General features: G+C 44.7%; 1 protein-coding gene across 2 annotated transcripts; it reads left to right on the top strand.

Moving 5' to 3' along the window:
* The first annotated feature begins 16,411 nt into the window (after positions 1–16,411).
* Positions 16,412–64,734, top strand: Smarcal1 (SWI/SNF related, matrix associated, actin dependent regulator of chromatin, subfamily a like 1). Of its 2 annotated transcripts, none has more exons than XM_055616857.1 (17): positions 16,412–16,572; positions 17,572–18,370; positions 19,251–19,301; positions 23,271–23,483; positions 24,024–24,074; positions 28,544–28,730; positions 30,348–30,498; positions 31,803–31,961; positions 34,382–34,447; positions 45,188–45,328; positions 47,732–47,947; positions 53,028–53,098; positions 53,539–53,641; positions 58,907–59,089; positions 59,958–60,058; positions 61,609–61,705; positions 64,428–64,734. In XM_055616857.1, the coding sequence occupies exons 2-17, from the start codon at positions 17,629–17,631 to the stop codon at positions 64,647–64,649; spliced, it is 2,754 nt and encodes a 917-aa protein (XP_055472832.1). In that variant the 5' UTR covers positions 16,412–16,572; positions 17,572–17,628; the 3' UTR covers positions 64,650–64,734. The 2 variants fall into 2 exon arrangements, with proteins under 2 accessions (XP_055472832.1, XP_055472834.1); XM_055616859.1 differs by lacking the exon at positions 16,412–16,572 and adding an exon at positions 16,788–16,830.
* The last annotated feature ends 6,702 nt before the right edge of the window (positions 64,735–71,436 follow it).

Below are 71,436 nucleotides of genomic sequence, written 5' to 3'. Positions count from 1 at the left end.
ACGCTGGAGGCATGGTCCCTGTGATAACGGTATTGAGACACGGGTAAGACTTTGAAGGGCTACCTTCTAATCTACTGAGAAGTGATTAGATCATTGGAGGCACCACCTTTGGAAAGGATCAAGGCTTCTCTCTGTGGAGGGAATTAGTATTCAAAGAACTGGACTGGTTGCGGGAGCAGCGGGGGTGGGAGGCGGGGGTGGCGGCAAGTTCCATTTTCTTCGCTTGCTTTCTTGCTCTCCTGTTACACTGCCCTCTTCCTCTTCCTGTCTGTCTGTCTGTCTCTCTCCCTGTGATGGTTAATCTTGGTTGGCAGCTTGATAGGATTTGGACTCCTCATCATGGAAACAAATTTGTGGACATGTCTATGATTTTATGGTCTGGAGTCCTGGACTTAGTAAAATGGAGAGATAGGACTGAGCTTTAGCATTCGTGACTCTGTTTCTGACTGCGAAGGCAATTGTGACTCACCTGCCTCCTGTTCCTGCAGCCACGCCTTTGCTTCCAAGACAGACGGTGTGCCCTGGAACTGTGAGCCAAAGTCAACCCTTCCCTAAGTTACTTTCGATGGGTGTGTTGCTGTAGCAGCAAAACAAGTAACTGATACACCCTCAGCTGAGGGGATTGAAGACCATATATAGACCACAGGTTTTTTAATGGACAGCCACTGCATCCTCACAATACACAAGACATTCTCTCAACACTCAGCCCCGGCATGTGAGGCCATGCACCATGAGACCCTCGTCAGAAACCAATGCTGGCTTATTTGTTCCACTATTCATTCTACTTTATAATGGTGGCACATGCCTTTGATCCCAGGACTCAGGAGGCAGAAGCAAACTCAGATCTCTGAGTTCGAGGCCAGCCTGGTCTACAGGTGAGTTCCAGGACAGCTAGGGCTATACAGTGAAACCCTGTCTCAAAAAACAAAAACAAGCAAACAAACAAAAAACCCTTAGTCTTGGGTGCTTCGGGAAAGCAACACAGAACAGACTAAAATACCACCCATCATGCCTTTCAAAATGCCAAAGTTTTGTGTAAGAGTATGTAATAGAGGCACCACTTGACCTAGATCAATGACCTCTGGGAGGAGAGGCGGTGACATACATTCTCCTTTAAGGGTCATATTAAGGAAGTTCTCAGACAGAAGTAAATGGGGTGCTGAGTGGCCAGCCAAAGATTGTCTTCTATAAAGTTCAAAGGCAGAGTGTGCCTAAATGGTCACTGTTAAACGTTGTTGCGAAGTAGATTTGCTCTTTTTATTAACATGTACATGTGTGTATTTATCATTGTATAAGACTATTACCATGCTTAACAAAAATGAACAAAAAGTCGCATCATCCATTCAAGTTTAAGATTTTCTGATTATGTCATGCCACGTTTTAAAATTTAATTGAGTTTAATCCACATGTTCATTTTAGCCCAACACAGGATCACTCCCTAGGAGGTATTTTGTCCCAAATGATGTGCAAGGGACTTATTCTTGCCAAGAAGATGGAACCCCCGACACCTGGATCTTTAGCCATCTATGAGATAGTCTGACAAGTCACTTATTCCACACGACTTTAAATGCACCATCAGATATTTGCGAAGGTGAAAAGCTTAACCATTGTCAGAGCTTTAGAATGTATCCTCATTTCTGGGATGGCAAAATGGCTCAGTGGGTTGGTCACTGGTCACACAGCCTGACAGCCTGAGCTTAAACTCTGGAATCCACATAAAGGTGGAAGGAGAGCATTGACCCCCAAGGTTGTTCTCTGACAGCCACAGCAGCCATGTGCCCACATTCATACATCATACATAAACCTAACGATAATTAATACAATTTTTTGAAATAACAAAATGTAAACAGGACTTTTTCCATAAGTATGTTTCTGAAACATGCAAGCATAAGTATATGTATATTCAAATGCATGTGGGCATGTTTGTGTGTGTGTGGACATGCATGTATGTGTTCGCATGTGTATGTTGAGGCTACAGGTTGATACTGTACATCTTCCTTTATCAAACTCCACTTCATTTAATCTTCTCTAGTTACCAGAGAAAATTCTCTAGCTGAGCTTGCTGATTTGGCTAGTCTAGCTAAACCAGTTTGCCCTGTGGACACCCTATTCCTGACTTCTTGCCTTCCAGACAAGCTACCACTCCTGCCTGGCTCTTATATAGGTTCCGGAGACCCGCAGGCATGTTTACGTGGAAAGTACTTTAGCTGCTGAACCATCACCACAGCCCCATAAGCAGAGCTTTTTAAGTGTTATTTTATTATATGATAAGTCTATAAGACTGAAAGTTCTTAGTAAGTTGTTTCATTTGGTTCTTTATCGGAGCTGTTCACCATTCTGGAAAGTCACATATGTGACAGTTATGCCGCTCACCGCAACTGAGTCTCCGATAAGCTTGGATGAGATTTCTATTTGTAGCTGTCTCATTCACAGTGTGATTTTACTTCTAGGACAGCCTGTCTGATTGTCTGTTATGTCATGCAATAAGACCCTTCCCCGGCTTGCTACATATTTAAATGCATCCCCAATGTTTGGTCCCCTAGCCTCTTCCTATTCTGTGTCTCTCTTAGCTCTTTGTTTAATCACTCCCATATATACCCAAGACTCTGGCTGAACTTCCCTTAACATCCTGGCTTTCAGGGTTATGTGGAATGGGCCAAGTGGTGACCATAGGTTCCCAAGCAGCCCTAACAGTTAGAGAGAGAGAGAGAGCGAGGAATGTCCCTGTGGGTCACAGGAAAATGGGGGTCCAGGTGGGGCTTACAGGGAGGTCTAGCGGCCTTACTCGGGTGTCATGGCAGCAGATATCGCTGCCAGTATCATCCGTAGCAAAACTCCTGGCTTGCAGGCTTCAGTCTCAGTGAGCACCTCCGCTAAGCCAGCAATCTGCAAGGCAGCTCAGGGCTTCCAGCTGGACACTGGCATTTCCATTTTACAGGTGTAGAAGCTGTCTATGAGAAGGTTAGACCACTAAACGGTCTTCCTAGAATCCCCACTCTGCTTTCAGCAAAGGCTACATGGTCCTTTCCAAGTCCAGGAAGGCATCCCGTTTCTGTCCTGTCATTGTTTGGGGTTTTTTTGTTTTGTTTTGTTTTGTTTTTTTGTTTGTTTGTTTGTTTTTTAATGCCTGTGAAGGCTTGGGAAAGAAGGGGGCCAGAAAGATCTCTGGCCAGATGGCAGGGTAATAAATGGCTCTGATTTAATAATTTGTTGCTCTCCTCTTAATTAAAAGGCTTTTCCCTAAATGACTTGCTGATCACACACACAGTACACACTGGTTGGGTGAGGCCCAGAGGCCCAGGGAAATCTAGACTGGAGGGAGAGGTTGGATAAGAGGTGTAAATGGTAAGATGATGCCCACCCTGTGTGTGCCAGGGCCTCTGCATAGCTGATGAGTTGAATCCTTGAGAAACTGACTCTCTTCCAGAGATTGACTTTGGAAGCTCACCCAGCCACGGGCCTTTTTAATTCCCAAGATCAAGGTCTCAACTTTATTGTGGCTTTGCATTCAGTTCCTATAAAGACCCGTCTGAGCTTTGGGAGTTTTCAGATGGCCTCTGAACCATTCTGAATGTGTGCTAGAACATTTGATATATGGGGTGGTGGTGGGAGATGGGGTGAAGGAACCATTGCTCCGAACACTGTGTCATCAATGTCTAAAGTGTAGAATCATTTGATAAGCTCCCCATTTCTTCTCAACAACTGCAACTGTTCAGTCCCCGTGACTAAAATCTTCTTTGCAGAAATGCTCACACTGAGGCATGTTTTTAAAGTCTCTGACGTAGTTAGGACATGCTGCTTATAAAGTACTAGCTGAAGATGCGGTTTGAGGTGGGGCTCGTAAGGGATTGGTTGTGTTAATATGGAGGCTGATGTGACCTCTTTCCTTGCAGCTGAGAGTCCCACAGAACTGATTCTACCACATTTCATCAAAAGACTTTTCTAGCGTTCCTTCACTTCCTCAGCCTTGTTCATGGGGTCCTAAAGATCGTCTCATACAGGAAAACAGCCTGCCAGTCAATCAGCCTCTGATAAACAGTGAGTTCTCAGATGAATGGTGTAGCTTGGGGGTAGAGTACTTACTTAGGATGCAGCTCCAGGTTCATCCTTAGTACCATGAAATAATAATAATAATGATAATAATAATACTTTTTTAAAAAGTATTTCATTCAAGTAAGCAAGTTTTTCTTTGCATTGCTGTGTGTATGAGATTGAATATTCTTGTATTACCACCGTTCTCCCTATTTGGATGTCAAATACCCTCTCATCCTTCAAGGTCTAGCTAAGATATGATTTCATTACCTTAAACTTGTTTCATAGTCCCTGTGTAACCAAAATCAGAGCTCCTTGAGAAATTTGTCCATCATTCTTTGCGAGGTTTTTTTTTTTTTGAGACAATACTTTCACGTATGTACAAATGGAGGAATATGGGGCCTATAGTAAGTTGGTGAGGGCACTAAGAGAGAGAAGTATGGAACAGCCTATTTAAATGGGAGCAGGGTAGTGGCAGGTAGGTGTTCACTTCCATAATCCAGAAATAGTGACTGGTACGAGAAATCTGAAAGGCTTTGGGTATTTTCTGGAACATGTATCGTTTGTTATTCACAGAGGGTTAAGGAAGAATAAGCCTACTTTTTTCTGAAGCTTACAGAAGAAAAGTAAAATTAAAACTCAATAATAATATCAAACTGATTGCTAAGAGGGGGCTGATTTCCTGGAAGACAGTGCTAAGGACCAAGGAAGTGATCAGACGGGATGCTAACACTTTCCCAAATGGAGCTGATAGCCAGTGGTTTTCTATTATTGCATCCAGGAGTGGGAGGCCCCTTCCTGTAAGCTACCTAGAAAGCATTTCTGCTCTTAACTGCTCTATTAGGATAATTTACATTCGTGATGAATGGAACCATTCCTTTCCAAATTAGTCTGAGTGGCTCCATCAAATGCAGATGTGAACTGTTCTGTTTGCCGCTGTTGTACCATTACCACCCCGATGTCTGAGCCTGCAGCTTTGTAGCTGCCTCTAAAATAGCTTCCTCCAGAGATCTTTCTTTGGTGGACGGAATAAATCTGAGCTTTTGGAGAATCTGGGGTGGATAGTAAGCAGAATCTTCTAATAGGGAGAAATATGAGATGCGGGAGTTAGGGAAAGTCACCTTTCCCCCAAGATCCATCGTTGTTAATCCCAACCATTCTGTTTTACCAATGAAAACTCAGGAGCCAGATGCTGGGGTGAAAACCTACTAGCTCACAGAGGCAGAAAAAGCACCCAACTGAACTTTCTACTCAGCTCACATCCCAGAAGGAAAAGGCCAAAAGCCCAAAGCTAAAAGCTTACTAGCTCAGCTGACAGCCCAGGAGGAGAAAGCCAAAAACTCAAGGCCAAGAGAGCAAGAAAGCCAAAGCTAAGGAGCTGAAGAGCATCTTCTCCTTGTCCGCACTGTCTTAAAAACCCCTCATCTCAAAGACCCTCCTACTTTTTAATCCCTGTCAGCTGCTTTCTTGTTCCACCTCTTTGATTTAGAGTTAACTTTATTCAATCCTGTGTACAGGAAGCTCTTGGATTAAAGGCATGTGCTAGGGCTGGCTGAACCACACCTTAGTCACCTGTTTGCAATAAACAAAAAGTTCTTGGATTAAAGGTAGGTGTTAGGGCTCAACCACACCAAACAAGAAACAGGGTTCTACAGTTCACAATCTCAGGGTTCACAATGGGATCAGATATCCTGCAGCAATCCATCACATTTTAGGTGGTGGTTAGGTGATATTTGAGTGAAGGCAGGGTGCAGATCCTGTGGCCTTTTAAAACTTCCCTTGCTCTTGAAATTCTTTAACACACTGGCCTCTTGTTTATATCTATTGAGAGCCGAGCTCAAAGCTGGCACGGTAGCCCAAAAGCCTTTAATTCCAGTGGGCAGAGGCAGGTAGATTTCTGTGAGTTCAAGACCTGCCTGGCCAACTTAGTGAGTTTCAGGCCAGTCAGGTAGACACAGTGATGCTCAAACAGCAGCAAAAGAGTTGAGCTTAAAACCAGGAGCAATTCAACACAAAGCGAATAGTTTAAAATAAGCTTTTAGTCTCTGCCAGTGCTTCTCAACCTGTGTGCTGTGACACCGCCCCCCCCCCCCCTTTGACCAACCTCTGTCTCCAAAAATATTTACATTAGGATTCACAACAGTAGCAAAATTACGGTTATAAAGTAGCAAATACTTTTATGGTTGGGGTTCACCACAACATGAGGAACTGTATTAAAGGGTCGCAGCCTTAGGAGCGTTGAAAACCACTTGTCTATGCTATGGGCAGGTCAGATGTGGATGTAAACAGAGAGAAAAAAGGATAAGAAGCTAATAAATCTAAAAACATAAAGGACCAAAAAAAGAGGAACCCAGAGAGAAGCACTGGGAATAGGGGAAGGAAGGACACAGGGCTGTTTTCTGCCCCCTTGTGGTCTTCAGGGACACTGTAACCGGGGGATGACTTCTAACCTAATGTTACATTTTTTCAACTCACATCAGATACAAACTAGGACATTTCTTGTAGAAATAAGGAATAAAATCCTGTCAGAGGCTGGTGGCTCACCTCTGCTGTAGCATCCACAGAGCAGCAGAAGAGATCAGCAGTAGTAACAGGAACATCAAGGATCTAGTTTAAACCCCAGTATTCTCTTTAGGTTTGAACAAGCTGCTTGCCTTCATTTTCCCCGAATAGCCATGAGAATGCCATCATTTTTTCTGATTTATAATTCTGTGAAGAACCTCCCGAATGTTAGAAAGAAAAACAATCTCTAAGAAAGTTCAGCGCTGGCCAGGCAGTGGTGGCACATGCCCTTACTATCTGCACTGAAGGGGCAGGGACAGGCAGATCTCTGAGTTCGAGGCCAGCCAGGCTGGTCTCCAGAGTAAGTTGCAGGACAGGCAAGGCAACGCAGAGAAACCCTGTCTTGGGGTGGGTGGGGGGAGGTCGGCGCTACCTCAGCTTCCTAAGTCAGTTTTGAGTCTATCACCATCCCTGGGAGAGCTATGGGCTTGGATACAGCATTCTACAGCCTAGGCCACTGCGGCAGGGTCCAGGCATACAGTAGGACTTTCTGGTGGGACAGTGGTGCTTGAGTCTCCCATTCAATGCCCGTTATGAGATGTCAAGATAGGACTGTTAAGAGGTGAATAGGGCTCCCCCTCCTGAGTGGATCCACCCAGGCGTGAGATGAATGGCTAACAGGTTACCTGGAGGGCAGGTGTACTGGAAAAGCCATTTGGTCTGTGTTTCTCTTGGTCCCCTGGAGGAATACCCTGTGAGCACAGCCTGCCCCTGTCACCTCAGTGCTGTCGACCAGAATGACATCACTAGATGGAGCCCCTTGAAAATGTGCCAGAACCACAAGCCCAAATAATCATTTTGTTGTTGAATCTGGATTATTAGTATTTACTATTAATCCATATAATTATTACAGCAGTTATTATTTAACCAGACACCATATCAATAAAAGACATAGACACCTGTTAGATTTTAAATTTGCCTTAAACTCTGGGGCTGGGCAGAAACTACCTTCTTAAGCTATCTTTTACCTCCCAGCCCCACATTCCATGCCATTTGCTTTAATCATTCTTTAACTGGGCTACCAGACCTTTTTGTAACACCTTTTCCTTAATACTAGTCTATGACATAGTGCTATGAGCAAAAGAAAACATTAACTATATATAGTGTTCTGCTTACATATATGTCTGCAGGTGAAAGGAGGGCACCAGATCTCACTATAGATGGTTATCAGACATCATGTGGTTACTAGGAATTGAACTCAGGAACTCTGGAACAACAGGCAGTGCTCTTAACCTCTGAGCCACCTCTCCAGTCTCTGAGGGACCTTCTTTAACTCTGCAGTGAGAGTGATCTTCCACAGACTCATATATCACTGCATTCCAGTAGGAATCTTTTGTGTGGCTTCCCCAGTTCTCAGAACAAAATCCAGACTTCAGTTCACGGCCTTCAAGTCCTCAAGTTACCGATCATCTTTTCCTCTAAAGCCTCCGTGCTACTGTTCCCCTCTCATACCCAACCACAGCAGCTGCCTTACAGTTTCTCAAACCTGCCTGGGTCCCGCTGCAGCGGGGCTTGCTGTTCAGGGCTATCCTCTGAACACAGCACGGCAGTTACCGCCTTTATCAGCACAGCCGCCATTAGCCGTAAGAGACCTACACAAGCTCCAGTCTGTAGATTCCCTCATAGGAGGAGGGAGGGTCTTTAGACACCCACCTGAGGCTTCAGCCACTCCTTCCTGCCTCAATGGCTGCCTGGAGGGGTTAGAACAGGCAGGAAGTAGAAGTCTAAAGTGAAGGCAGGGCTCCATCTAAGCAGCTTTGGAGACATCAGTCACCCACTAAGGAGTGACTCTTCAGTAATGCAGATGTTCAGGGACGACTCACATTCCCGTAAGTAGGTCTCATGCCTTGGGTGTTTGCCTTGTTTTAGGTGAATAGAGGTTTGTTCCAATCTAAGGCAGCATCTGGCCTCTGCTCCTGGGGCCTACTGGCTGCCTGCTCTCCTTCTTTGAGGTCCATGGCACCTCTCCTGACCATTCTAAACTGCTCCCTTCTACCCTCTCTCCTTGGCTTCTTCAGATACTTCATGAGTCCCAGCCTTTCCTTTTCTCCTCTACCTTCTGCCCTGTCTCCTCTGCTGGACCTTGAATTTGTGAAGAAAGAGTAGCATCCTTTGGCTCTGATATGTGGCTGCAGTCCGGATGCCTTCACCCATTGTGCAGCCCTTGAGTCTTCTCCTTCTCCTTAAGTGAAGATATGAATGAAAGGATTTTTTTTTTTAAAAGTGAAAGTAACAATATTGGAGGAACCGACGAAGTGACATTTTACAAGTGGAAGAAAATTGGAGCAGGGTGTCGAGGGGGATGCTTTTGGCAAAGGATTTGCAACGTTGTCCCAGAAAAAAAAAAAAAAAAAAAAAGTGCCAGATTTGAGAGGGAGGCCTGTGAAGTAATCCCAGCTTGGAAGCCCAAACATAGAGATGAAGACACTGGGAGGGACCATACAGCAGTCCCTGGAATGATTGTACGGAGCCTGCAGCAGGTCCTGACGGTATACCTAACTTTAGAGTTTGGGGGAGGGGTCTTGGGGAGGCAAGCCGGAGCAGAACTGCCAGGCTCAGTAATTAAGTCAGTCAGAACGTAACAACCGCCAAGGAAGGTGAATTTCTTGCCTTATAAACCTTCACAGTGCCCCTCTGTGCTTTGGATATGCAAATGTCCTGGCCAACCCGCACAATCTTAGGAAGGAGCAGCCTCCTTCAAGACTCAAAGCCTCGAGTCTGCTCCCGGATCTCTTCACGGCGCTCTCGGTGTAATTAACCTGAGTGGTGGCTTGCCCTTGAGGCGGCTGTCAAAAATCCTCCCCAAAGACTGTCAGGCCCTGTTCTAGGGCGTTGGAGAAGGAGAGAGATGGAAGCCCAGCGTTTACATCATCAGCAGGAGGCTCCCGAGGGAGACTTTAATCTCGTTTAGGTGTCCAGACACAGGCCATTAGGCAAGGGAAGGCATTCAGTGACCATTTGTACATCTAATTAAGCCCTAGACAGAGCCCTGCTAAGGCACCTGTCTCTGGCCTGCTTCATCAGGCCCAGCTGACCTCGTTCATCAGGCTTCTTCTTCTTCTTCTTCTTTTTTTTTTTTTTTTTTTTATTCCTGAGGGAGGGGACTGATACCCTCTAAAGTCCCTTCTTATTTCACTTTATGGGTCAAGAGATGAAAGTTACACAGATTCTCCGCAAATGTATCAGCAACACCACTGCTATGTTTTCAGGTCCCTGGGGTACACAAGGGGGAAAATTAAAGAGTACAGACTGGAAAGAATGTGACTTAGACACAGTGTTTGTCCTCTAGGGACCCAGAGTCCAGGACAACCCAGAGAGAAGGTAGAATCCTCAAGGACTTGAGTTAAACCTCAGAATGACAAGCTCGTACCTTTGGATCCTTTCACAATTAATGCAGTTTTGTGCCTGTTTTTTCATAGTAAGCATACAGCTAACTAGTCAAAGGAGGGGGGGGGAAGGGGGAGGGGATGAAGGAACAGCGGACAGAAGGGAGGGGGAAGAGGCTGACCTGAGAGGTAGGAGACATTGATCTGTGGATAGAAACACCCGACTGAGTTTGGTTAATTTATGCCCCTCTCCTTCTGTTAATCTTGATTGGGATTTAGAGTCACCATGGAAACAAAAGGCAGGGCAAGTCTGTGGGGGAGTTTCTATATTCGGTTAAACGAGGTGGGAAGACTCACCCTAAATTCGGGCAGCGCCACCGTTCTGTGCACTGATCTTGGGCTGAATGAAAAGAGGAGAGAGGCGTGGGCACCGGCATTCGCCTCTCTGTTTCCTGACTGCAGATGTGAAGTGACCCTCGGCCTCATCCCCCCGAAACCACACTGTCCCACCATGGCGGACTGCACCCTCAACCGGGAGACAAAATAAGCCCTGCTTTCTGTAAGCCACTTTTGTTAGGCAACTTGTCACAGTGATGAAGAAAGAAAGAAATCTTGGCTCCAAAACATGAGAGTGAAGTAATTTATGAGCGAGGTGTAATTTGTAAAGGTCGCAGAATCAAGAGTGGAGAATAACAAGACTGTTGAGAATGTCAGTGGTATGAGGCCGTGTCTAGCCTGGATGAGGCCCTAAGTTCAACTCCTAGCCTGCATGCCCCCAGTCGCCTTGCTTTTCAGTCATGGAGAACATAATACCCAGCAGAGACAACTTCAGGGAGGAAAAACAGTTTTTGTTTGTTTGTTTGTTTGTTTTGATCACAGTTTCAGAGGGTTCATTCCATCATGGTGGATGAGGAAGGTGTGGCACAGCAGCTCAGCTCATGATGGGAAGAACTTGTAGAGGATGCTCACATCACAGCAGAGCAGAGCACAAAGAGAGAGTGTCAGGAACCACCGGGAGCCTCCTAAAGGCTTCAAATGCCTCCCTGACCTACTTCTGGCAGGCAGGCCCGCCTGCTAAAAGTTCCATGGCTTCTCAAGATAATAGCAGCAATGAGGCATGAGCATCAGCCTGTGAACATCAGCCCATGGGGGACATTTCAAAATTACAATAGCAAGGTCAAGGCCATTCTAAAAGTTGTGTGGCAGGAGCTAAGGAATAGTCCACCTGTGAAGATGACACTAGGCTGCACAACTGCCCCAACCCCTGCACCTCTTCCCCTGGTACTGCATCTCTCATGATTAAACTCTTAGGATGGAGAGACAGTGTAGTGCTTCAGAGTGTAGACTGCTCTTGCACAGGACCCTATAGATTACATTATTGACAGAGCCAATGCTAGGAATATTGATTGAAATCTGATTAGTTTGGTTTTTGAAGACAAGCGAACAGTTCAATTTTAAGATGTTAAAAGGAGAGAGCACTATGTTTAATCCAAGTCCAGACTTTGTACACTGGGAGCTCTATGAGCAAAATACATGAATTTATAGGAGTCCTGGGTTCTGAGATTAGGATGCATGAATCTATATGTTCTCTGACTTGTATCAAAGGACAGTGTATTGTTTATAGGTGAATCAGCTAAGCCAGGAGAGTGAGGCGACTGTTGTGTGATTTGGTGACAGGAATGATGAAGGGCACAGCACCTGGTCTTGACAAATTAGCTGACTCTGGTGGGGACAGGAAAAGCAGGACACAGGTGTTGGCTAATTGGTAACTAATTCACACTGGGTAGCCGGAAATGGGTGCTGAGTATTCAGAAACCAAAGATCTAAGATTTACCTCAAACACTAGCTGTAAGTGTTACAGCTCTGAAGGGAAAGGCTTCTCCTACACAAGTTCTGCTCTAGCTACTGGGAAAGTTTGCCCAATGCAATTTAACAGCTGTGCTCCTCTCCAGCCAGTTACAGCTCTGAGGAAAAAGTTATGCTGGCAGTCTGCAGCCAAAAATACCACAAAGTCACACCATATGACCGTTAGGCCCAAGGAGACCTTAACTTGCAGGGAAGATGAAGAGAACTCAGGATCCTGAATCATTGATGCAACAGCAAGAGGTTTATTCGAGCCACTGCGTAATGTGGCTGCCCCCCCCCCCCCCCCGCTGGTCAGCAAAGAGTGGTACTGGGAGACAAAGGCCTTGGGTTTTTAAAGGATAAGGCATGGGAATTTTCAGGGGTGCAATCTTGGCAATTCAGGATTGATTGGATGAGGAAGCTATAAGGTAATATAATTGGTTAGTCTTCCAGTCTTGCTAAGTGTGGATGTGGCTGCAATTAAAGGTGGGGGTGGGGGTGATTAGCTCATCCTTGAAAATCGGGGCTGTATGCTTTTGGCCGGAGGTCAGGGGCTACTCAGAAGAAGGATTGAGGCCATCTGGGTTGGTTACTAAGAAACACTATCTCGAAGACAAAGGTCTGGTCATTCTTTTTGCTGAGTGAAGGTCAAAGGTCATTGCTTGCTCACTTTCTTGGCTCTGTCCTCACAGATGGCCAGGGTCACATTCTCCCGTTCTCTGGAAAGGTACTAAGAGGCTTTAGCTTAACCTGGGCCTAAAACTTAGAAGACATATAGGTTACAAAGTTAGTCTGATCCTTTCACGACAAACCTCACACAAGAGATTTATTGGGAGGGGTGGCTGCCTCTGCAGAGAACTGAGCAGAATGCAGGGTTTGTATAGGGTTTTCTTGAGGTGGGAGTGGGGCAGAGCTTTCCAGGGGACCTGATGGTTGGGGCAAGCTCAGGGATAGGTGGGATTTTGTTTTGTTTTGCTTTTGTAAGGCAGGGCCTGGACTCTGGAGGTCCTTAGGTGGGGCACTTGTGTGCCTTGAAGGTTTACAAAGAATACAAAGTTTACCAAGGGTGTCCCAAGCTTCAGTTGGCTTGAAAAACCAACACTAGCAACATTTCTCTTCCACCTGTTGTAGGATTTCACAGTTCACAAAGCATTTCACCCATTATTGTTAACAAGAGATATAACGAGGTGATATTGTCTTTTGTCAATGTCTTTTGCCTTTACACATAAAACAAAAGCACAAACACACAGACAAAAGTGGTAAACCTGAGAATACTGAACAGAAAAGACCAAATCCACAACTGTCCAATTAGAGCAAGTTGTATTTTTGGGGTACACCTGGGGCTGGCCAGCTGGCTGCCTTATCCTAAGTTGGGGTTTTAGAGAACAGTCCCGACTGGCCTTTTGAAGTCCCTTTTATAGGAGAGATAAGGTATTCACAGGGGTGAGAGCTATGGGTATCATACATTGTTAGAAAAACACAATGAAAGGGAAGGAACAAGGGTAAGGACATACATCACATGAATCAGACTGCAAGTAGTTTACATCAGATATAAGAAACAGGAACTTATTCTTTTTGTTTGTTTTTAGGAACTTATTCTTAGTCACAAATAGAAACCTTCACTCTTAAAGACTTAACACAGGACAAACAGGAAATTCTTGAGTAGAAATAGAAACCTTAACTTGCAAGTACTCAACACAGGACAAATAGGAACTTACTCTTAGCTGTCTTAACTGCAAACATAACCCTTAACCTACAAGATACATTCTTCCTGTTTTGGTCTCTCATTAACTTGCAAGGTATATTGTTTCTGTTTTGGTCTCACAGAAGACCATGTGAAGACACATGAAATAAAAAGAAGAAAGGAAGGAAAGAAGGAAGGAAGGAAGGAAGGAAAAAAGAAAACTGAAGGCGCAGTGGCTATGTTTATGTAACAGGCCCCCAGACCTAAGCATAACTGACACCATGGTTAGAGGCACCATTCTGACTCCAGAACCCAAGATGTAGGCCTCAACACTTGCCAAAACGGAAACAAAGACCTAATCCATTAAAGACCTGGTCCATAGGTCCAGGATTCAGGAAAGCCCATAACTGTGTTAACTTCGCTTATTTGGCCTCTGTGGTTCTGCTTCTTGCTAACTGTTCTTGCTAACTGAAGTATGCCAACGAGGATGTGGTTTGTGCATAAAATGTAAACAGCTGTGAGGATCATGGCTGATTTAGGCAAGTTCCCTGTGCAGCTGCTGGCCTGTGATGGTAGACTTTCTTTTCGGCTTTAAGGGTGGCCGTGTGTGTTCTCTAGTGGACATACTGAAAGGATCAGACTAACTTTGTAACCTATATGTCTTCTAAAACCTATATTTTTGAGTTTTAGGCCCAGGTTAAGCTAAAGCCTCTTAGTACCTTTCCAGAGAACAGGAGAATGTGACCCTGGCCATCTGTGAGGACAGAGCCAAGAAAGTGAGCAAGCAATGACCTTTGACCTTCACTCAGCAAAAAGAATGACCAGACCTTTGTCTTCGAGATAGTGTTTCTTAGTAACCAACCCAGATGGCCTCAATCCTTCTTCTGAGTAGCCCCTGACCTCCGGCCAAAAGCATACAGCCCCGATTTTCAAGGATGAGCTAATCACCCCCACCCCCACCTTTAATTGCAGCCACATCCACACTTAGCAGGACTGGCCAAACTTGAGCACCTAAGACTAACCAATTATCTTAAAAGTCAATGACCTTATAGCTTCTTCATCCAATCTTGAATCGCCAAGACTGCACCCCTGAAAATTCCCATGGCTTGCCTTTAAAAACCCAAGGTCTTTGTCTCCCAGTGCCACTCTTTGCTGACCAGTAGGGGTGACCCATTGCATGATGGTTAAAATAAACCTCTTGCAATTGCATATATTGATCTGGTCTCCTGCGTTCCCTTCATCTACCTTCTGGAAATTAGGCTTGTGCTTGGCTTAAGAATACCAGGGGCATTTACAGTAGATTTGAACACTTTCTTTAGGATTAATCCTTATTTAAATCCTATAATACAAGTCAGACTCTGTTACTAACAAAATATTGTTCCAAGTGACACAAAACATATGTCTATGTAAGAAAATTAAAACCACACAGAAGTATAGCTTTGAATGTTGGCATATGTAGCCCACTCTATGTAACTTTCCAGTGGTTTGGCTGGAGTTTGGATTTCCCTGTAAAGGAATTTCTTTTTTTTCTCCTTCCCCCTTCATCTTCTTTATTTTTTGGTGGGGGAGGGAGGAAGTCCAGACAGTGTAGCCTTGGCTGTCCTGGAGTCCCTTTATAGAGCAGGCTGACCTTGAACTCACATCGATCCACCTGCCTCTGCCTCCCAAGTGCTGGAATTAAAGGCATGCGACACCACACCTGGCAATTCCCCCCCCCCCATCTTTTTCTATTAAAGAATACACCCATCACTATGGCTCTTTTTCATTAAATGTCTGGTCGTTTTCCCAACTAACTTTGTATTCAGAGATCAACCTCTTTGTAACGAGCTATGTTTGAAAACAGAATCGTAACAACCTTCACAAGTACACTGATATTCAACCATTGCGGGGTGGAAAGAGTGCTGGTGCTCAGAAATGGAGTCAACTAACCATGACAGTATCTGATAGATTCGAGGGCTTTGGAATCAGAATAACAAAGTAGTTGAATACCGTCTTGTTAAAATTGTGGACCAGTTTTCTGGTTCAGCTGTCTCGTCTGTGAAATGAGGATAACAAAGCGGGTGGTGTGGCGCACAACTTTATCAAAGCACGCCAGAGAAGGATCTGTTAGTTCTAGGGCAGCCAGGGATAGATGGTGAGATCCTGTGGAAGAGGGGAAGGGGAAGGGGAGGAGAAGTGGGGGAAGAGAAGTGGGGGAAGAGAGGGAGGAGAAGGGACGAGGAGGGGGAAGAGGAGGAGGAGAAAGGAAGAGGAGGAGGAGGAGAAGGGGGAGGAGGACGACGAGGACGAGGAGGACTTCCAAGGCCAGCCTGGTCTACAAAGTGAGTCCGGTACAGCCAGGGCTATTACACAGAGAAACTCTGTCTCAAAAAAAAGAGAGAATAAAAAAATGAAAAGAAAAAGAACGAAAAGGAGAAAAAGTAATAATTTTACTATGCGGGTAAGAGGTGGAGACAAAGAAGTCATCCTCAGCTACAGAATGAGTACTAGACAAGGCTGGGATACAGGAGATCCTGTTCATAGTTCACAGGTTGGACTAACTGAGGTTAACAATTAGCACACTGACTGATGGAGGATCTAACAACAGCGGCCGAGCCTTAAATTATAAGAACAACTCTCTTAGAAAGGGGTGTGCCAGGAAAATCTTTATTAAGAATTAAATCAATCTGGCTGTTTGACATTTCTGGAGACACCGCTGTGACTGAACGCTTGGCACCACAGGCTGCGTTTACGCCTGACTAAACCATTGGAGAAACTGAGATCTACAGCTCCCAGGGTCCACCATACCTTGCCCCGCCCACAACGTTACACCCTTTAATTCACAACCTCCAATGGGCAGGCTTGCCTACACAAACTACAAACCCCATAAGACCCTACATCAAGCGTGTTTGCACCCACGATTTATGGCGGTAATCTGCGGCCGTATTGGCTGCTGGGAAATGTAGTTCGACGGTGGCCGAGCCATTCAAAGCCTATGGCCCACTCCAAGATGGGTGAACTTGCAGTGCTTGAGATTTAGTTCTTCTAAAAGTCCAGCTAAAGCGTAAACTTCCTAGGCAAGGCTCTGGAGACGCTCCTGGGCTTGGGATCTGCGAAGATACCTCGCCTTACGGGCCTCGCTAGGTAAGAAAGTGGGCTGCGAAGTGAGCAGCGGCGTTGGAGGAAGAGACCAAATACAGCTAGAGGAGGAAGCAGCGGGGAAGGGAGGATCCAAGTGGAAATGCCAGAAGCAAAGTGGGGCGGGGCGTTCCCTCTCCGCTGGCGGAGAGGAAGTGAAGCCTAGGTCCCAGTAAAAAGGGACTTCTGTGTGCTGGGGTGCATTTGTGGTTTATGGCTTATCAGTGGAAGTTCTCATCCGGTTTGGTCTCATCTCCCCTACTGGTCAGTCAACCTATCAGGCTTTGGCAGTTACGTAAATCACCCCACTTGAACACAAGACTGAGAGTTTTAATTGCTGCTCTCCGGGTGGAGTGTAACATCTGTGAGAGGAGATGTTTTGGGGTGCTTTGTCTAGAAGAAGTCTTGGCAGGGAACAAAATCTTAAGGTCCCTAATGTCTAGAGTCTAGCCCTTCCTTTGACGACTGCCCTTGCTCCTAGAGTATTCCCTGTGTTATAAGCATTTTAAGGCAATGCCATTTGAGTAAGGCTTAAGTCAGAACCCGGCCAGAGAATTTGGTGTTCAGGCCCCTGCTTCTAGAGCATTGTAAAACTGGTCCAGCCTGGAGGAAACCGTCTAGGGTAAATTAAGTCACAATACAAAATAACATGCTCTCTTTCTGTCTGATACATTAGCCCTTCTAGTTTAAAATGTAATCTTTGTCCATTCTAGTGAAGTTAGGTTTCACTGTAAAACTTTCTTGGGATCTGTTAACTCACTTTGACTAGGGAATGGGAAGGAGAAAAAGAAAAATAGCCCAGTAAAATACAATCGGTTTTGGATTTACCATTAGTTTTTTCATCGGGATGATTATTTTAGGATATGCTAATTTGTGTTTGCATTTTAATTAGAAAAGAAAGTTCAGTTTGTCCTTTAGCTTCTTCTAATACATTACAAAAGCTTATTAATCAAAGTAGGAGCGTAGTGAACACAAGTTTTATTTCAGTCTTTTTACCTTTCGCAGCTTTTGCCATCTTCCAGTTAGAAGGTGACATTCCTGCATAAGCCTGTTCCTATTAAAATGTCCTTGCCGCTTACAGAGGAGCAGAAGAAAAAGATCGAAGAGAATCGACAAAAGGCTCTGGCCCGTCGCTCTGAGAAGTTATCAGCAGAACAGCCACAGAGCACAGCTTCTGGCTCCTTTGTTACTGGCCCTTCCCAATCCAAGCAGGACCCTTTCCGGAATCTCCCAGTAGAACCTTCAAAACCAGTGGGCCAAGCTGCTCTTTTCAAGCAACAGAATCTCAATAATTCATTTCCTGATGACCAGAGACCTCACAGTTCCCACCATTTTCAAGCCAGCACATCAGAGCAGGCAAAGGGGATATGGAAGATTCAAGGAGAGAGGTCCACAGTCTACCCAAAGCCTAACCCAGCTCCTCCAGATGTCTCTAACCAACAGCTTTTTGGTTATAAGTCAGGTCAGGGCCTTCCCCAGTCAACCCAGGAGCCTCTGACTAAAGCACAGAGTTCCCAGAACACAGCAGCTTCTTCCTGTGGACTATTTCCCAGGGATCCCGACTTACAGGCCGAGACAGCGAGGCCCTCCACCTCTGGGCAAAACATTTCGAACACCTTTTATGCCTTAGGTGGAAAAACACCTAGGACAGAAGAGAGACCCTCAAATAAACTGCAGACTTCATCCCAAAAAGTAAGCTGTCAGCAGGGAACATGCATAAGGACTGGAGACCGGTTTCGGGTAAAGATCGGCTACAACCAAGAGCTCATTGCTGTGTTTAAGTCTCTGCCCAGCAGACACTATGGTAATGAGGCCTTTTCTATTTTCTATTCTCAGACGTCTTTTAACAGTTTCTCATGAATATTAAGAGGGGCACATTGGCACATTATATTTTTCCATTTTAGCTAGCTTCTCTCTTTGTGATAGCTGTTTTCTCAAGCAGATGTTAAACTTAGTGCATGACCATAGACAGAACTTTCAGGTGTTTATTGAGGAGACAGGTGTTGTATTTGTATTGCAGCATTGAAGCCTAAAAACAGTAGTTTGAAATCTGTAGATTTATTTTCTTCTTCTTTCAGTTTTTAAAAAATGACTTTTTTTTTTCTTAATGTTATGTACATTGGTGTTTTGACTGCATTTATGTCTGTGTGAGGGTGTCAGATCCCCTGGAACAGGAGTTAAAGACAGTTGTGAACTGCCACATAGGTGCTGGGAATTGAACCCAGGTCCTCTGGAAGAGCAGCCAGTGCTCTTAACCTCTGAACCATCTCGCTAGCTAGCCCCTTCTTTCAGTTTTTGAAGTGCTGAACCAGCTCAGTTATGTTAAGTAATGTGCTTGGGTTGGTTGATCTGAAGGGAAAGCTGGGCTGTGGCTAGCTCTACTATTCCTTGGAGTTCCTGCTCATATCACTGCCTGACTACTCGAAATTCAGATGATTTGGGTTCCACTCCTACCTGCCTCAGGCAATTAGTTAAATGAGGCCTGAGCTGCTATCTATATGAAACAAAAGAATTACCCGTGTTTGCTATTTGCCTCCTCTAGAGATGTTTTTTAAGTCCGTGAGAGCCTGCCAGTCAACAGTTTTGAATGTGGCCTCTGTTTGTTCAGGAAATAGAAATAAGCTCTTCGAGAGTGTCAGAGTGCAAATAGAGACAAAAAGTGATCAGCCTTCTGTTTATTTCAGATTCTTTTACAAAGACTTGGGACTTCAGCATGACTGACTACAGATCCTTGAGTAAGTGGACACATTCTTTCACCTGCTGTGAAAAGTTAGCAAGAGCTGGCACCTGGTGGTTTTGTGCACTGGGCCCTTCCCAGTCCTGTGTTCCATGTTTCTTACCTCTTAAAACAACCATCTTACGAATGGGGAAATGATGTCTCAAATGAGTAAATAATACAGAGACGCACGGCTAATTAGGTATTCAGCTGGAATTCAAACCAGAGTGCCTGTTTCCCCTGGGCTATGGCAGATCCAGCAGTGACAGGTAGCTGTGTCAGGCCTTGCTCCTAGGGAGATGGCTATTTAACATCTGACACTGTCTAATCAACCACAGAGTTCAGGGGGCGTTGCTCAGGCAGTGTCCAGTCATCATTAGCCCTGAATGCACCCCTGTTTTCTGAGTCTGTTCTGTACCGGTGTTTCTGTCCCCTTGTCCTGGGGCCTCTGTCAGAGAAATTGCTTCTTGTTTTCCATTCTCCCCTCTTGTTCCTTCTTGTTCCTAGCAGCCAGGTCTCCACCCACTCTCCAGAAGCTGAGCATACATGCTCAGATCACTTCTTGGAGGATCTGAAACATAAGTTAGAATTCTTACGGTTCACCAGGATGTTTTCAGGGGGGTGATGCGCCAGTTTCTGCAGAGTTTTCTTGCTTTTTCCTTTTATCTTGTCTTTGAAAACATATGCCTAGGTGGTATCCTGCACTTCGGTAGGGCTGCTGTGACACAGACGGGCCTTAAACAGAAACGTGTTTGCTCAGTTCTGAAGGAAACAAATCTGAGGCCAGGGTGTATTCAGGCTTGGTTTCTCCTGAGGTCTCCTTGACTTGATGGTGATCATCCTCTGTCCATGTCAGTGGCTCTCAACCTTCCTGATGCTACAGCCCTTTAATACAGTTCCTTTCGTTGTGGTGACCCCCAACCATACAATTATTTTCATTACTACTTTATAAATGTAATAATTTTGCTACTGTTATGAATCATAATGTAAATATCTGTGTTTTCCTATGGCCTTAGGTGACCCTGAGAAAGGATTGTTCAAACTCCCTAAGGGTCAGGGCCTACATATGAGAACCACTGATCCATATTCTCTCACAGCCTCCAAGCACTCGAGTTTGGTCTTGTCTTGTTTTTGCTTCTCTCTCCCCTACCCTATCCTATTCCTGTCCTGTCTTCCTACTTTCTATTTCTCTACCCCATTCCTCCCTCTACCAGTCATGGATTACTAAGGCCTGCCCAAATAATGTTATTTATCTTGAAAAGCACTGTCTCACGGTCTTATTCTGAGGTACTGGAAGTTGTAACTGCCACGTAGGACTTTCAGGGGCCCAAACTTGAGCCCATGACACCTCTGGTGTGATGTGTGCCACCAGACCACCATGGCCGGGCTTTTGATTTTTTTTTTTTTTTTTTTAAGTTCTGGGGATTAAACTCCAAACCTTGTGCATAGTAAGCAGCTACTTGATCGCTGACTTACATCCTTTGGCCCAGTCCTTGCCAGCATCATCACATAGGAGTGCTGTCCTCAACACTTAGCGCTCTAAATGTGTCTGTGGAGTCTGCGTCTCCCTCCTTTCCTTTTCTGACAGTGCTGGGGACCAAATCCAGGACCTCAGGTATACTGTGCCAGCCCTTGAGTACTGAGCTACACCCCTAACTGGATTTTGCATTCTTAACCCTAACCCCACACTCACCACACAACACACAGTGTATTTAATGCCCAAAGGAAGACAGTTAGGCCCACAATCTCGGGACTCTGCCACTACCTCAGGCACCTTGAACCTGCTTGTTTCCTTCTTTTTTTCTGTCATTAAGTAAAACACTGTTACATTTGTATGTAATTTGTGCTCTGCCTTTCTTACAAACTAGCAGTTTAGCAGTTCTGTGAGATAAATGTATGGGTGTCATCATTATAATGGATCATTGTGAACCTCAAATATTTTGTATTATCAAACATACTAAATTTTATATTTTTTCCAAAACTTGTTACTGACAGAAAAATATTAATGATCGCATAACATCCTGTTGTGCGAATATGGCCGAGTTGCCTAAGTTATTTTCTTGATGTTTAGTTTGCTTCCTGTTTCCTGGTATTGCATCCACAGGAAGCCCTCGGTGTACAAGTTTATGTTTACATTTTCAGTTTCCAGAAATGGCGTCGTGTCGATCACCTCTTAGAACTCATGCCTGCCTCACCAATTTTCCCAAAAGGTTTTCTTCTCAACTAGTAATATAAATGTCTTTCTCTTATTTTGGTTGGTTGGCTGTTGTTGTTGTTGGTTTGTTTTGTTTTTTATCTTGTAACATTGATATGTAAAGAAATGGCTTTTCATTCTGTAAAAGGAACTTTTATTCAGCTGTTTCAGTTGTTGTCTCGGAGGATTACTGCCCCCTTCTGCTAATCTAGGCCTAGTACCGGAAGCTTCTAGCCTCCATACTATCTAACCTAGGCCTAGAATGTTTTTTTTTTTTTGGGTGTTTTGTTTTGTTTTGTTTTGTTTTAGCCTCTGAGATTTACTGCTTAATAAGATCATCCTTTCTTGCCTTTCTTGTTCTTACTTAGCTCAGAGGTGGCTAGTTCAACTCAGCTGTTCTGGCTCAAACTTGTCTCCCATCTAGTTTATTCAATCTGGCTTTTTTCTTGGTCTCTGAATTGCTCTGCATGGCCTCAAACTAACCCCAGCAATCTTTCTAATCTTCTGGCTCCTCTTTCTCTGGTTCATTCGATCTTCATCTGAGTTCCCCCTCTTCAGCCTGTCTCTCTATTACTGTCTAGTAAAACTGCCTCCTCTGTATATTGCCCCTTAAGTAGCTTCCCTTTCCTCTCTCTTCTCATGATTGTTTGGTGTATCCTATTCTATTAAATCTTTTTTTATTTGTCACTTTTTCTGCCACTCAGTTAGACATCACTTTCAAACATGAGTGCTTCCTTCTACAAACTTAAGCTTACCTTCCTTTTTTGGGATTAAAGGCATGTACCACCAGGCCTAGACCTAAGCTTTTCCTTATCAGAAACTTTCTCTATATCAGGCTGGCCTTGAACTCAGATCTGCTTGCCTCTGTCTCCTGGATTAAAGGCTTGTTTGTATTCCAGCCAGTTCACACAGAAGGTCTTTGGGTAAGATCTTTTGCCAAGGCAGCCATGATCTGGATTAAAATTCCTCTACATCATCCCTTTGGTTATTTGTAAAGTTGAACATTTTTGTTTTCTAGTTGCTTTTCTTCCTGTTTGAAATTGGCTGTATCTCCATCCTCTCATTTTATGCTCTATTTTTTATGTTTTCTGCAAATTCTTGTCATTGTTTTTTTTGTTGTTGTTGTTGACAGTTTAGTCGTATGTCCTCAAGTCCATAAAGTGCATAAGTGATAAGTAATAAAATAATGTGGAAAACCATGTATTTGTGGCCTTTTGCTCCTATTTCTCATCTCCTTGCTATCTAAGCAGTTGGTAGAGTATCTATGCATAGGGTCCCTTGGGTGCTTTGTAGTGTGCTATTGTCAGCAGATTCTAAAGCACAACAGAGATTACTTACAACATTTAACCATCATCACAATTACAGTCTTCTGTTAATTTCTGATATCTGTTTTTTTAATTAAAAATTTTTAAGGAATAGAAAAATTATGTGTATGCTCTCTCTCCCTCCCTCTCTCCCCCCCTTCACTCCTTCTCCCTGCCCTTTCTTCCTCTCCACCCCCAATCCCCAAGGTTCTTGCTATGTTGCCCATGCTGTCATCCAACTCCTGGGCTTAAGCTCTTTGGCCTTCTGAGTAGATGAAATTACAGGACATTTCGTAAATATTAAAATGCTCAACACCTCAGTTAGAGCACACCATAAGCCTTCCTAATGTACAGGCCTCTACCTCCTCACCTGTCTTCCTCATGGCCTTGACTGCTCTGCCCTGTTTTCTGTCTTGCCTTCCTGAGGCTCAGGTGAAAGTCATCCAGTGTTGTCTACCTTATGACGTCAGTCCTTTCTTCCTCTTCACAGTGAAAGCAGCTGAGCAGCTCTCCACGGTCTCCCTGCAGCCACTGGAAGGAGTTGATGGCAGTGTCAGGGAACAGAGTGGCCTCCCTTCAGCTCCATCCCTTACCTTTGTCACAGGGAGATGTGTGCTCATCTCCCGGGCCCGCTTCGAGGTTGACATCGGCTATTCGGAGGCGGTGATTGCGCTGTTTAAACAGATGGATTCCAGGATTTACGGCAAGTGATATTGATCTCTGCGAGATCTGTGATGCCAGCAGTGTTTGTCTCCGTCTTTGACTGTTCAAACTGACTTTCCTGATAGAGATATAGCTATATCTACAGGTCAGTGACACCTCAGTGGTCACAGAGTGAAGAAGTAGTGGCAGCTGCTTCATCTCCAAGCAGAACATCCAAGGAGAACATCCTACAGTTTTCTTAACCATTGTTTTCTGGTCATTGTTGTCTTGACAAATGTTCTGCTGCTTTGACTTTAAAGCCCATTTGTTTCTATTTTAGCCTTAGAGCGGAAAAACAGTAGTTGCCCTACAAAGAATGCCTTTCTGTATCCCAAGACAGTGGTGTCAAAGTTAGGCATGTATAGGAGAGGAGGCAGCTTGCTAACACTCTACTTGTGAGGTGGTGTTTCTAATAAGTTCCCTGGTGGTAGCTCTGGTACCAACCTCAGGACCAACACATCCATCATGAGAGCTTGCCGGAGGTTCTTGACATTGGAAAGAAAATGTTCGAGCGTGCCTTATCTCTTTCTTCTCATTGCAGACATCAGGACCAGGAAATGGAACTTTCTCTTGGAAGAGCACAACAAACTAGGTGAGAAGACCACACCTTTCTGCTTTTTCTTCCGTTGTTACCTTTAGTGGCAGCCTCAGCTTTAAAATGGCTTTGAGGAGAGGTTTCTCCTCCCTGCTGTAGAGCGGCTGAATGAGAGAAGTGTTCAGGTAACCTTGTCCAAGCCTGCTGGCACAAGTAGCTTTGTGAAAACCATTCAGACACAGGACACTTTCTGTGGGCGGGATGGTGCTGTTGAAATCCCCGGGGCCTGGAAGCCTTCCCACCATCATGGACAGTTAAGGAGAAGGATATAGACTTGTGCAAGGGTCACATTGCTGGAATGGAAGTTCCTTTAGACAGCCTCTCAGTTTACCTCCAGAACCGATGACCTGAAAGGTAGGAGAGTGTTCTGGTTTGAGGCTGCTTTGTGAACTGCATTCTGTCAAGATGCAGAAGGGTAGACCTGATAGGTGTAGAATTTTAACAGGACTTAGAGACTGACCAAGGGCATGGATGTGTGTACAGCTACCATGCCCACAAAGGGGCATGCCTGGTTCATTTATTGTTTTTCATCCTTGTACTCTTCTTAGACAGACTAAAATTCTAATGTGCCTGAGAAAGGCGGTTGTGGTCATAGCTCAGCCTATTCTGGAATACTAGTTTCCTCTAATTTAAAGAAGTGGTGATTTTCCACAGTTACGTTTCCACTTTTTGGTACCCTGTAGACTTCTGGGTCAGGCTAGATATTGGGAGGAGTCTGCATTGGTACCGTTCACAGCAGTGAGCTGGCCAGCCTCGGGAGTGAGATGTCATTAGGTGCTTGTTCCTCAGGCTAGGGCTTTGAGGGAGAGCTGGATTGCCTTCCGTGCTTTGTGTCTCCTGACTTACTGTGCAATATCAGGTGTCAGGTAGATGACTCACTGTATCCCACTTGGCCTTATATTAAGAAGAGCCATCTTTGGGCTGGAGATAATAGGGTGTTTGCCTGTCATACATAAGGCTTGTGTTTGATCCAGTGTGTGCAGAGGTGTGTGACCATTATTCCAATAGGAGATGGAGGCAGGAGGACCAAAAGTTCAAGGTCATCCTTGGCTCCCTAGCACGTTTGAAGCCAGCCTGGGCTACATAAGACCCTAGTTAAGTAAGTCCCTTTTTGTTCCTGGAGGAAGGCTTCGCTGTAACTGCAAGGTTAAGTTGACTATAAGGTGATGGTATTTAGCACCTGTAAAAACCAGCTGAAGCAGGAAGAATGGCCAATGCAGAGTGGAAGTTCTCTGGCTGTTTGGAGCTTAGGGTTTAAAGTGAACTGTTTTGCCTAACCCGAACTTTTGATGCGAGACAGGAATTAGTTCTTTCTTCTCTACATTGCCTTTCTTGACCAAGAAAGACATACACATGAGTAGGAAGAAGCTCTGCCTTTTATGGACTGACAATGCAGTATATATACCATTAGCAGGCGAATGCAATGCTTGGAAACTGTGTGTCAAGGCTCAGCCTTACATGGTGGTTCCATGGTGGTTTTTGCAGACAGTGGACCTTAAAATACCTAATGAACTTGGTTCTTCATGCAGAGAAGTGAACACAATGAGCATAACTTCCAGAGTTTGTATGTCAGCAGCTCTAGATTTAGAATGTTTATATACTTTTTTTCCTGGTTTCATTGTCTCAGCAAGGAAACTTCTGCTTTCCTTACTGGGAACATTTGAGGAACCACAGTGAAGTTGGAATAAAATTTAAACTCCTGCATTTGGATCCTGACCCATTAAGAAATTCTGAAGCCGGCTCTGAGCCCTGAGAAGCCGGAGAAGAGGGTACTGCTGAAGAGGTTCCATTAGTGCTGCAGACTGGACGTTTGTTCCTTTCTTCTCACCTGGAGGCCCCCTGCCTCATGTGTGAAATCGGGTTATTGACCCCAAACTGGTTGAGCACATACATCCAAAGCTAATTAAGGGCAAGGTGGGTCTCTGTAAGTTAGAGACCAGCATAGTCTACAAAGCAAGTCCAAGACAGCTAAGGCTACACAGAGAAACCCTGCCTCAAAAAACCGAAAACAAACAAACTCGGTGAGGCCTGAGCATGTTATGAAAGACATGATGAGAGTCATTTCCTCTAGGAACATGACTCTCAGGGATTTCTCTTCTTTCCAAGTGACTGGACGCCTTCTGCCTGCAGTGAAATTGGCATGAGGCCTTTTGTTTTCCCTGGCTGTCACAGTCCAGAAGGGTTCTCCATGATCCGGTCTTGTCAGCTGCTGTTTGAAAACACTATCATCTCTCAGCTGTGTGGCTGTCACACTCTGCCAGAGAGCTTTGGGTAGAAAAGACTTTGGGATGACTCATGAAGCCAGGCAGCACATGCCTGTCATCCGCCGGCACCGAGGAATGGACAGTAGACGACCATGACAGGGAAGGGTGGAGTTCTCAGAAGCACCCAGGGAACAAGGCTCTGGCAACAGGGCTGTAGGAGACCGCGGTGTTGGGTTCTTCCCCTTGGCGTGGCTGAGAGAATGTGGTGCTTCCAGAGCCTCTTACTCCAGCTCCAGATTAGCAGCTCTTAGCTTGCTTGCTTCAGTTCTGAAGATTGCTAGGATTGTGATGATAATGGCTTCTGCCAAGCGCATTGAGTGCTCAGTCTCCTGGTGTTTGTAGAAATTAGCACATTCAGATTTAAGAGATTTAAAGTGGATTTCTATATCAACATGGAACAGCTTACTTTATATTAAAACCATTAGCCTCATCTGTTTCATATTGTTAATTCTCTTCCAGAAACAACTGGTGTGTGTGTGTGTGTGTGTGTGTGTGTGTGTGTGTGTGTGTGTACATATGTACATAATGCATATATATGTATATAAATTTTATTATATGTATTCTGTTTGAGTAAGGAGGGGCTATACATCTACATGTGCCATAGCACGTGGCACATGTGATCAGAGAAAACATTGGTTGTGACTCAGACTTTTCTGCCATGTGGGTTCCAGGGATTGAATACAGGTTTCCAGGCTTGGGGCCAAGCACCTTGACCTGCTGATCCAGGTCACCAGCACCTGATGCTCATATTTAGTGAAGAGCAAGCAATGAATTTAAATAAACTGAAAACACCAAGCAGCTGAAGATAGCAGCCAATGGCACAACCGACTATGTTCACACAGTGTTTGCCCTGATAGTCAACTGGTGGTCGTAGTCCAGAACTTTTGGAATAACCTTGAAGAATTAAGAAACCACTGATTACAACTGCCTTTATGTTGAAGAGAACCATGATTTTACCAGTCAAAAAAAAATTATATTTACTGGGTTAGATAATATTTTAGGCCTTCGGACCATGTAGCCCTAGGCCCAGCTGCTCTTCCCTGTCATTGTTGTAGGAAAGTAGCAGTGGACAATCCATAATCCAGTGGCATGGGTGTGTTATAAAAAATTATCATATAGAAAAAAACCAAAGCACAAAACCAGGCTTGTCAAGCTACAGGCCTTTGCTCACTGACTCCTGCTTTAGAGACTTGGTCATGAGCAAGCCCCCTTCAGAGTAATGGATTCAGTATGCTTTGTTTCTTTTATTTGTATGTGTGCAGACATGCAGGTGCCATGGTGCATGGTCAGAGAGAAACCTCAGGAGCCCGCACTTTCTATCTTTGATACAGGGTCTCTCTGTTGTTTCTCTCTCTCTGCTTCGTACATGAAGGTGGCGTGGATGCAGGAGCTCCTGGGAATTCTGTGTTTTTCTCCTGTCTCCTTGGAGGAGCCTTGAGTCTCCCAACTCCGGTTCTCACATTGCACAGCAAGCTCCTTTACTCACTGAGCCTTCTCCTCACACGCACATACACATGCGCACACATACTCCCAGTGACAGATAATTTAGCTGCTTCGTTATTGAGATGGCAGCTCTAAAACCCTCTCGAGGGGAGATAGTTACTTTCATATGAAACAAGATTGGAAGTGTGCAGTTTTTCTTGGTCAGTGGCCTGCGTGGACTCTGCTTTTTGATCTTGTTTGTTGGTAGCACCACTGCCTACCAGTCTAACCTGGGAACACGTAGAGGCTGCTTCTCTGAGCCTCAGTGTTTTCTCTGCCTGTTGACAGAAGCTGCCTTAAGAGTTCTCTCTCCCCACAAACATTGAAGCCATCAGAATGCAACTAAGACTAGAATCATTGTCTCCGGGCTGATTTTTAATAGCTCTGGATCTCTATGAATTTGAATGGTGCTATAAAGAAAAAAATTACTTTAGGTTGAAAAAAAAATCACAAACATTGGGCAGTTCTTTCCAGTACTGTGTAGTCTGCCAAACCACTTTTGTGTCCCTGAGTATCCTCTTATCTGTAGGAATTTAATAACTAGAGAGAGGGAACGCTGGCTGTTGTCCGTTCCAGTGCTCAGCTAGTGGCATGTTCTGCAGTTAGCCCTTGTGAGAAAATGGCATGTAGCAGAATGGCTCTTAGCGAGTTCTGTACAATGAAGCCTTTCCCAGGTCTTTTGGACTTGAGCATTCATACACCTCTGACTCTTCTTTCCAGTTACCAGGTCACGTGACCTCCAGCAAATTCAGCTGGAGCCTCTACCCAAGACAGTGACCCTGGCATTTGCATCTCAGCTGGAGAAGACATCTCTCGATCTGAAAGCAGCCGTGCCAGAAGCTGACCTTTCTGGAGTGGATGCCAAGCTCGTGTCTAACCTCATGCCGTTTCAGAGAGAAGGAGTTAGGTAGATTCCCGATCTTCGTCTTGTTCTCTCTCACTTGACTTTCATCACTCTGCACAGATGGGGTTCATATGTTTCTTCTTTGAATATCTTGCTTACATGTCTGGAAGCATCTAGGCATTAACAGCCAGGTGTGATATTACCAAAGCTCATCGTTACCACTGATTTCAAATTCCATGAGTTAACCAGGACTTTGGATTGCAGGGGTACAGAAACCCAGTTTACATCAATCAAAGGAAGGATATTTCTCAGTGCAGGGATAGAAGACCCAGGGTTTCCCCATAAACTCCCTGCTTTCTTCTTAGCTTGCACCATCTCAGCCAGGTGCTCTGCTCAGCAGCTTGTGGCAGTATCTCACAGTTTGGCAGCAGACACGAAGTGCTGTTTCTGTGCTGCAGAAAGTGAAGCTGCTTCTGTGGCTGCTGGGAGGACAAGGAAGGACCCTGACAGGATACCCATTGGCCTGCGTGCTGCTGGGCCTTGCTGTACTGGCTTCTGGTCCCCACAGAGCCGCTGAGTTATTGTAGCGTGGGAAGCTGTTATCAGAAAGGCCAAGGGCAGCTGAAGTCTTCATAGTGCCCACAAGCTGATTAGAAGAGACTGCTCTCTTCATTTTTTACTGTGTTAAGAAGGAAAGAGCTATCCACGACTTAGTACCAGGTTTCTGTGCCAGCAACAGCTTTTCACAAATTAGACAATAGGGGACTGGAGTTTAGAGCAGGGGACCAGATGTCTGATGTGCAGAATCTCTGTAGTTTCTCAGTGACTCATCACTGTCTCTGCTCTCATTACTTCCATTTCTTTTGTGGAATGAAGATTATGATGTTTAGGAAGGTGGCAAGCACCATTGAAAGTGCCTTGTTGCCTGTTTCTCCCCATCATCTGGGGCAGGGGCTGCTTACTCCAACATCACTCTCGCGGTCGGGGTGCATCAGAGCCACAGCTCCTGAGTGATAGAATTGAGATTCCAATTCAGCCCTGTCTTGCTCCTCATCTACAGACTATTAGCAAGGCCCAGTGTACTTAAGTACTTCAGGTGTTTGGAGGCTGCCAGCCTGGGGTGGGGTGGGGGGGACCCTTTGCTAAAGCCACCTCCTCATCCTCTCCCCATCTGTCCTTTTTGCCAGTAGTTTTAGTCATTGCTGGCTCCACCAGCTCCTTAGCATGTAGCATGAGCTCTAGTCTTCAGAATGCCTCACTCCTAACACCACTAACTCTTGTTTCTTCCTTCCTGGGCACATTTCTCAATGGAGATCAAACCCATGGATGTGGATGTTGTATCCTGACCTCTCTTGTTCCCCTGTGCTCTTGTTCAGGCCAGTTTTTCCCACCATAGTTTCATTCTTGACTCCTGTGGTCTGTTTTGCCCTCCGCATCCTCCTCCAATGTACTTACCATTCTGCATTTTTCACTGTCTGCCTCCCTCTTTTCCTCTTATTCTGTCCCCTAAATGGCTCCCATCCTGTCCTTTCTGGCTGCCATGAGCAGGGCCCATTCTGGTCAGTGTTGTAGCGAGCATAGAAGGGGGCCTCTCCGCTCTCTGTGGTGCATGCTAATTAAGATGGGTAGGATGGCCCCTTGCACTATGATACTCACCTTACCCTGTCCATCTGCTTGCAGCTTTGCCATATCGAAAAGGGGCCGCCTGCTACTTGCCGATGATATGGGCCTGGGGAAGACCATCCAAGCTATCTGCATAGCAGCCTTTTACCGGAAGGAATGGCCACTCCTGGTGGTTGTGCCTTCTTCTGTGCGTTTCACCTGGGAACAGGTTAGTTCTGTTTGCGTTAGAGTGATTGGGAAGGATTCCGTAGGGTTAGAGCATCAAAATAATAGTGTAGAAGCAAGCCCTGGGATCTCTAAAGGTCTAGATGTGGGTCAGAGTCCAGCGGAAAGATGACCTGGTCCCTGAAGACAGGGAATCACGTTATCCCTGCAGGAAGGAAAGCCAAGTGGTCGCTAGTTGAGGCACCTATTGCCAGTCCCTCAGCAGATACTGTACCCCTGTGCTCTTGGAAATAAGACCTATCTGCACTGTACTCAATTTTTTGGAATGTCTTTATTTCCTTTCTCTCTCCAAATCCTGTGACAGTGACCCACTTTTCAGATAAACAAATGAAGTCTCAAGGAGGCCAAGAGCTTTGCCTCCTATGGAAGCACCTTCCTGACTTCTCTGCTCAATGTTTTGCTTGCTCTGTGGTGGTGTGCATAGTGTGTTAAATGGCCCCCACACAACCTAATGTATGGAGCTTGGTGTAGACATTGAATAATTAAATCCCTTTAAGCAAATCCAGTTAAGGAAAGCCTGGCTCCTTTCCAAGCTTCCTGGCATTATGCTGCTGGTATGAGGCGTCAGTTTCGTCACAGGCTGACTTCCTCCTGAGGTATTGGTCATAGTGCCAAGGGTGCACCTCAGCTTGCTGCTGGGGAGGTCTGGATCCTGCCACTACCTGTAGAAAACTGTCATTCTATGCCTGTAGGGGTTAGATGTCCCGTAGACAGTCCAGAAGGAGTCAGGTCGTTGCTTATAACCAGGACCAAGACGTGAGAAATGGATGTCAGGACACAGCAAGCACAGGCAAGGTAGGGATCACCTGAATGCTGAGGCTTCAATGTGGAGACACCCAGTGGCCTTCCTACAGCTCCAGGTTCCCTGCTTTATCTAGTGATCGAATGTGGGGGTGAGCAGGGGGCTATGAAGAAAATGTCAACATAAATGTTTTCCTGGTACTCCATAAGCACTGTTTGCTCCTGTAGGCCCTTCATAGAATTCTTAGAAAGAACCCCATTCTTCCTCGACAGGAATATCTAGACATCACAGAGAAGAACAGGCGTGTGAAGGGCCTGCTCAGGGGAGAGAGTCCTGTCAGTAAAGCGAAGGGGGAGGGTGGACTAGAGGCAGGCAGGGGTGACCAGAGTATGGCCGATGCAGGAGGATATGGAGAGGGGTGGGGAGCGTGTCTTCCGGGAATGTGAAACCTGACCCCTTACACACACACACACACACACACACACACACACACACACAGAGTGTTGTCAAGCACTGCTTTGTTTTGCTCTCACTGTCCCCTGCAGGCCTTTCTTCGCTGGCTGCCCTCTCTGAGCCCTGAGAATATCAACGTGGTGGTGTCTGGAAAGGGCTGCCTAACAGCTGGCTTGGTCAACATTGTCAGTTTTGACCTTCTTACCAAGTTGGAGAGGGACCTAAAAACCTCCTTTAAAGTCGTCCTTATTGTAAGTGACTTGCCAGAGTCCTGAAGTACTCTGTCTCTTTAGATACTCTGAAAGGCTCATTGATCCTCTCTGGGTCTGGGGGGGAAGGAGCAATAGAAATCACTGCCTTTCTTTCCTAGGGAATGATTTTATATTCCTTTCCTGAAGCAGCGCTTACGCCTGACTCTGTACCAGACCTTCCTGAGCATTTTAAAACAGGTGGGATGAGTCTTTGGAGGTGCCGCCCTCCTGCACCGGGAGGCCAGTGGTGGAGGCCAGCATATGTACACCAGACTCTTCTGGGTCTCAGGGACACAGCAAGGGTGTGTGCCTGCACTGGTGCCGCCTTGTCAATATGGCTGAGGCATATAGTTCATCAGTCAATAATTCCCTTCCACCTGGGGTGAGGACAGGCCCCTATCCCTGACTGTAAAAAAAGCAGTTTTTACTTGAGTTGTTTTTAAAGATGCCTTTACCTGCTTCCAGCTCCGACAGCACTGCTTTCGGCAACTGGCTTTCCTCTGCATTCTTCACACACTTCAGGAACATCTGGGCAGACTTGGTACCCAGCCAGCTGTCAGCATAGACTATGTGGACATGGTTCCCAAATACAAACCCAGTAGAAGTTCAGAGCAGTGAAGGAGACGACATGGTCGCAGACCGCAGGAGATGTTTAGTGTATTCTGGACATGAGAACTGCTCTGTGTTTTTAGTGTGTGCAAACAAGAACACATATTTTATCAGTGCTGTTTGGGTAATGAGTCCTTGGGGGAGTCATGCGGGCCTGGCAGCAAATTCAAGTGTGACTTTGAAAGGATGCCAGCATTCCAGTGAATTGAAATATTAAAAGAAACATCCCAGGATGGTCACGGTGGTTTCAGGATGTTGGGACAATGATGCCTGTGTGCCCTGATGCGCCCTTGTAGTGGGTGTCCCAGGTATAACTACTGCTGTTCCCTGTGTTCCCAAGCTGTCCTGCTTTTAGTTCACTCAGGCTGACAATGCATCTGTCAGCTGACAGTGTAGGCAGATTCATTCTTTCCATAGTCACAGAGCTAGCACGTTGGAGAACCATTATTGACTGAATCTTTGTGTCCTGTGCCTTCAGAATTCATGTGTTTGTGTTCCTGGCTCATCACTTAGCCAGCTCTTGAGAGTGAGGGCAAGTTGCTTGCCACTAGTGTTGGTTTGTCCTCAAATGGCGCCAACAGCCTGCCATCTTCTGGCTCCACTGGAGCAAGGGATGAAGTGGCAGCCCTGAGAAGCGCACATTTGTAGATGAGGCTTCCTGTCTCCAGCCTCTGCTTGTGGTTTGTTCGTGGTAAACCATGCTTTACCCATGGTTAAAAGGGCCAGCCCCCTTTTATGCCTGATACATTTTCTGCGCTTCTCTATAAATGGCGTGTGACTTTCATGAAGACTCGTCATAACTTAGGATCATGAATGTAGTAGCCCAGGCATCTGGGGGAATGCTGTCTTGACACCTCACACTTGGTGCATTGCGCTTTTGAAGCCTCTCCCTTTTTCCTATAGTAGCTGAAATGGAGTGAATTTGGGGAAGCTTGTAGATCCTTTCAGGAACAGCGAGGAGATCGCTTATATCTCCTCATACTCATAAGGTGGCAGGACGGCTTTGAGGGCTGCTCCTGTGTTAGCTTAGTTCAGATGTAGCAAACTGATATACTAGGAGCTGGCATTATTTCCATTTTATAGGTAGGGAAACTGGTACCCTAGAGAGATCATTTAGTGGCTCTTACCATGTAGCAAGCAACCACAATGTGCCAACCTAAAAACTTCCCTCCTGGGTAATAATATGTTCACGATTCCTTTGTCTTTAGAAAATATGGCAGACTTTATGTCTTTCTTATATACAGAATGTACAACTACAAATCTATCAGATGCTGTGTTTTTCAGTGTAACAGTCCCCCAGAGGACAGGCCTCAGTCAGTTTCTATTTCTTAGTTCCTCCGGTGCCTTGTGTACACGGCTGTGGTGGCGTAGCTACCTGATCTGCTGCCAGGACATCTGCAGAGCCTGAGGGCAGTGCCAGACCTCAGAACTTGTCGCTAGTTCAGAGCATGTAATGGGTCCCCAGCACACCTGACTAATGCCATGCAGATGTGAAGTGCTTCCCACAAGGTGGCAAGCCGCCTCTCAGGGTTTTGTCCACCCACGTAGCCAATGGGGCAGATTGGGGCAAGTGTTCACTAACTCCCTTTCCAGGTGGAAAACTGCCTTAGAGAGATGGCAACTTGTCCAGCTGGTAATGAAGAAGCTGCCCTGAGCCTGTGGGTTCTTCCCCAGCACACTGCTCCATCTCCTTCACTGGCAAAGGGTTAAGGGCGGCATCCTCATGGCAAATACTAGGCAAGGCTCAGGGCAGGTGGGCGGTCTGTGTGTCAAGGACTGCCCCTGCTCACCGGTTTGCCTGTGTCTTTCAGGACGAATCTCACTTCCTCAAAAACATTAAGGCTGCCCGATGCCGAGCTGCTCTGCCTATCCTAAAGGTAAGTGTGGCTGAAAGGAGACTTGGGGCCTTACTGTGACATTAACTCAGGCAAGCGGGCCATGCTGCTCAAACAGATGCAGCTGAGGACGGTGAACTGTGGGTGGGACTCTGAGATGCTGAGCATCTCTTCTTGGGTTACCCTGCCAAGAACCCAGTCCACGTGAAGTCCTGTTGAGGGTCACAGACTCAGGTGAGGAGAGACCCTGAGTCTTCCCCTGGCTTCCTGCCAGCACAACAGCCTGTCACAGTGTGTCACTAGACGGATCAGGAGAGAGCGCATCTCTTGTAGTGGCAAAGCTGTCAAGGTGTGATGCATTACCTAAGTGCAGAGCCAGGTAGGGCTATGGTATCAGAGAATAATCTCAGGCAAAGCTGAAGCTTGTCTGGCAGACCGATTTTCCCTTTTACGCCGTCTGAGGTCTGTGGTTAACTTGCGGGCCACCTGTATATACTCTTTGTCTGTGCATTCTCGTGAGCGCATGGGCTGTGGTGTGTCCTGGCTTCAGAGGAGGCAACAGTGGGCGTGAAGAGCAGGGTCACGTTTTTCCCCATATGCCTTCTGATGCAGTTCTGTCCTCGTCTTTGTCCCATGTCCTGGACCCCGCTTCTCAGAGAGTAAGCCCCGAATGTCATTTTTTCCTCTTAAGGTTAGGAAGTAGGGGAGCATACCGGCGTATCACTTGCTGATGATGAGTCAGAAGCCGTTCACAGGTGGCTCGGGAGAACTGCTGCTGGGCCTGGACTGAGGAAAGAGCGAGCAAGTTGTTTCCTGCGTTCTACTGAGACAGCCTGTGTAGTGCACGAGCTTTGAGAGCCACAGCATTCAGCTGGGCAGGGTGCTGCGTGTCATCACTATCAGCACTTGAAAGGCAAATGCCAGCCAGATTTACACAGTCTCAGGACAGCCGGGGCAACATAGAGAGACCCTGTCTAAAATTATATAAACAAACAAAGGAAGATAAAATCATAGCATTTACTGCTTAAGACAAGCTTTTGGTCTGACCAGAGGGCTAATATCCAAAATATATAAAGAACTCCAGAAGTTGAGCAGCAACAAACCAAAGTAATCCAATTAAAAAAATGGGGTACAGAGTTAAACAGAATTCTCAACAGAGGAATGTCAAATGGCAAAGAAACACTTAAAGAGATGTCAGCGTCCTTAGTCACCAGGGAGATGCAAATCAAAACGATCCTGAGATTTCCCCATCAGAATGGCTAAGATCAAAAATTCAAGTGACAGCACATGCTGGAGAGGATGTAGAGAAAGGGGAACCCTCCTCCACTGCTGGTGGGAATGTAAGCTTGTACAACCACTTTGGAAATCAATCTGGTGCTTTCTCAGACAGTTAGGAATAGTGCTACCTCAAGATCCAGCTATACCACTCTAAGGCATATATCCAGAATATGCTCAAGTATACAAGGACATTTGCTCAACCATGTTCATTGCAGCTTTATTTGTAAAAGCCAGAATCTGGAAACAACCCATATATCCCTCAGTTGAGGAATAAATACAGAAATTGTGGTACATTTACACAATGGAATACTACTCAGCAATTAAAAACAAGGAAATCATGAAATTTGCAGGCAAATGGTGGGAACTAGAAAAGATCATCCTGAGTGAGGTATCTCAGAAGCAGAAAGACACACATGGTATATACTCACTTATAAGTGAATATTAGACATATAATATAGGATAATCATACTAAAGTTGGTACATCTAAAGTAGCTAATCAAGGAGGACCCTGGATAAGATGCTCAGTCCTCATTCAGAAAGGCAAATGGGATGGACATCGGAAGAGGGAGAAAACGGAACAGGACAGGAGCCTACCACAGAGGGCCTCTGAAAGACTACTTAGCATGGTATTAAAGCAGATGCTGAGACTCATAGCCAAACTTTGGGCAGAGTACAGGGAATCTTATGAAAGAAGGGGAGATAGAAAGATCTGGAGGGAACAGAAACTCCAGAAGGAGAGCAACAGAACCAAAATACCTGGTCCCAGGGGTCTTTCCTGAGACTGATACTCCAACCAACGACTATTCATGGATATGACCTAGAACCCCTGCTCAGATGTAACCCATGGCAGCTCAGTGTCCAGGTGGGTACCCTAGTAAGGGGAACAGGGGCTATCTCTGATGTGAACTCTGTGGCTTGCTCTTTGATCACCAATCAGAGAGCAGCCTTACCAGGCCACAGAGGAAGACAATGCAGCCAGTCCTTATGAGACCTGATTGGCTAGGGTTGGATGGAAGGGGAGGAGAACTATCCGTGGACTAGGGGAGGGGCATGGGAGGAGAAGAGGGAGGGAGGGCAGGATTGGAAGGGGATGAGGAAGGGGGCTACAACTGGGATACAAAGTGAATAAATTGTAATTAATAAAATAAGCTTTTGTTTTTATGTGAACTAAGGAAAGCATATTTGCTAAATGCTGGCCACATTTACCATCTGAAAATTGATTTTCCCACCTCTCCACAAAACTGTCTTAAAAAGTAATTTCAAGATTTAATTTTTTATAAAATCACCATAAGTCAAGGTTATGTCATATGCACTCTGGACACACTTAAATGAAATGCCATCCCCAGAGTGGTGACCTGTCTTTGGAAAGGCTTTAGTATGTTTTCCCTAGAAAAATATTAATACATCTTGGTACTGTGGTTCCAATATTAGGGCATCAGTAAAATTAAATCTCTAGCTCTTGATTGTTTAGACAAAAAAAAAATTGCATAATAGATAACTTATATATTTAAGTTCTATTATGACATCTTGGAAGCCACCAATTTGGTGTTACAGTTGTTGTGAAGGTAGGCACGTGGGGCCTGAAGTGAGTGCCTATGGCTAGACTTTGGGAAGCAGCATGCACATCTTTAGTAGTATCTTGGGTATATTTCAAAGTGATGTTTTTATTTTTATTTTTATTTTTTTTAATATTAATCACAGGTTATATACTTTGTATCCCAGCCGTAGCCCCCTCCCTCATTCCCTCCCAATCCCACTCTCCCTCCCTCATCTCCTCCCTGTCCCTTTCCAAGTCCACTGCTAGGGGAGGTCCTCCTCCCCCTCCATCTGACCGTAGTTTACAGAGTGCTGTTTTCAAACGATCGTGAAGCTGCTTGCTACTATACAGTGCCCTGGATTTGCAGAGTAGGAATTGAGTGAGCATGGCTGCTGTTGGTGAAGATACCTTGAACTCTTCTGAAACACTGACTCTCCCTAACCCTTAGTAGTGAAGGAGTGGGGAGAAGGAGTGGAGTAGCTCCCCTGTGCTGGTCTGTTAGGAACCTCTTCCCTTCTCTGCTGTATTTTCAAATCCAGCACACTGCTGACCCACGCTGTGGGGCTGGGCTTGCATGGTAGTATCGATGCCTAGAAATCTTGGCCTCTGCCAGCCCTCAGTACTCCTGATTGTGACAACTCAGCTGATCTCCAGTTGTGACTTCCTGTCACAGCCTAGAAGGACCAAGTCACTCCTCCCCAGTCACTCCTCCCCCACATCCTATCGCCTTCAATCCCTTAAAGAAACACTTCTCTAAATATCCTAAGAAATGACTCTAGATGCTTTTGATATATTTTTGGCCTGGGTTCAATCCTCAATACTGGACAGACAAGCAGAACCTTATATTCTCAAAATATAGCAAGATATTTTTAGCCAAAGCTCCAAGAGGCAGTTAGATTTTAGCATACAAACAGATAGTGGAGTAAGATTAAGTCCAGAGAATTATGGCTTGTTTGTGTGTGTGTGTGTGTGTGTGTGTGTCTGTCTGTCTGAAGCAGGATCACAGGTTGGCCTCCAACTCTATGTAGCCAGAAATGACCTGTGTTCTTTATTCCCCTGCCTCTACCTCTCAAGTTCCCACTACACCCAGCTGTTTGGTCTTTTCAGACCTAAATTGGCCTCCAGCTGGCTATATACTTGAGGCTGGCCTTGAACTTTTGATCCTCCTGCCTCTGCCTCCTGAGTTGTAGGCTTACTGGTGTGTACTGCCACACCTGTTTGTTCTGCTTTGGTGCCAGGGGATTGAATTCGGGGTTTTATGCCTGTTAGACCAGCACCAGCTGAGCTATATCCTCAGCCCAAACATAGCTTTTGTAAACGGTGACCGTAGTCATTGTCATTGTCCCCTGGAAAATAAGACTTCTTTCTTCCCCACAGCACTGTTTGCCTGGGCTACTAAAACCAAGAAATAGGATTCTATTTTTATATATAAATGTGTAAAAATAGGCAAGATACAAACCAATCACAGCAATGTTAAAATCTGAAAACCACTTTTCACAGTTTGGCTCTTTTTCTAACAAGTCAGTATTGGGGCAAGATCATTTTTAATGACCACGGGGGCAGTCATTTAACCTCCATTGGGAGGCCCTAGGCCTCTTATAATTCTTCATATGAACGAACATCTGTTTATAATTTGTTCTTGTTGGATCAGTTCTTACAAGCAAAACTGCTGAGTTGGTTGTTACCTTCAGGAAGGACTCTGAAGTTCACTCTGACAAAGTCTCACCATCTGACTCCAGTGTAGTCTGATTGGGGGCTCTTTTCCTCCAGATGGTGCTTATCATCCCTCTTAACATTTAGAAGTGTGTTTTTGTGTAGTTGGTTTTGTTTACATTAATTTTTGGATGTTGATTCAGTAGAATGGCAAAATTAATTTATTTTTTAGTTTTAAATTTTATTTTGAGTTTTGCCTGCATGCGTGGCTCTGTACCACTTCATGCCCATGGAGGCCAGAAGAAGGTATCAGATCCCCCTGAACTAGATTGAGAGCCACCATGTGGGTTCTGGGAATCAAACCCAGATCCTCTGGAAGAGCAGCCAGTGTTCTTAACCGCTGAGCCATCTCTCTAGCTCCAAAATTAATTTTTAAGGAGAAAAGCCTCTAGCATCCCTCTGCTTTTTCCTATTTCCCTTTTTCTGTGAGTATAGTTTTTTTGTTTTGTTTTCTCTTTGACAGTCTCCAATATCATAGACTGGGCAAGGATGGCCTTGAACTTCTGATCCTCCTGCCTAAGTCTTCTGTGTGCCAGAACTACTGGTATGTGACATCATGCCCAGTTCTAGAGTCCCTAGTTCTGATAACTGGCTAAATGAGAGGCCAGCCAAAAATTTGGGTTTTATTTTTTTGCTTTTTAAAATATAAATAGATGATTACGTTTATAAAACGTAGAGTAAAAAACTTGTGTTATTCTCCCATCTTTGGATCCCTTGTCTTTCCTGTCCCTCAGAAATAGCCATAGGTATCAGATTCAAGGTTTATTACTTCTGTAAGAAAGCCTAATTCTAAATGTGTGTTTTAGTCTTTGCAGAGTATTCTGCAGCTCCTGTTTTATCCCCCTTTTTTTTGTTGTTGTTGTTTTGTTTTTTCTTCCTTTTTCTTCTTCCTTTTTGAGACAGAGCATTGTATAGTCCAGGCTGGTCTTGAACTCCTGATCTTTCTGCCTCTGCCTTTCTAGTGCCAAGATCACAGGTGTGTGCGACCATATCTCCCTGCTCCAACCTGGACAGCTTTGGAGTTGACCTGCCTGGGGTGATGAGAGAGCAGGCAAACAGACATATTAGTGAAAAGCTGGCATTGGGTGGGTGCACACTAGCAGCCAGCAGACTTGGTATAGTTATGTACCCCTGCATGAGGAAGCAGCTGTATTGTATGCAGCGGGAGCAGGAGGGTGGCTAGCTCATCTTGGTAGGAGGTCTCTGTAGGGGAGCATTCTCTGGTTACAGTCATCTGGAGGAGGCATCGATGATTAATAATTTCTTTATACATTGGTTTTAGCTAAAGGTCAATCCTCTTAACATCAGTCGTTGGAGAAGGGGACAGCTTTGCCATTTCCCTAAGCCTAAACCAGGGAAGGCTTTGCCACTGGTGTGTGTGGCACTGGGATCCTTGACATGGCCATGGTCACGTCAACAAAACACACTCAGGACTTCATCCATTCCCCACACCTAGTTTTATAACAACCACTGCTTTATACTTATTAATTGTGCATCCTGAATAATTCCATGTCATTGCAAATGACTCCCTCATTCTTCCACAGAGCATTCTGTTGTATAAAGTTTGTCAAGGTGTGTATCCTCTCTTCTCCTTGGATTTGGCCCCAAACTGAAGCTTTTATGTATAGCTCTGCGGTGACCATCTTTTCCCGGGATACAGAAGGGGTAGAGGGTTAGGAAAGCTGCAGTCAGTCTGTATCTGAGACCAAGGCGTCTTGCCCTTCTCAGACCACAGGGGAGAAGGGTGTTCAGTGGTAGACCTCTTTTCACCTCTGGGATGGCAAAGCTACAGAAAGAGGTTCCCTGCGTCAAACCATTCTTGTTTCCTCAAGTTCATTACAGAATAAGGCTTCAAAGGGAAATTATTGGAGTCTACTATTTGGGGAGACTGTTCTTCCAAGAAAAAAATACACCTCAGTATTTCATTTTATTATGTATGCTATCTTAATACCTATCAACAAGCTTTAAAGCTCAGACTTGTATAACTGTAATAAGTCATGATTATACTGTGCATTGTATTCTCATTATAGCATCTTTGTATGTTCATTCCGAATGCCTGGAGTCACAGTCTTCATTCTAACTGATCTTCGACTGTGGCATCCAAATTGTAATAATAGAGAGCAATGATACTGGTTTAGTGTAGAGGTCTGTGTTGGCCAGGAGAGATGGCTTAGCAGTTAGAGCGCCAGCTGGACTTGCAGAGGACCTGGGTTCTATTCCCAGAGCCCATGTGGTGACTCCAGTTCCAGGAGATCCAGTGCTGGCCTCTGCAGGTACGTGGTATAGAGATACAAGCAGGTACAAACAAAATGAAGTATGGGGGCACTGCATTGTAGATCAGCTTTTTAACGGTGGTGCCCTGTAGCATTTTTGGAATATGGCAGGAACATCTCTAGGTTTTTCAGGCCTTCCATTCACCCACTGGGAAATCAAGCTTGCTTCCTCCTGGGGGAGTGGCTGTGAGCCTGCTTTTGGTTTTGATATGGGTATTTTTGGTCACTTGACTCCAAAGGAGGGTTGCCAGTATTTGAAGATTATTGATTCTAAACATTATTTGTGAAGGTTCTAGAATGACTTGTGAACTAGTGGAAACTCAATAGCTCACAGTGCCACATGGCATCAAGGTTAGGAGGACTGGAACTCAGGCAGTGCAGACATGACCCTCTCTTTGATATTACCTGCACACCCTACTCTAAATGGCATATGTTTCATAACTTTATTTCAAGTGTTGGGAGATAACACTGGCTATAAAAATGGGACTCAGCAGGCATGATGGCACACGTGTTTAATCCCAGCACTTGGGGAGGCAGAGGCAGGCAGATCTCTGATTTCTGAGGCCAGCCTGGTCTACAGAGTGAGTTTCAGGACATCCAAGGCTACACAGAGAACCCCTGTCTCGAAAAGCCAAAAGAGCTTGGGCACCTTAACTTTGGGGAACATGGTATTGTTTCCTTGGAGAAAGTTTTAACAATCAGAATAGTTCAGCAAAGCCAGTTATTGGCTTAATTGGAGGGGTACAGTGAATGGAAAGTGATAACTTCTGGGCTGTTTGTTGTGTGGACTTGAAACAACCCCAGCTCTTTACTCTGAACATCCCTAGACTCACACTTTAAAATCTATGTGTAGCTTACCTGCTTTGGTTAACTGTGAAGCATTCTGTTGGTGCATTATATGTCCTGACTTGCCCTGCGTCTGAGGATCCTGCAGAGCTTCTGACCCTCCGTTCTGAGGAACTGCAGTACCTTCCCAGCAGCACTCGGGATTTTTTTTTTGTCCCCCCACTGTTTTTCTCAGGTGCTGCCGTCTCCTAAGCCAGGGGAGTTGACCATACAGTATTTTAAGTTAGTATCGATTTATGTCACTTTATACATTTTAATTTCCCTAGGTGTGGCTTTCTCAGAGATAGACCAAGCATAGCAACTGTTTTCAAGTGGGCACAGATCAAAGGCCTTGTAGATGACTGACCGCAGTTTTGGGTCTGAGCAGGGAGCAGGTCATTCCATGACAGATGAAATGCTTTTCTGGTTTTTTTCTGAAAGCCAGCCTTTTTCATTTCTGCAGTAAGCCTCTGCTTTTCCACACCCACATCTCCTCCTTTCTCCTTCTCTCATCACTCCAGCTTGGGAAGTGTATGAGAGAACTCAGTGACTATTGATTCTGCCACCTGCCTGGGAGCTGGTTCAGCCCAGCTTCCATTCCAGGCAAACACAGAGAGTGGATTCAGGATGATGGGGGGTGGGGAGGGGATATTTCCTATTGATGAAACTTTTCATTTCCACTTTTTCCTTTTAGTCTGCTGCCACTTTCCTGAAATTGGCTAAAGCCACATGATGTGCAGACATCATTCAGGACTCCCGTTGTTATATCAACGAGGCTGCATTAAACTGTGCAGGAACTTATAGGCCCCAATGAGGACTAAACTGTGGAAAATGGTAGCCTGAGAAATTCCTGGCCCTGCTATCAGAGCGGGCTTAGATACGGGCAGTGGCTGAGAGGGCAGAAGTTCACTTTGAGAATTGTATGTGTTGTGTATTTGTGAGGAATCTTCTTTCTTCCCACAGTTTCACCTTTATTTGTTAATTTTACGAGTCAGTGTACTTTCCTCCCTTTAGACACTTAGTTCATGCAGTTGCCTTGTATTACTGCCTAACTCCAGGTTACCATGGCTAACAAGCAATTTCTAGGCCGCTGAGCTCCGTTGGGGGGGGGGGGTCTCTTCCAAGGCTTCATGAACTTTACCTCTTCACAGCTGTAGCCACTTGACACTCCAGTTGCAGTATAGTCTCTTGATCTCAGGCTCTCCCCATCTCCTTGAGAGGTGTGATCTGGGTGTGATCTCCTTGGGTCAGGTCTGACTCCGGGAAGCGAGGAACTGGGAATCCTCATTGGATCAGCCAACTGTGCACACTGCAGAGCAGGCTGCTGCACTCCCAGGCTGAGTTGCGTCAACCGATCCGAGTGCCATCATTTCAAGTTCTTCCTAACAACAAAATGAGCTTGAGTCTTGAAGTACAGTGACGTTAACAAAGACTTCTTTCCTTTCCAAAGGGAATCAATGAGTTACGTGTGTCCTGCAGCAGCACAGAGACCCGAGTCTGGACCCCAGCACAGGGCTTTGAGCAGTCAGGCAGATACCTGGAGCTCATTGGCCAGCAGGCTTAGCCAACTGGATGAGAGACCCTGTCTCAAAAAATAAAGCACAGTGAATGAGGAAGACACGAGGCACAGACCATTGGCCTCCATGCACATCACACATGTGCGCCCCTGTATACACATGCACACACCCATGCGAACATGGACGTATAACATACACAGCAGAGTTTAAGACCTCAGACAGAGGCTTCTGCGCAGACTACCTCTGTCGTTTCCTCTTGGTGCTAACAGAGTCATTTTGTAAAGTTGACTTTCATATCAGAAGTCTGCCCTACAGGAAATCCAGGCCTATTGATCTCTCCTCTGCTCCGTTCCAGTGCTGGGTCCCTTGTGTTTACTTCGTGTTCCCCGAAACACTAACTAGCTTTCCTCTGAATTTTTCTCAGCATGTAGTGTACATTGATTGATTACCTACTTTGTGCCAGATGCAGAGTGCTACAGAAAGTAAGTAGGAATGCAGCCCAGTCCTTGATCTCTGTATTAGCCAGGGTTTTCTAGGGGGACAGAACTTCTAGAATGAACACACACACACACATATATATATATTTATATTTATATGTGTATGTATGTATATAGGATTTATTAAAGTGGCTTATGGCCTGTGGTTCAGCTAATCCAACAATGACTGTCTACCAGTGAAGGTCCAAAAATCCAGTAGTTGTTCAGTCCACGAGGCTGGATGTCTCAGCTGGTCCTCAGTATACACCAGAATCCTGAAAAAGTAGGCTCTAAGGCCAGTGAAGGAATGGACTTGCTAGAGAGAGTGAGGGCACACAAGTAAAGAGAGAGGATCCTTCTTCTCTGTTCCTTATGTAGGCTGCCAGCAGAAGATGTGGCCCAGATAAAAGATATATCATTCCAGCTCAAAGATCTGGGTTAGAAGTGGGTTTACCACTTCAAATGATCTATTTAAGAAAAACAAAACAGAACCCTCATAGGTGTGCCCAACCATTTGGGTTTTAGTTAATCCTAGATGTAGTCACATTGACAACCAAGAATAGCCATCACAATCTCAAGAAATGAGTGAGGGCCACAGTAAAAGGAGTTCAGGAGGTACAAGTGCTATGACAGCAGCGAGGGGGTACTGAAGGAATGACAGATGACATCTGGCTGCTTGCATCAAAAGTAGCATTTGGGTTTTGCAACATACCTTGGTTTCTCTGGCTAGAGTACCCTGATTTAGAGACCACACAGTTCTGGAGTGAGATTTATCTTTGCCATCTTTGGTAAAGGAAAGATCTGAGATGTTTAAAGTTGAAAATGGACTGGAGAGATGAAGAGTACTTGCTGCTGTTCCCAAAGAGGTGAACTTGGTTCCCAGTACCCAGATTGCTTGTGTACCACCACACACACACACACACACACACACACACACACACACACACACACAGTGGAGAACAGCCAACAGTCAGCCCAGGAAATGAAAAATGGAGCTGCTGCAGCCTGGGGGATTTTGCTTTTCCTGGGGTATGGGGGGATCCAGCTGCTGCCTCATTGTGGCATGTTTGATATTTTGTATTAGGGAATCCTGCAGGGGGGTAGCAGTCCCTAACACTTCCTCCCCACTATGTTGAGAGCATCTTTGGCTGTTTTGTCTTTAGATTGCCAAGAGGGTGATTCTCCTGTCAGGCACGCCAGCCATGTCCCGGCCTGCAGAGCTCTACACACAGATCATCGCTGTCAAGCCAACGTTCTTCCCTCAGTTTCATGCCTTTGGTCGTCGCTACTGTGATGCCAAGCGGGTATTCATTCTCTTAATCTCCATAGCCTCCTATTACCCTCATGTTGACATTTTTCTTTCTACTCATTGGCATGAACTAAGAAATGGACCAGAAAACCAAATGAAAATTTTTCTGTAGTTTGCCTCTGACTCTGATGTTTGGATACTTTCAAAGGCAAGATGACGTCTGTTCTTCCATGTTTTAACACTTGAGGTGATTCTAGGTAGCATTTTCCAGGAAGAGGTCCAGCAGTTACTGCATAGCTGTGTAGGGCTCCAAGTGGTGTTGTCTGGGTCCAGCTTATAGCTCCTGTGTAAGACTTGGAGAAGGAAAGTCCAAGCCACAAACAGCCCCAGAAAAGGCACTGAGGCAGGTTAGAGGGAGCCCACATAGGATCCAAGAAAGAAGAGGAAATAATGAGGGTTTCTGGCCTGAAAGGAAGTCCTTTCTTACGACAGACCACAGAGAACCTTGGAGCACATAGAACAGAACATGATTTCAAGCTGCTTGGGAGGGTGTCTCTCTGAGTCTGACTCTCAGGGGATAGTTGCCCCTGATTCACAAGTCACCCCTCTAAATATGATTCCAAAGTGCTGTCTGCACAGCTCCAGTTCTCCAACGATGGCAGAGAGTACTGCAAGCAGAAATACAATGAAAGCGTTATCGCTGTTTATAAACCCTCGACAATTCAGACCATAGTCATTTGTTTTATGACCAAATAAAAAATATACCGAGCCCCTATTTGCAGCAGAGACACTGACACTTTGGAAAAATGGCTGCAATTATTCACAGTCCATGAGTGGGCATCCCTGCCCTGTGAATTTATGATTGTTTCCCATATTTTGAAACTACTTTTAATATAAAAAAAAACTTCAGATATTAAAAAGCATTTTCATTCATTCACAAAATACATACAGTGTAAACTCCAGTGCCTTTGCAGACTTAATGGCAGACTGTTTTGCTAGGTGGTTGTTGATGGGATCCTCAGTTGTCAAATATGTTTAAAAGCCATCTACTTCCTTAACACAGCCTGCAGCTCACGCTCCTCAGGATTGTTTCCAGAGCAGATTGCTGTACATCGCCTGCATGATTCTTACCTCTGTCTTATTGGCAAATGATCTGCTTTCTGAACAGGATTCCTCCCTCGACTAGCCAAGTCTGTAGATAACATGAGTGGGAAGGAATAAGGTGGAGTTCATTGTTCTCACTCCGACCACCCCTTCCTATGTCCCCAGTGTCTGGCTGTTCCTCCCCTGTCTCTGACACTGTGAGGCACCATCTTCGAAGTCCCGCTTATTTTCCTTTCCACCCCACTCTCCTCCCCTCAACAAACCGTCTTCCTTCTATCCTTCTTTCCACCCAGTGCACTGCCAGTGACCTTGTTACAATGTGATTATTCCAGTTTTAAATCTCTAGAATTATTCGGTTTCAACCTACAAGGTGAAGAGGTTAGACTATTAAACCTGGGGGGAAGATACCCAGATTAATTAAGATATGCATACCTTCCCGAGATTGTTTAAGTGTAGCCCAGAGAGCACCTGTGCCAAACTCTGATACCCAGTGGCTGTCGAGAGGCATTTGCTCAGAACGCCCCTTGAATTTGCTTTTTTTTTTTAGAAAAAAAAAAAAACAGCACTGGACCAATTTCTCTCCCTAGCCTTGACCATCTTTTTCTTCTTCCAGTTTAGCAGAAACTCTCCCTGTGTCCAGCACTATGCTCTGTCCTTGACCCCTCTAAAGTGAGCTTCCCACCTCAGGCAGCTCATGGTCCAGGGGAAGGTGAGGCAGGAAGGCACTGGGCTGTGACCAGGCAGAGCAGAAAAGTCCCTTTGCTCCCTGGTATCCTACATAGAGATCAGTCCCATCTCTAGTAAGATTACTAGAGAAGGCTAGGACGTGATTGATGATTGATGATTGACTGATTGATTGATCTGTTGGTCAGTTGATTGCTCTGATGGGTTCAAACCCAAGGCCTTATATGTGCCAGGCAAATGCTCGATGACCGCCCATTTATACTCAGCCAGAGTTTTTATTTTAGTTTCTAACACCTTCTCCAGCTCTATGAGAGAGAAAAGGAGCTGAGCTCTCAGCCTCCCAGCCAGGGACCATGGAATGAGGGATGGCCTGGGCACTCCAAAACTTTGCCCTGGTTTCAGCCACACCAGCACAAACATGTTCTGGGCTCTTCGAACCCTGAAACTTCAAGTCACTTAAACTGCTGGAAATGTTGTATGCATTGTGCGCTGCTGTAACAAGAGTGCTTGGCTTCTCTCATGCCTGGCTGTTTTCACGTCCTTTCTCCCCTCATCTGTCTCAGCTGAGGTTCACTGAGTCTTGAAGCCTTCTCTTGAAGCTCACTCAGGGTGCTAGGAGAACAGTGCCATCTGGAGGTCCTAGGCTAACAGAAGTCGTCTTTCTCTTCAGTTGTCTTGGGGCTGGGACTACTCGGGCTCCTCCAACCTGGGCGAGCTGAAACTGCTGCTGGAGGAGGCAGTCATGCTGAGGCGGCTCAAATCTGACGTCCTTTCCCAGCTTCCGGCCAAGCAACGCAAGATGGTGGTGGTTAACCCTGGTCGGATCAGCAAGAGGGCCAAGGCAGCCCTGGATGCAGCAGCCAAAGAGATGACCACGGACAAGACAGTGAGTGGGGACTGTGGAACGGGTGCATCCTCGGGTGCCCATCTGAAAGCTGCTCTGTGCACGTGGTCCAGAGTCTTTGAACTCAGCTTTACATGAGCTTTTCTGCCTCCCTGAGCAAGAAGAGACAGCCCATTTCACTCCTCACCTGACCTAGTCTGTGTATGTGTGTGTGTTTGTATGTGTGTGTGTATAGGAAGCATGTGCGTATGCTGGTGTGAGCCTGTGCCATGCATTTTGGGTTGGGAGGGGTTGGAATTGGTGTTTACAGAGCTGAGCTTAGATACAGATCTTCTGAGCTGCACACAGGACACACTTGCTGGCTGGCTTTTATTTCAGACTCTTCCTTCATTTTCATGGCATCCATAGTGCCACGAAGAATCCGTACCAGCTCTATTTTTGTCTTTTGGGATAAAGCCCTTTAATTTTCATTAGCAAGAAAATACATAGCCACAGATAATTTTTCACATCGTCACAGAGCTTCGGCTGGGCCCTGATAGTCCCCCGAACAAAGGCAGTCAGACACTGCTGCCATCTCAGCCTCTGTGAAGTGACAGATTTAAACAGAAACAGCAAGAGACAAAATGTGCAGTGTTTTCAGTGTTGCTTATGGTGGGAGAAGCAAGACTGGCCAATGCTTTTAAGAAATTGGGCAGGACGGAGGAAGCCCTCGTGAGTTGACATACCATATTTCATGTGTGCAGAATTTTGCATGCGGTACCCTGAATACCCCACAGAAAGGGAGCGCTATTCTCTGGGTGGAGTTTTCCATTGATGTGGACATAATGGACCATGCTCTTTTGTTGTGGCGTTAGTGGCTTCTTTTTTCTTTTGAGACAAAGTCTTGCTTGTAGCCCAGGCTAGTCTCAGACTTACAGTGTTCGTGTCTCTGTCTCCTGACAGCCAAGACTGCAGATTTTGGCCGCCATGCCTAGTTAGAACAATGCTCTGTCAACAAACATCAATCTTGATGGTCTTTTGCTGATTTCTACAAATAAGTCAGTAAATAAAAACGTTATAAATTTTAAGTATTTTCTTTCTTCCTTCTCTTTTTTTTTTTTTTTTTTTTTTGGTTGGGGGCAGGGGAGTGCTGTAGATTAAACCCAGAGCCTTGCTCATGCTGAATGTGTGCTTTACCACTGAGCTCACCCTCAGCCCAGAGCTTGCTTTTTAGACAGGGTCTTACTAGATAAACCTGGATGGCCTGGAACACACAGGGATCACTTGCTTCTACCTTCTAGACGCTGGGATTAAAGGACTGCCCCTAATGCCTGACCAACAAGGGCAGCAATCATAATGTTAACCAGGAGAATTCAGGCATGCAGGGTTTTTAGATCCAAAGATACAGTTTTGTTTTGTTTTTGCTAGTATGATGGTTTGTTGTAGGTGTGACTGGAGTGAGGCCATTAGTGTTTCTTGTTTGTACCTGGCCTGCCTTTGGAAGTAGCTTGAGAACATCTGGCATAGAAACCAAACAAGCAGAAAAACCAGAAAGAAAGAGGAGAGAGAGACACAGAGAGAGAACAAGAACAGCCGGGTGGTGGAGGTGCAGGCCTTTAATCCCAGCACTTAGCAGGCAGATGCACTGCAGATCTCTTGAGGTCAAGGCCAGCCTGGTCTACAGAACTAGTTCCAGGACAGCCAAGGCTACACAAGAGAAACCCTGTCTTGAAAAACAGAAACCAAGAAAACAATTAATGAGCATTTGAATGGAGGAAGAAAATCACATTGATGGGCAGGGCAGCCAAGAGGGAAAAAGAGGAAATAAGCACCGGGGACTGTAGTTAGGTCAGCAAGTTGTTCGAGCAGCTTTTTAACCTGCACCAGTGTACATGGCTCTGTAAGTGTGGTGTATAATCCCACGTGTTATTTCATACGCAGCCTAAAGGTTGACTTCATACCTAACTAATAAAATAATACTAGTGAAATTTAAGGTAAGTCATGGCAGTTAGAAATGTTGGGCATTTCATAATGTTAAGCAGCCACATTTGAGGGGATATTTTAATGTGGCCACATGTAGGACAGGGGGCTGGAGGTGCATAAGGATAGTGTCGGTTGCCTCTAGCTCTGCCCGCTGGTGACCATCACCCTTGCCTTAGATACCGAGGAGTGGTCACTCCCCTTGGGAAATGATGAACATGAAGTCTGTGCTGTGGTAAAGTTCTTCGAGCATACAGCCGAGAGCTTTTTTCCATCCAGCCCCTGAGATCTGCTGTCCATCCCCTGCAGTCTTCAGGAAAATCAAATGTTTAACTTCATTCAGGGAGGGGAACCAGCAGTGGCTGGCCAGTGGACTGGGTGACCACAGACAAAACTCTTAGTTCATGAGCTTAAACAGCATCATGTTTGCATGGATATAGTCAAATGAGACTTGTGGCTCGGCAGAAAGCTCCCTGTTACCATTACTTTCAGCCCACATCGTGGTTGCTCCGACAGGCACCACTGGCCTGTCTGTCAAGGACTGTTTCTTTGTTCTTTCAAACCTTTCCATCAGGAAGACATTATCATAACCTTTGTATAGAAAAGAGAAAGCAAAGCAGCCATTTATTAAAATCTGTTGTAATGAAAGCTTTGCTCATTGAGGAAAGCTGGTTATAATGGTCCTTTGTCTACAGCTCGTTTCTGATCAGCAAAAGAAGCAAGAAAATGAAGCAGCCCCACGCCGAGTCCCAGTGACAGCCTCCCTTCTCCCTTGTCAGTTGGCAGTCCATTCAAATTTCCAACATAGAAAAGAAATCTGAAAACCCCTGTGCATCTATTTTAATAAGAGTCTAGGAGTCAGGAACAAAGACTACAAGTTGTTTAAAAATCCCTTCCCCATAGCCAGAAAAGGCTCGATAATTAATGGATGCTATGATGTCTACTCAGTTTGAGAAAGGCTTCTTTTCTTCTTAAAGATAAATCTATTGCTTTCTCTCACATTAAAATATACCATGGCTGGAGATGCAGGTCAGTGGTGGAGTCTTGCTTAGCACGTGCAGGTTCCTGGGTTTAATCCCCAGCATTGCAAAAAGAGGAAAAGAAAATACAGTAATGTCAATAATATAATAGATGTCTGCTGTGTAAAGAAAAACACTCATATTAAGTGGCATTTATTGACCGCTTGTGACTGCTGGGCATGGTGTTTTATATGAATTGGCTGCTGAATTCCCACCATCAGGTTCCAGGCCCAGGTATTTGAGCCCTAGAAACACTACAGTTTTCTACCTCTGCTTTTTAGCAGAACTGCAACAACTGAAACTACCTCAGTGCTTTGCTTTACTTTCCTCATCTGTGTAGTGGAGGCCTCCTTCACAGCAATCTTCATTTTTGAGTTACTACATATATATTTCTTAGAGTACTGCATGGTGATAGTTGAAACCGGCATTTGCTGCTTTGTGGGTTCTTCTTCCTTCAACCCTTCTCCACCCCTTCTTGTTTTCCCTTTCAACCCCACAACACTAGATATGAGAGAAAAAGGATAGAGAGGAAAGGGAAGAGATCCCTGAATAGAGTCCAGGGCTGGAAAGGGGGTGATGTTATTGTTAGACGACTTCCTGATGATTAGGAGAATCAAGCTCCTTGGAGCAAGTTTGATCTTCATTGTCAGTATATCTAATTTCTTTTTTCTTCTTTGAGCACGACTACTCAACAGACTGCAATCAACAACAATCAAACAACAGCCCACCACCTCTCTTAGGGTCCCAGCATTTATACACCCTCTGAAAAGTCCCCAGAATTCCCCAGAAATCCCACACAATCACAGAAACTATCTGCAAAATCATGCCCCCATCAGTGCACAAGGGAAATTATGGACAGCTGCTTCGAAGCAGCCCATATTCCCATACCTAGGATTAAAACGAAAACACATTCTTACAATACTTCTGTGTTTTTAAAGAAATCAAACTTCAAAATTCTCACTATACATAAGTAGTGTTATTTCTTCACCCTTCTATTAAAATAATTATCTTTGATTTCATATACTTTTTGCATGAAACATTTGTATTAAGATATTATTACACTTATTTATTATGTTGGGGGCCAATATTCATGCTACAACACAGTGGAAATCAGAGGACTTGTTGGTCCTATTTTTCTACTTTATGACTTCAGGGACTGAACGCTGGTCATGAGGCTTAGCAGCTATCTCTCCTGCCCACATTTGTGTATTACTTTAAGAGTATATTTCTGGACAAGTGGTGTTGCACATGCCTCTGACCCCAGCACTCCAGAGGCAGAGGTAGGCAGAGCTCTGAGTTTGAGGCCAGCCTGATCTACAGAGAGAGTTCCAGAATAGCCAGAACTACATAGAGAAACCCTGTCTCAGAAAACAAACAGTGTGTGTGAGTGTGTCTACGTCCTATACATGGACTTTCTATATAAAACATTTTATATACTTTATATATTATATACTTTATGTACTTTATATACTTTATATGACTTTCTATATAAAATATGTTTGTATATAACTAGATAGAAGTTTAAATAAGCAAATATTTTTTAATTTATTAGATTTATTTATATTTTTATGCATGAGTGTTTTCTGTATATCTGTGCACCATGTACATACTTAATGCCCAAAGAGATTGGAAGAGCATTGGGTGCACTGTAACGGGCGTTAGAGATGGTTGTGAGCCACAATACGGGTCCTGGGAATCAGAAGTAGGGTCCTCTCCTCTGCGTGAGTGACGAGTGTTCTGAGCGGCTGAGCCAGTGCCCCGTCCTCACCACTCTATTTTATTTTATGTGTATGGGCTATTGGTCTGCATGTATATTTATGTACTGCGTGTGAGTCTGGTCCCTGTGGAGGCTAGAGGAGAGCGTCAGATTTCCTAGGACGGGAGTTACAAATGCCCATCAGCCACGCCACTTTAGTGCTAGGAATTGAACCCAGGTCCAATGGAAGAGCAACCAGTGTAACCACTGAGCCATCTCTCCAGCCTAATACATGTGTCTTAAAACAAGAATTGGAATCGTACAGTTTTGAAATGTACTAGAATAGAGCAATTGCTAAATGGGGAAAGCTCAGGGTATTTCCAGTTGGGTCAGCTTATTCCAGAGCACTGGGGGTGGGTTTTTAAACTCTTGTTCTTTCTTTTCACAGAAACAGCAGCAGAAAGAAGCTCTCATCGTCTTCTTCAACAGAACGGCAGAAGCTAAAATCCCTTGTGTCATGTAAGTGGGTGCCATTGTTCGCCTCTTGCTGTCGCTCATGTTTTAAAGCAATGATTTTGGGCCAAGAGAGGGACGTGGCTCTGTGAGTGAAAGCAGATTAAACAATGACTAACATGAAAGTTGACGATTATCTTAGTAGCCTGCATGATGTGAATCCCACATAGTAACATAGCAGACACACATGGAGCTGTTCCTTACAGAGAACTGCTTGTGTATGTAAGATGACTAGAGATAGAAAACTTTCTACACATGACAGAAAATTGTTTTCCCCCTTGTTCTCTGACCATATGATCTGGTGTGAGCGAAAAGGAGAAAGAGAGGCTCCCAGAAAGGGGGAAGATGGGCAGGAGGGGGCAGGTACCTGTAGGGTTTTAATATCACTTTGGGGAACCAACTGCAACTGTATGTTTAATCTGCTTTGTTATCATTGTCGAATGCAGCGAATATATCCTGGACCTTTTGGATAGTGGACGAGAGAAGTTTCTAGTGTTTGCACACCATAAGGTGATTCTGGATGCCATTGCTAAGGAACTTGGGAGGAAGGTAAGACCTCTCTGAAGTCTGGCGTCGGGTCTTGACTTCCACCATTTTTGTATGTCAGGCTGTTGTGAAGTGTTGGGTCAGGACTGAGCAAAGAAGTGAGGCTGTGGTTTCTAGAAATATTGCTGAAGGCCTTCTAAGCAGTTGTCAGTTGGGGAACCACAGTGGGGTCAAGTGTTTCCCCACGTGGGTTGCTCTGACATCCTCCTGCCATAAGCGGGGCCTTGCGTTAAGTGTCCCCAGGGACTCTTTCATTCTCTGCTTTCTTAACACAACTAACAGGCAAGGAAATGGCAAAGTGTTCATGAGCATGTCCTCCTCATTGCTATACAGGTGCCTTTATTGATTGCACGTGGCAGTGTCTGGCCTTTTACTACCACTTGATAGATTTTGATAAAGTGAGCAAAAGCTATCTGGAGGGAGTTCAAGGGATGTTCATTAAAATGAAACACTGCATTTTCACTTGCTCTTCATTTTGCTTTAGTGTAGGATTATAAATTTCCTTTATCTTCCTTCATTACCTACACTTCTACAATGTTTAAGGGATACAGAGTCAAATTCAATACTGTGGCTCTCCCATTCATGCTGCATAGGCAAGTTTCACTGTATTTATATCAAGACTTTTTGTTGTTGTTGTTGTTTAAGATTTGTTTAGTTTTTGTGGTTCTGAAGATTGAGTCCAGGACATCTTGGATACTGAGCATGTGACGTACCACTGAGCTACGTTTCTAGGCTTCAATATATTTTTTTTTTAAAGACAAGGTCTTGCTAAGTGATTGAGACTGGTTTGAGCCCACTCTGTTGCTCAGACAGGCCTTGAACTCCTTATTACCTGTGATGATGGGCTGTGTCACCAGTCCTGGGCGATTTGTTTAATTTTTAATTACATTCGTGTATGTGTATGCCTGTGGAGGCCAAGGCATTCAATCCCCTGGAGCCTAGAGTTAAAGGCAGTGGTGAGCCACCAAGTCTGGGAGCTGGGAACTAAACTCTGCACTCTGCAAGAACAGTGACATGCTCTTAACTGCTATGCCATCTCTCCATTCCCTGGTTTTTAAGTAATCAAATACTTGGGCTGCAGTAAGTAATCTAATTTCATTCCGCTCCTTCCGTCCCCAGAGGCCCTGTCTTAAATCTAGTGCGTGTCTGTATTAGTGAGGGTTCTTTAGAGTAACAGAACTTATAAAGTGAATCTCTCATATATAGAAAGAGGGTTTATTAGAATGACTATGGGCTGTAGTCCAGCTAATCCAACAATGGCTGACTATGAATGGAAGGTCCAAGAACCCAGTAGTTGTTCAGTCCACAAGGCTGAATGTCTTAGCTGGTCTTCAGTATTTCCCAGAATCCCAAAGAAGTAGGCCAGTGAAGGAATGGATATGCCTGTGAGAGCAAGCAGGAAAAGACAGCACTTCCTTCTTCTGTGCCTTTTATATAGTAGAAGGTGTGGTTCAGAGTAAAGGTAGATCTTCCCACCTCAAAAGATCTGGAAGAAATGGATCTTTCCCCACTTGAAATGATTTAATTAAGAAAAACCCCCCTAGGTGTGCATAGCCATTTGAATCCAGATGTAATCAAGTTGACAAACAGGAATAGCCACCAGTGTCTTTCCCCTACTAAATCTGGTCCCTTTGTGCTTAAAGAATTTGCATCAGCAGTATCGCAGTGCAAGTGTCTGCCATTGCTCTTTGCCTCGACACTCTCGTGAGACTCCTCCGTAAGGTGAGATTCCTGTAGGCAGGTGTGCCGGGCATACACCGCCGCAGAGCACTGTTGGGCTGTGTGGCCGTCCCCCTAGTCCACCTACTGCTGATGCATGCTGGCCTTCGCTCGGAGTCTTGCCACTAGTGAGTCTGAAGATGAGGCTGTGTGTGGCCGAGCGTGGTCTTCCACAGGCACAGGATAGGCTCATCTTCAGCTTTCCCGGATTGCCGTTAAAGGTAGCTGCTCAGATTTATGATCCCAACAAAGAGCTCTCGCAGCCCTGTGTTCTCATGCACACTTCATATCATCAGATGTTTACGACTTTACTTTTGCCAGGCAGTAAATGAACTGATTTTGCTCTTGATCCCATTTGCATTCCTCTGACTTCCACGAAAATATGTCATCTTTCAGGTGTGTAGGAATCAGGTTGGCTTAGTCTATGAAGATTCTGTTGACATCTATTTTGGCCTCTTTTTCTGTTGGATTGTCCTTTTTTTTCTTGTTGACTAAGAAAAATTCTTTATGAATTCTGGCTACTAATTATTTATCAGTTATCTTGTTTTTTCACTTCATTAACTTAATTTTGAGTAAAAGATTTATCATTTTAGTTATATGTCAAGTTTATCCATGTTTTGTTTTGTGGCTTATGCTTTTTTGTGACTAATTTACGAAATTTTTCACTAAATAAGGCTATAAATGTTTTGCTCTTGGTGTTTTTATCTGGAAGTTGTAGAAGTGGATCTTTTAACTCTCTTGGGTTTGGTTCTTGCCTATGAGATGGTTTAGGAACAGGGTAAAATAGCTGAATCTGTATTATCTAGAGGACCTTCAGGGTTTTTGAGAAACCCAAGGCAATTAATTGCAGAACTATTAGAATGTATACATTTTAGTACAATATTTTGGAATTCAAATAACTGTAGTAAAATGAGTTATTTTTTAAAATACCCTGGCCAGGGCTAAAGAGATGGTTCAGCTGCTGAAAGTGTTCTACCACTGAGCTATATCCCTAGCCCCCTTTATTACTTTTTAAAAATTTGATACAGTGTCTCACTGGGTTGACCATGTAGGGCCTTGAACTTGTGAGCCTCCTGTCTCAGCCTCCCAAACAGTTGGGTTACAGACCTGCACACCTCAGCACAATTGAATTTGGGTTTTAAAGGGAACATAAAGAAAACCTATGATCCTAAGGGACGTCTCAGAAAATAGCAGGAGAGGTATGGAAGGTATGAGAAAGGACAGCAGTATCAGAGACCTGACCCTGAACATCTTAAGTCTCATATGATAAATAAGTCGTTAACACTGAATTGTGCAGTCCAGCATCTGGAGGACATACAATCGAGGATTCTTTTCATTTATTCAGCAAACAATTTAGATAGCTGTCTGGGTAATTGAGGCAGGGAGGGGAATTAAATGAAACGTTAGCTCACTGTTCACTGTACTTGTGATTATGCGGCTCTCCTTTCACATGTGGGTCCTGGGCTTCTCACTGAACCATCTACTCAAGAAAGCCAAGATATTCCTAAACACAAAATAAAGGAGGATTTGGAAGAAAACTCATATAAGGGAATCTGCTAGGGAGACTAGCAGCAAGTTCCATAGCATAGAAACAGGGGTAGCTGCATACAAGACCAGTACCGGTCACTAGTGGAAATAAAAGGTGGCTGAAAGAAGAAACAGCAGTGGCTGTTTTTAACAGTTCACTTCCACCAGTAACTGAGTAAGTAACACACAGGCTGTATCCTTTTTTTTTTTTTTTTGAGACAAGATCTTGCTGTGTAACCCAGACTAGCCTCACACTTGCAATCCTCCAGCCTCCAGCCTCTGAATGCTGGGATTACAGGTGTGCACTACCACACTCAGCGAGAGTTTGTTTTCCTTCATCAGGTCAGCGGGGCCTTAAAGTGTGTGCGGCCGCACTGCTGACAAGGCTGCACTCTGCTTATTTATCAGAAAGCTACCTGGCAGTGATGGCAAGGATCTTACTTTTTCCTCTTTCACTGTGGTATGTGAGTTTTAGTAACCTAAAGAAATAACCACGTGCTGGCTTTATTGAGGTATCGCTGCCGTGTGATACGCGCAAACTGGGCCGATAGATAAGACAGTGAACGCGTCCATTCCCCCTGCCCCGAGTTCCTCCCGCCCCTCTGTGATCCTTCCTGCTCTTATCTGTCTAAGCCCTGCTCATCTGCACTCAGTCTTGACTGCTTTGCATCTTTTGGAGTTTGACATACATGTGGAATCATTCGCTATGTACTCTCTTTTTGGTTTTTGTTTGTTTTGGGTTTTTTTTTTCTTTTTTTTTTTCATATACTAGGATTCATCATTGTTTTGTAAAGTTTTTTTTTTAAGTGCTAAATACCTCACTGTATAGATATATTACAGGGATTTTTTTTAACTCCCCTACTGATGAATAAATACCTACCAATCCCTCTGTTTTAGAAAAAATTAGATGCTCCCTAAATCTATAGAAATAAGAAGATGGGCAGTGATGGAGCACACCTTTAATCCCAGCACTCAGGAGACAGAGGCAGGCAGAGTTCAAGGCCAGCCTGGTTTACAAAGCGAGTTCCAGGACAGCCAGAACTACACAGAGAAACTCAAAAGTCTTGGAAAACAACAACAACAACAACAACAAAAAAGGAAATAGAAAAATGATTAAATTATCTATTGTCACATAATTATAGGCGTTAAAACTTTAAAATGTAGAACTATTTCAGTAGTTTATAGTATGATTTAGGGTGAAAAATATAATTTTTCTTTAAAGATATGCAATATACATTGAGAAAAGAGTAATAGGAAAAATAGATCGGAAATGTTACTACTACTTCTGTTTTACAGTATTTATCATTTGAAAAGAAGAATATTTTAAATGCCTCTTAAAAGAAAACAGCCAGACTAAGCATGCAAGTGCTATATTCCAGAAATTGGCTCTAGAATATTTACCTCAAAGAAATGAACACTTAAGTTCACACAGAATAGCCTGTTCACGAACATCCTACCAGCTTTACCGTAGTAATCCCCAGTGGGTCCTGCCCAGGTGCCCTTCTGTGGATGGGATCGTGGGCGTGTGCCATGGATACTGCGCCGCAGCACCGTGAGCAGGCTACCGATACAGACGACACCTGACAGCCACAGAGAATGGTGCTGAGGGAAAAGCTCAGCCCCACAGCATCTGGGTGCACATGTGGGCACACACATGCCTACATACACCAAGGCAAACATACACACGCACATGGACACAGATAACATAGGAAACCTGAAGATCCGTGGGTTGTATCAAAGTTGGAATCCTGGTGGTAATACTGTTCTATACATTTACACAAGGCTACTGTACTGGAACTCAGCACCGTGAACCAAAGGTCTGTTTGTATTGTTTTTTTAGGAAGGAGTGTGCTTATACAATTGTGTTAGTCCAACCTTCAGTTTTATAAAAGGAGAGACAGCCCCGAATGCAGAGGGTTGGATAGCATTGTGGTTCTGTCTGTGGGCCCTACCCGGACTAGCCGGCTGGGCGGCTCCTAGATACTGTTGCAGCTCACCTCTGTTTCCCCCATTGTCATACAGCAAGTACAGCTCATCCGAATTGATGGCTCCACCCCCTCGGCAGAACGGGAGGATCTGTGCCAGAAGTTCCAGCTGTCCAAAGAGCGCACCGTGGCGGTGCTGTCCATCACCGCCGCCAACATGGGCCTCACCTTCTCCTCAGCTGACCTGGTGGTGTTTGCTGAGCTGTTTTGGAACCCAGGGGTAAGGAATGTGCTTGATTGGAATCCCCCTGGGCATGCTCAGGACTGAGAAATACAAGGTCTGGGTCATTGTCTTCTTGATGTGACTGATAACTAAGGGATATGAGGACAGTTCTAACACATTTGTTTGAATTCATAAACATTTCTTCTGAGTCTCAGAAAAATACTATTTTCCCTCCAGTTTTCTGACATGTTGCTCTTACTGGCTACATGTCAGCCATTGCTTTAGTGATGGGTTGGAAGCTATTCATAAAACTGTCCTGGTGTCAGTCATTAAGGGGCTTATCAGCACATAAAAACAATATCCAATCCTATTCTTCATTCAGGACCCCCTTTCTGGATTGATATATCTAGGTATTTGGAAGATAATTTTTTTAAATTTTAGATACATTTTTATTTTATGTGTAAGATTTTTTTTTGCTTAAACATACATCAGTATACCACATACATGCCTGGTGCCCCTTGGAGGTCAGAAGAGGGCATCACATCCCCTGGAACTGAGTTGTAATGGTTGTGAGCCACCAGGTCCTTTCAAGAACAAGTGCTCTCAACTGCCGAGGCCCGTCTGCAGCCCCTGAAATACAGCTTCTAAGTTTCCAGAGATAAGAAATGGAAGTGGGCCTGTTTCTGTCATTTGCCCCTCAGCACAGAGACCGGAGGCAGAGCCTGTATGCATGCTTTCCTCACAAGCCCTCACACAGTGCCTAAGCATGGCTTCTGCTATCAGGTCCTGAGGTTCGAGTCTCTTTCAGTTTTATAAATGTTTTATAGAGGCAGCTCAGGGGGCTTTGATGGATAGGTGCCCCTCGCTGTGGTGGGCTGGGCTTCCTAAGGCCTTTCCTTAACTGTCTCATTCCCTGGGCCCACAGGTGCTGATCCAGGCCGAGGACCGCGTGCACCGCATTGGACAGGCGAACTCTGTGGGCATTCACTACCTTGTGGCAAAAGGCACAGCAGATGACTACCTTTGGTATGCCTGAGTGGGTGACCTGGATGAGGAGGTGAACTGGCGTGGATCAGAGGGTGTGGTTTCTTTGCTCCTTCAGTGCTTTCACTTTTGCTGAGACCAGTTACTGGCCATGTTTGGTTTTCTTCACTAATGTTCCCTGCAGGGTACAGGGGAAAAACCTGTTGGCACACTTTTTAAAAAATTCTTTTATTTATATTTTTTTTATATCTTTCTGCCTACTCCACCCCAATCCTTCCAACACTAGGTAGGAGGGAGAAAGGGTTAGTGGGAGACGGATGCAGTTCTCTTGGCTGCTTCCTGCTAGTTAGGGTCATTGGTTCCTTGGAGTCAGTCAAATCCTCATTTCAGGAGATCTCCAGCTTCTTGTCTCACTGTATCAACAGCAACCAGAAGCTGCAGGAGGCAAGTAACAGGAAGGAGCCTTGTCCTTTCTCAAAGCTCTCCAACACTCTCTGAGCTCTGGCATTTGTTCTCTCTCCAGAGTCCTCAGATTAAAACTATCTGCAGCTGGCAACAGCTAATGAGGCTAATAGTCTGCTGCTGTAGACTATCGGAATCCACATCCCATTCCACACCTGGGATTAAACAAAAACATGTTTATATCCACACAAAAATCAGTAATAATAAAGGGAAGTGACTTCCCACTGGCCCAAGTTGGAGAAAAGATTAGATGTTAGCTGGAGTTTAGCTTAAGAAACAGTCTGTTCTCAGCTATGGCACTTTCTAAGACAGGTGGGTTTTTCTCTTTTGTGATCTGATATGATGGTCACTGTTTTCAAGGCTAGGCATGGAGAATGGAGAAAGTGGCTTATTCTGAACCATGTAGTACTTTCATGGTAGGCTGCAATGTGTTGTGTGTGTGTGTGTGTGTGTGTGTGTGTGTGTGTGTGTTAGAGAGGATTGATCATAGAGCTTCCCATAAGCTAAGCAAGTTCTCTGCCGCTAAGCTTTATCACCCAATCCTTTTCATTTTTTGAGACAGGGTCTCCCTAAGTTGCCTAAGCTGGCCTTGAGGTCTCACTGTAGCCCAGACGGTCTTGGACTTTCAAATCCTTGAACCTTGGACTCCTGTGGTGCTGTGGTCCTGAGGTTTGCTCCCCCAGGCCTAACGGGCCACATTTCAACATGTGTCTATCATCTGAGTAAAACTTCTCCGGGTTCTTTCTCAATCCCTTTCCTTCCTCCTGATGTGAAGTTCTTCAGTTATCCCATGAGTGTCCGCTCTCCATGTCTGTTCAGCCTGGTGTCTGTGGAGTTGCAGGCAAATCACCCTACTTCCATTCTTTGTAAGTGGCTTTGCTCATGGGGCAGCTCCTGACAGCGAACTCAGGTTTTTATTGTAATGAGGCAGGATTTATTTCCTGGTGTTATGTACAAAGAGTGGACTATTTCCAGTTGAGACGGAGAAAGTACTTCAGGAAGGACTGAGAGATGCAAAGATGTGCCATCGTTACTGCATCACAGTCCCTCAAGTCCCTGAAAGGGGGCACATTTAGTCAGTCTGGGTTCTGGGTAGGTTGTGTTTACCACAGATTATTTCTCCCACACAGGCCTATGATTCAAGAGAAGATTAAAGTTCTGGGGGAAGCCGGGCTTTCTGAGACCAATTTCTCGGAAATTACAGAAGCTACCGATTATCTCTACCAGGTAACTCAAAACACATGACCCCGTGTCACTACATAAAGTGAGGCAGTGAGCTGGCTGCCAAGCCTTTGGGTCCTGAGAGAAGGATGGGAGGGTCCACAGTCATTCTGTCCATTGGTGTGCATCCCTTATGAGGAAGTGGTGGTGGTTCTTGCTGCTACCCACGTGCCCTAAAGACTCTGCAAGAGCAAGGCTGAGCTGCTGTCTCTCATCAGGCCATAAGAAAAAGATGGAAAATTCCCCATAGCAGCTGTTCAGTTGTCCCCATAAGACAGCAATACCAGCCATACCGCAGGGCCACCACAGAACTGTCCCAGCGTAGTCAAATGTCACATGGCATGTGGACCAGCCAGAGAAAGAAGCCTTTCCACCTTAACCCACAATTCCTTCCTCCTCTTCTTCTTCTTCTTTTTTTTTTTTTTTAAGTTAAAATTCCTTAATTTTATGGTCATACGTTAAGGTCTATGTTTAGTTGATTCTTGAAAATCATTTTCAACAAAAAGTTTGTACACATGCCATTTCTCATTACCTTCTAGATGCATTTAGTAAACAATTTCTTCCACTGTTTTACTTTTAATTTACAGACTGATATTAAGCTATTTAGTAAATACATAGACAGTATCCAAGAGTTTGTTTTGTTTAGTTTTTTTTTTTTTTTTTCTGAAGACTTTACATGGAGTATCTGTTTCCTGTTGTTGAACATTGATCTTCAAAATGTATTCCTCTCAAGGACATGCCAAGAGATGCATCTCCTATCTTTCATAGGTTGACAGACTTCAACTCTTTTTTTTTTTTTTAATTTTTTAATTTTTTAATCTAATTCCTCTGTAACACCAGCTCTCGTAGCAAAAAGCGTAAGAGGCCAGCGAACATCCTCCCATGATGGGTGCACGCTTTCAGAGGCTTCTGGGCAACTTGGAGAGCATGGAGCCATCATGCCTTGCCGTATCCTACACAGCTTAGTCCTGGAAACCCAACTGGAGTGACTGGGGAATGGAAAAAGGACAGATGCACAGACATGCATACAGAAAAGCTGGGATCAGATAGGCTATGCTTATTTTTCTAGAAGCAGCCGCTCTTACAAAACAAGCCAGAACCTCATCATGTTTACTTTGTATAGCCTTGTAAAAGAGGAGTTAGCTACTGTTGGTTGGAGGCTTAGGTGGGAAGCCGTCCCAGATACAGTCATCTTGGGCCAGGAAGCTGTGGGGGTTAGTTTTTGCACACACCGGTCATTTGTTTGTAAATACTTCTCCTTGCACACCCAGCCAACGTTTGCTCTCTACCAGAGACTTTACCATTCCCGTGGGTCTGAGGTGGTAGGTCTTTCATGGGGGCGTGCCAACGTCAACAGTACAGGTTGACTCAGGGCTTCATGTGCTCCTTTCACATTCACTCAGTGCTGCTTCTCTCTGTTTGAATGAGATCCTGTTGTGAGGAGACCCCATGGCCATGGCAATTCTTGGAAAACATCTGATTAGGGCTGGTTTAGTTTCAGAGGGTTAGTCCATTATCGTCATAGTGGGAAGCATGGTGGCATGAAGTAAGGTACCATTAAAATGGCCTTCCCTTGAAGTTTTGAAGGCACGCTGACTCATGCGGGTGTTTACTGTGCTAAGGACACCTGAGTTAATGATGCCCTTTGAAAAGAAAAAGGCTTCTGAGGGATTCTGATCAACCCTTTTCTCATCTTGGCCTTTCACTCAGAAACTTTGAACCCATTAAAAACTTTCTGCCCAAACTACAAGTGCAGAGTGATATAAATGAGATTTATCAGTATTTATTTTTATTAAAACTTTATCAGCTTACCTATTTTTATTAAGATAGAGCTGAGAATTCCATTAGCAACTGGAAAAAGAAAATGCTTCCTTTGTGGAGACAAAAGCAAAAAGACCTTATGTTCAGTAAAACAACCTTCCTTCCAAGAGGGGAAATGAAAGAATAATCTGATTTTGGAACTCATTTCCAGTTAATTGTGCATGCTCCAGGTTGTGAGTGGTGTTGTTACCCTCATAATCAAATGGGCATGAGCAGGACTGGGCGGCCATGCATTGCAGTTTCGACTTTGCTCTTGTTCACAAAGGGGCTGATGAGTGCATCCTTTGGAAGGACATGAAGCACACACTAAATTCAGCCTCAGTGGTCTTTAGTATCACTTCCTGTTCTGAAAGGCTGGGATCCTAGGGCACAGTTTAATGCAATAATCTGGAGTTCTTATGTGATATGCTCCCCTGATCAGTTTTCAAGGATGTTCATCAGTGTGGAGGAAGTCTGTTAAGAAATAGTAACTGGTTACAGTGAGACCTAATTGCAGAAAGCCAGGAAGGCAACTTCAGTCTTAAGGTAGACACGAGAGAGCCCATGGTGTAACAAAAGGAATCTTGGGCTTAGGAAGAAGTGAGATTACTGGAGCTACTGTAATATTCAAGTGTGGATATGGAAAATAAGAAATGAATGGGAAAAAAAACATTCCCATCATACATCTTACTGGGAGAGCAGCCTCTTTGTTGTACCCATCTTTTCTGCTTGTCTTTAGCCAGTGAGCAACAGAGAAGACAGCGGGAAGGGGACATCTCTTTCAGGATACTGGTTTACCGCCAGGCCGATGAGCACTGTAGGTCCCTGGTTGAAGAATATGCACAATCTCTCACCTTAGTGCTGTCATGAGTGTCGGTGTTAGGGCTAGCTGCTGCTTTTTACATTTTCTTTTCTTTCTCTAATAAAGGACCCAAAGCAGAAGACCATCTATGACCTATTCCAGCAGTCTTTTGAAGAAGATGGAAGTGACATGGAACTTCTGGAGGCAGCAGAGTCCTTTGAACTGACCTCTGGTAGCCCCCAGGATCTGGGAGACCTCTTGGATGAAAGCACCTTCGCAGACAGTCCACCAAAGAGAGGGAGACTTGAATTTTCTGATAACTGGGATAGCTTTACCTCTCCCTTTTGAAGGGGTCAAAGAAAGGAAAAAAACAGAAGGAAACATGCAAAAATCATGGAACTCATTGAAATAAAGTATTTTCTTTAAAAGCCTATATTCCTTTTGCCATGCAGCAGGAGAGTCCAAGGCCGGTAGGTGCCAGCATTTCCCTTCCCTTCCTCTCATTTCCCTTCCTCTGTGTTCTCAGACAGAGGCCTGCTTAGAGGCTTAATTACTTTTAGCTTTTCTGGATTAAAAGAGACAGTGGCGTAGAGTAATTGTAATTTACATCCTTTTTAAATTACTTTTATTTTATGTATGTCGGTGTTTTGACTGCCTGTATATCTGTGTGAGGGTGTCAGATCCCCTGGAAAAGGAGTTAGACAGTTGTGAGCTGCAATGTGGGCACTGAGAATTAGACTTGCGTCCTCTGCAAGGGCATTCTGTGCTCTTCACCGCTGAGCCATCTCTCCAGCCCGTAATTTACAATCCTAAATAGTGAAGTGCTTCCTATACAACCCCCAATATCTAGTTAAAAAGTTGAACACCTACAAAGTTATTCAGCGTCTCGTAATATCAGGCACTGTCTAAGGTAATAAACTTCTAAAGCGAAGAAAAAGCACACGCCTTTGTGAGGTTGGTTTACCCAGCAGGAAGAGCAGCATTTATTTTGATTTTTAAAACCATTGCAAGTATTCAAACATTCTAAGGTCACAAACTTAACAGAAACACGCTGGGGGCAGGCACTGCACATGGTCCATAGTTTGCCAGCCTCTGGTTGAGACCAACATGATCCCATAGTGACAAAGTACAAACCACACACTGTGTTCGATGTCACACGTTCAGAGACATCAGGGAGTCCTCCCCCATGACCTGAGGCTGTCTCCAGGGTCGTGAGAACCCACAGGAAAACAAAGAACGAACTTGAGTTGAGACTGCTCCTTATTTTGCAAAATGGATACATCAAGTCTGATCAAGTATTTATCCCTTCTACTTCTCACGAAGCAAGTTCAAGAATAGCATCATATGTGGCTTGGAAGGGGTTCATTAGAGCGGTCTCAGATACCTGTGTTTTGGTCTTGGTTTCCTATAGGGTCTCAGGGAGACATTCCTAACCTCAGCAAATGGCACAACGATGCCCATGGGCCCATCTCTGGGGTACTGTTGGCAGCTGGCAGTTCCGCGGTTCTGCAGCAGCCTCTACCCACGTTTCCCTTCTAACTTCCGTTCGACGGTTGTTATTATCAGCCATTCTTCCAAGCCTTTCACTCTTAGGGTGAAATATACCAAAAGTTCACATAACGGTTAACTGAAATAAGCACTTGGGTAGGCACAAGCCCAAAGTTACAAAGATACTATCTAGAAGCATTGCTACTTTGCCTTTAATGTCAAGCTTTATCCACCTGGGGGAAGATAGATCAAGGTTAATTTTTTACGGATGACGATGCAGCACCACACGTTAAAAGACCGTCCTGTGGGGATGTTTATTCACTACTATATATTTGATGTATATATATTACCTATTATATATATTATTATACATACATATTATACATATATATGTATATATAGTATATACTCACTACTATATATTTGATGTAAAATTAGAAGTGTAAGTAAAAAAGTGTAAGTGTAAGTAAAAAAGATGAAAGTCTACATTCTTGTCCCCCTCACTCCTAGCTTACTACTGCCTAGAGGTAATAACTAATACACTTTGAGATGGGACAGTTTGTAACTTATTCCGTATAGACCTAAAAATTGGCTTTATGAAAACTGTATCACATTTGTCACACTGCAGTGGTCCATTTCGTATGATGCTCTCGCCCACTGTTTCTGGTTGGTCTACCCTGTCTCCCTCGCAGTGACTGGTGATCCTGCCAGATAGCTTCAAATGCATTTGAGAAACTACAGAAGAGAGGCAAGGATGGATGGATGTGAATCTATTTGGGCATGTTGACCTGTGTCCAGGACTAGCTATGGAGGCCTCATAGGACTCAACATTCCTGTGACTCTGGGATAAACCCTTATATCTCTGTCATGAAATGAACTTGTACCTCAGATTTTTTTTTTTTTTAAAGAATAAAATATTGCATATGCCCCAGGAAAACTGGTTGGCTTAGCAGCTAAAAGGTTCCTCTCTGAAAGCGACTTTTAGTTAATTATTTTAGGGGTGAAAGGTGAACTTGGAGTGCTTCCGAAGAACAAGGTGATTAATTCAGAGAAGATTTTTACTTAGACTTGTATGGGAGCAGGATGTGGTGAACATCTATAACTCAGGGTCCTCTAATGGGATGGAAATTTGCCCATAAATAAGACAAATTGAGACTTTATGAGAGGCACAATTTTCTGCAGTCACTTAAGAGCTGACTTCATGAGAGCTGTTTGTAAATCCTCAAGCTTTCTATTTAGAGAGAACGTTCAGTTTGATGAAATCCCTCTGAGCGTGAACGATCTCTTCCTTTTGTGAAGCGTCTCATTCGGCTGCTGTCACATTCTAACCCATGTATTGTCTCTTCCCATCCCCTCTCCAACCCCACCAGGCCAGAGGCTACGCCAGGGGAGACAGTTAACGTGCTGAATGGTGATCCAAATTAGACTATAGAACCAGGGTAGAGAGTTTGCCTAGACTGCCTTAACCCAAAACCACAGTGCCTACCCACCCAGCCACTGCTGGGTAGCAGTTATGCCTGCCTAGGAGGCCCAGATTGGACAGGAAAGCCATTACGAATCCTTGTTTCTCCACACCGCAGCCACCAAACATCAATCCCATTTGTTTGCACTAACACAAATAAGTTTTTGGTGTACAGCTTCTGCAAGCAGGCACAGTTTTCGTGGAGAGTTTTCCAGTGTTACCCTGCTTTCCTTCTGGGGGGAAAAAAAGTGGCTGCTCTCTGGGCCTCTGCCAGTCTTCCACCCTAAGGAGGCAAAAGCGGGGTGCTGGGCCTGACATGAAGTTGAGATGCATTAAACCCATTCTTACACCCTGTGACAGTCACTGTGAAATAGTTATGTTATTGTGCTGAGGCTGAAGAAATTAAGGAGAATCGAAGGCTTGTCCCTGTTGTAGTCCCTGGAGCATGGAGAAGACAAGATTGAAAGGCACCGAGAGTACCTCCACCATGTAATCACCACCACAGAGCCAGTGCCCACTGGACACCTCATGCTTATTTTACCCTACCACGACCTCACAGAGTGTGTGGCATTCTGTATAGCAGAGGAAACAAACCCAGTGACTTAAGTTTTCAAATACAGAAGACGGAATACAAGTCCAAAAGTCATTCACTGGCTGCGTAACCCCAGGCAAACCGGGATCTCTCTGAACCCTAGTTTCTAGTTTGTCTAGAATAAACTTCCCCCCCCTTCCCACCCAGTTCTAGAGTAAGTGGATTGACCTTGGAAGACAAGAAAATCCAAACTTGCAAAACTCTTCATTCAACCGATCACATGTCATATAAAAGATCAAGTTCCCAATCAGCAAATACCCTTACAGAGAACATGCCACACTTTGTGTTAGTGCGCTGGGAAGCAAAGACCAACACAGTTCCGCAGTCATTAGCTATGGTGCCCCTGAGTGGTGGTTTCAAAGAGATTTGATGCCTAGAACATTTTTGAATTTATAGAAAACTGATGAAATGGTGCAGATAGTTTGTATATCTTTTCACCTAATCTTGATAGTTTTATTCCATGACTTATTCAGATCTTGGTTTTCACAATATCTTTTGTTCTGTCCTGTGGTTCTGTAATACATTTAGTCATTATGTGACCTCAGGCCTGTCTTGGAGTTGACCCATTCTGAGTTTTTGTTGAACCTGACAATTTTGAGTTCTCGTAAAGGCTTTTTGTAGGAGCTTATTAGAATTTAATATTTTTCTCATGGTTTATAACAGGGTTATGGGGCTGTGAAGAGGGTTCAGTAGGTAAAGCACCCACCATTAAGGTGTGATAACAGGAATCTCTAGAACTCACATAAATGCTGGGTAATTCCAGCAGTCGAGGGCATAAGACGAGGAATCCCTGAAATAAGCTGATTATCCAGAGTAGTTGGGTTTACAAGCTCTGTGGTGGACTGAGAGACCCTGCCTTAATGAATAAAGTGGAGAATGATCAATGAAGACTCCTGATGTCTTTCAGGCCTTCACATACATATATATTCACACACCATACCCCTGTATACATCTCCAGAACTATGATGGGGTTTGGAAAACTATCACATAATCAGGGGTGGAGGGAGACTTGAGTGAATATGTAAGGAGTGGATAAAGTCCTGAGTGAATGTGTCCTATTGAGAAGAACCCCTGCCCCAAACCCATGGGAACTGGCAAAGCCTTCCTCTACTCTGTGAGGGAATATTGACAGTGTAAAGAGGGCAGCCATCACAGCTTCCTCCTCCTGGGTGTTTACAGCCTGAGGCTGGTTCCCCACAGAGACCACCCACACTGACTAAGCTCTCCTTCCCTAGCGCACTGAGGTTCCCGGTTGTTGTGTAATTGGTCCGGCTTCACAAGGAGAGCGTACATGATTTCAGCTCTTCTGTATGTGTATCTGAGTGTTTGTCCTTGCTCTCTTCTCCTGCCACCCAGGTCAGGGGCCCAGAAATCATGCTGGGCTAGATATAGCAGTAACAAAGGCAAAGTATCAATCATAAAAGGAACACAGGTCACCAATATGACATCATTGCTAATGCTGACCTTGATCACATGGTCAAGGTGGTACTTTTGAGGCCCCGCTACTGTAAAGCCCTTTCTTTCAAAGAAGGTTCTGTACAGCTCATACTCAAAGACTGGCAGTTATGCTTCTGCTTAATGGGAGGCAGGGTATCCACATAAGTTGCTTTGTTGTTATTTTGAGACAGGGTTTCTCTGTGTAGCCCTGGGTGTCCTGGAACTCACTCTATAGTCTGGGCTGGCCTCAGACTCAGACCTCTGCCTCCCAAGTGCTAGGATTAATTTATGTGAGCCAACCACACGGCTCACATAAATTACTTAAGATTGTTCTATAAGAGATTTTTCTCTTCTTATCATGTACTTACTCAATTATTTCCTTGAGTTCATGGATATTAATTCTTTGGATTGTAAACCAATACCATTTTTATGTTTTCTTCAAAGTTTTTTTTTTTTTTTTTTTTTATCTGTCTATTGGAAGCTCTGTCAGTTGTCTTCTGTGTCTGCTTTTCCTCCATCAATACAGGATTTTCTAGGTTTGAGGAAATTTCCTTCTACTCTAGGCTCGTCTGACTCAGTTGCTTCTCCAGGAACTCTGGTTTTGCTCTCTGTTTTTTCGAGGTGAGGGAGAAATTAGGAACCAAGATCTGAGTGGTTGGTGTCCTTATTGCCACTGGGGTTGTTGGAGTTAATAAAAAAAAAAAAAAAAAAAAAATGAGACAGGGCCTGAAGTAGCCTAGGCTGGCCTTGAATCCATTACACAGCTGAAGATGACCTTGAACTGCTGATTCTCCTGCCTCTACTTCCCAAGTGCTGGGGCTACAGGGATGTGCCACCATGTCAACCTTTGCTGGGATTCTTTTTCAGTGGTAATTTCTTCAGATAATGTAAGAAATGCATGCTCATGATAGAAATATTAAGAAATGTATATAGAAAAAAATCCATTAACTTGGTTCCACAACTCACTGTCCAAAAAACAAACAAACAAACAAACAAAACCCCCCAAAACACTGTCCATTGCTTTTCTCCTTAGATTTACACAATCAGAGTTCAAATAGTACACAGGGAGAATAAAAACAGAACTGGTTTTTGTTGGATTTTCACACCAACTCAGCTGCCAGGGAAAGGCCTCCGTGCTGCGGACTCCCTTTGTAAACTTTGCATACTTTTGAAAATTTTGTAAGTTTTGTATACTTTGAAAACCCACAAGGCAGGCCCCTGCCTGAGGAGCCAGGCCCCTCCCCCAGACCTCCCTGTCATAATGGCATTTCTAGTCTCTATACCTGTCAGAACTGTCATCTCTAGCCCCTCAAAAAGACCTTTTCCAAATTAAGATAATTTTAGGTGAAAAGTCAGAACAAAAGGCCACCAATCCCCGAGCAGGAAAACCCACCAAATCTGCAAGCTCCCTCAAGCTCAGGATTTGAAATCCCACCAATTCTCACCCTGGAAATTTCAGCCCTAGAGAGTTCCACTCCTAAGAAATTCTATATAAAGGCTGTGTCTGCTCAGTTCCCTGCTGTCCTCTCCCGGGAGCAGGGGCAGCCAACCCTGGATTCATCCCTCTACAACACCTTGGACCCTCCCAACTCCTAATAAATTTATTTTATGAGATTTGCTGCCTTGGCGTGACTCTCTCATTGGAAGAATCGGAGAAGCAATGAAGAGAAGAAGGGAAGAGGTGGAAAAGTGGAATGGGCCTCAGCTCAGCTGGGGACACTCTCCCCTGTAAGTTGCTATACCCCTGCTGAGGCCTCCTTTCAGAGATGTGTGATTCCTGGTCTCCCATGTCTCAGGATGCCCTTCCGTTTGGACACTGTCCCACCTCAGAACAGTATGGTTCCTGGGCTCCCCTGTCTCCGGATATCCTTCCTTGGGATACTTTCTTCCTTCAGATCTGTGTAGTTCCCAGGCTTCTGAGTCCCAGGACACCTTTTCATCTGAGCAGGAAGGCCAAATCTTTTGTTCCATAAAAACAGTATGTGGCAGTGGTGGCATAAACTACATGGTCCGCCACTGTCCCAACAGTACTCAATGTTGGGAAACTCTTCCTGGAACCACAGAAGAGAAGGGATAGATGACTTTAGAAGTTACCCGGCCCAGGCCCTCACTGTAAATATACTGGCTGCTGAGAAGTGGGGAAGTGGCACTTTATA

This window comes from Psammomys obesus, unplaced genomic scaffold, assembly GCF_907164565.1.
Source record: "Psammomys obesus unplaced genomic scaffold, mPsaObe1.curated_primary_1811, whole genome shotgun sequence".
In the NCBI taxonomy this organism is placed as follows: domain Eukaryota; kingdom Metazoa; phylum Chordata; class Mammalia; order Rodentia; family Muridae; genus Psammomys; species Psammomys obesus.
The sequence above is the reverse complement of the archived record's forward strand: the minus strand, read 5'-3'. Positions and strand labels throughout refer to the sequence as shown.

Coding starts and splice junctions, on each gene's coding strand:
- Smarcal1 (XM_055616857.1), top strand. CDS start 17,629: ATGTCCTTGCCGCTTACAGAGGAGCAGAAGAAAAAGATCGAAGAGAAT. Junction 18,371..19,250: donor TCTGCCCAGCAGACACTATG/GTAATGAGGCCT, acceptor TGTTTATTTCAG/ATTCTTTTACAAAGACTTGG. Junction 53,642..58,906: donor CTAAGGAACTTGGGAGGAAG/GTAAGACCTCTC, acceptor ATTGTCATACAG/CAAGTACAGCTCATCCGAAT.